General features: G+C 37.2%; 2 protein-coding genes across 3 annotated transcripts; both read right to left on the bottom strand.

Annotated features, from left to right (window-relative positions):
• Nucleotides 1–28,170: 28,170 nt before the first annotated feature.
• Nucleotides 28,171–31,191, bottom strand: LOC143922697 (uncharacterized). 2 transcript variants are annotated; one of them, XM_077446029.1, is made up of 5 exons: nt 31,140–31,191; nt 30,581–30,743; nt 30,368–30,505; nt 29,730–30,262; nt 28,171–29,655 (listed from the first exon to the last, which is right to left on the bottom strand). In XM_077446029.1, the coding sequence occupies exon 5, from the start codon at nt 29,357–29,359 to the stop codon at nt 28,919–28,921; it is 441 nt and encodes a 146-aa protein (XP_077302155.1). In that variant the 5' UTR covers nt 29,360–29,655; nt 29,730–30,262; nt 30,368–30,505; nt 30,581–30,743; nt 31,140–31,191; the 3' UTR covers nt 28,171–28,918. The 2 variants fall into 2 exon arrangements, with proteins under 2 accessions (XP_077302155.1, XP_077302156.1); XM_077446030.1 differs by lacking the exon at nt 31,140–31,191 and having other exon boundaries at nt 30,364–30,505.
• Nucleotides 31,192–36,965: 5,774 nt separating this feature from the next.
• Nucleotides 36,966–39,813, bottom strand: LOC143922755 (uncharacterized). The gene is made up of 6 exons (XM_077446092.1): nt 39,605–39,813; nt 39,451–39,528; nt 38,734–38,900; nt 38,578–38,647; nt 38,344–38,498; nt 36,966–38,265 (listed from the first exon to the last, which is right to left on the bottom strand). The coding sequence occupies exons 2-6, from the start codon at nt 39,457–39,459 to the stop codon at nt 38,202–38,204; spliced, it is 465 nt and encodes a 154-aa protein (XP_077302218.1). The 5' UTR covers nt 39,460–39,528; nt 39,605–39,813; the 3' UTR covers nt 36,966–38,201.
• Between the last annotated feature and the right edge of the window lie 32,276 nt (nt 39,814–72,089).

Raw genomic sequence — 72,089 nt, 5'->3', positions numbered from 1 at the left:
GGAAATGTCTTATGAACTAGATGAAAATCGTAGATAGTTCGCCTGATGACCTCTTGATCAAAACTATCCACTGTAGTTATTTTTGATAACCTTACATGATTTTTGCCCGGTGTCCTTAAAACAACTCGCACAGTCGATGAAGATGTGGATGCTGCTGGATCTGATGACTCTGAAGATATAGGTTGTGTCGTTGATGGCTCCGATATTGAAGGTTGCGATGTTGGCGGTTTATTAGCCACCACAAATTGATTTCGTACTTCACAAACAATTCACATGCTTCACAAAGCATTTTATTATCATATATCCACTAATTCTAATGAACTAACTCCAATGAACCAATTAGCAAACAATATAAGAACGCGTTACGTCAGTTTGTGGGGGTTGATCGGTGACTGACCAGTGAAACTGGAAAAAATCACCCTGTAGTGCACACTTGATCACTGAGCAAAAATCACCGAGCAATACAAAAAATAATTGTTGTTTCTGTCATGCTCGGAAAGTGGGTGCGTATGAAAGGGACCAACTGATTGTCCTAGAAAACAGATACAAAAAATCTTATTCATATCTTCACGGATACAATATACGTGTTTGTATTGGTACGTGCCAGCTTTCGCTGCGCGAGCTATACAGAATTTGAATATTGTAATTTGAAAATTTTTCAAAAATAAAGTTGATTGTTGTTATCATATCTTTATAACCACTCAATATTATAATATATGACAGTCATATGAAAAAAACACATATTTTATATGAAAATGATACAAAAAATATTTTTTGTAGGTACTTTTGTTTTTCCAATTTCTCTGTTTAATAATATTTTGTTTTCAAAAATAAGCTGATTTTTTTTTATAATTCAATAAGGTGTATGCATTCTACTTGACCTATGTATGTATTTATTTTCCTGCCGGGGGGCAGAAAAAGCTGAATTGACGTATATACGCACTACATACTTACACAGATTGATTGAGATACTGGCTATTTAATTTGTTGCCTTACATATCTATATCTATTTATTCACTTGCACAACATTTGTGCGACTTTAAAGTAGTTTAAAATCAGCGATGGCTTTGCACTCAAATTCTACTCTCATTTCAGGTTTCGTTGTGTGAAGACCATGTGCCGCACCAAAATTTACCGGCGGCATAAGAGGCCATACCGCTGTCCCATGCTCAACTTGGTTTCCAGATATCATCCAGCAACCATCGAAGCCTTCGTGGATTTCCTCGTTACCTTTGATATCGTCCCCCACCCCAGATTTAACCCCATCTCCACCATCCGCCGCACCCCAACCCTCAGTCCATCTCCCACCCCCAGCCTAATCTCCGTCACCTCCTTCCAACCCAGCCCCAGCCCCAGCCCCACCCCAGTCCACGTTCCATCCCCTATCCCCAGCCCCACCCCAGCCCACGCACCATCCCCTATCCCCAGCCCCACCCCAGTCCACATTCCATCTCCTATCCCCAGCCCCAGCCCAGTCCACGTTCCATCTCCTATCCCCAGCCCCAGCCCAGTCCACGTTCCATCTCCTATCCCCAGCCCCACCCCAGTCCACGTTCCATCCCCTATCCCCAGCCCCAGCCCAGTCCACGTTCCATCCCCTATCCCCAGCCCCACCCCAGTCCACGTTCCATCTCCTATCCCCAGCCCCACCCCAGACCACGTTCCATCCCCTATCCCCAGCCCCATCATAGTAACACGCTTTCGTAAAAAGCCCAAGAAATGCCGCATAACCAAAGAAGAGTACATCGCCTCCCTCAATCTCGGCTCCAAATCAACTCTAACGGTCCCCACCCCAACGGCCACCTCTACCTCCAACCCCAAGTCAGAAATAAATAAGAAGATAAAAATTGAAAAGATAGAACAAGAGCCAGTGGCTAGTTCTTCGGTCGGGGTCGTCGCAACTGAATTTGGGAATACAAATGAAAATGTTGGGGAGGAACTAAATGAACCCCATCGCAGCCTTGAACTTTACGGATTCCGCAATCCCACCCCAATGATCACCTCCACCCCTAACCCTAAGTCGGGAATAAAAAATGAAAAAATAAAAATTGAAACCATGGATGTTAATCGAGAAGAACAGGAACCAGTGGCGAGTTCTTCAGTCGGGGTGGTCACAACCTCAAATATACCCCGTCGCAGGCTCAATTTCTCCGAATGCATCACCCCCACCCCATTGTCCACATCCACCCACAACCCTAAGACCACCCCGACCCCAACGTCCACCCCCACCTCCAACCGCAGGCCGAGGAAAAAAAATAAAAATAAAATTGAAACAATGGATGTGAAACGAGAACTGCAGGCAGTGGCCAGTTCGTCAGTCGGAGTCGTCGATGATGGAGAAAAACCAAATTTATCCCTTCGCAGGTTTGAAATCTACGACAATTCCGGTACTTTAATTCATTTAAAATAGTAATTTATATGTACATATGAATTCTTTTTTCAGATCCACTCGTAGATGTCGTTATAAACTAATTCGCGGGCGGAATTTTGTTCGCATTGTCAGAGATTATTCAGATCCGGTCGATTCAGCAGCGACTCCTCCTCCCATGCCCAAGAGACGAAGTAAAGTTGAAAAATTAAAACGCACGAATTGGACTATTGCTACTGTTGCAAGGGCACCATTTAGAGAATACTACTAATTAAATACTATTTACCTATTATTAAGGAAATGCTAAAATAATAAATCTGATATAGGACGGGTGTTTCTTTTAATGATTATATTTTGATTTTAATTAAAAGATCATTGTTTCAAAGCTGTGTGGAAATCAAACCTCTTAAAAAAATTCTTGGTTAAGTCCTTATTTTTATCTATTTACTTATAAGTTACAGTTGAAATGTATCTCTACTAGTTGTAATAAATTTTGAATACATATGTAGTTGGAATATTTTATTTTAATAAACAAATATAAGTGTCTTCACAAGTTACCCCAATATGAAACTGTAGCCAGACAATATGTACATACATATTTATTTATACGATCTTAAAAATAGACCATTATATATATAAAAACGGCATTCTGTGTGTGTGTGTGTCCCAACCTTAGCCAAACATAATGAATGAATCGATAAATAGCCTAAAATTTTGTATAAATTCTCATTACTCAAATATCTCAAATATCCTCTTATAAGTATACCCGAGTTCAGAGACTTAGCCGTGAAACCATCATCGAATATTCAAATAGTCCTTTTTTTTAAACATTCATTTAAGTTTTCGAATTAATTGAAATTTGATCGAACCTCGGCCGCTCGGTTGCTTGACTGGGCTTTAATCCAATACACCACGACGGCTGACAAAGGAGGTGTTCTTAATTTAATTTATAATATTCGAGGTTGCGAGGTTAAGAGGGCTGTACACCCGAAACCTTTATTTTGTTACCGTTCCTTTCTTCGATATATATATTGAGTGAATGCGACAGTTTCGCTTTGACCAGATAAAACGTATTTTAAATTGACAAAATCGAGGGTTCATATTCTACTATTTTCTCCTCCAAAACTGGACAAATTTTTAAAAAAATTTTCATCATCGGTATGAGAAAGATATTTTCTGTGCATCTATTGGCGTATTGTTTTAAAAATCGACCATTAAATAACCACGCTAGACTCTTTTCGTGGGTGTAAAAAAGAGGCGATTTTATAGATGTTTGGCGGCTCCTAGCTCCCATAAAAAATAATTAATTAAAAAAAATAAAACGATAGATGCACCCCGATCGTGGATATCCATAGCATATTAAAAAATAATTTCTCTAGTGCCATACTTGAGGTAGGGAGAAGTATAGTACGTTTGTATGGACAATGCGCTGCTGTCCAGCCCTCTTAATGACCGGGGTTTGATTACACATCATTGTGGGTATTGGGTGTTTTAAATTAAACATACATTTTTGCTTACGTCACGCGATGTAAAATACGTACTTTTCATATTATCCGATTCTCATTCGGATTTCGACTTCGGGTTTCATAATTTTACAATTATTTTTGGTTGTGGCTATTTGCAGGTACTGTATCTGCGAATAATTGTCTATAAAATAAAGTTTTATTTTACAATAGTGCACTCAAAGGATACGATATGCTAGAAAATGTATAAATAGGATAATTACAGTAAAGGGTTAGCGTAGATATTGTTTCTATGAATATTTGCATTCTTTATCTGCTTCTTACATTTGAGTGAGCCGTTTTATTTGGATAGTCGGTATCGATAAATTGTGCGCTCAGGAGTTGTTTTTGGTGGGGTGACCATAATTTTATATAGTGATAAAACTATCAATTTAATAAAAGTTCTACGGAATATACATATGTATTTAGTGATAACGACGTGCTCGGTAATACTAATGCTTATGGTGAAATAATAAATACAAGTGTTGGCAACATTGAAATTTCAGTTTTTAAAGGCAAGATTCCATTGTTAGTCGACTGCCTGAAGATAAGCCTCGAAACCAATTATGTCAAACGATACACCGTTTACAATATGTTTATTATATCATTTATAAAAATGTTAAATAGCACTGGTCCCATGTGAAAGCCGTGAGGAACGCCACTAATTGGGTTAAGTGAATAAGATTTGGAATTACCGATTTTAACTGATAAATGACTACTGGACAAATAGCTCCGAAACCAGTTTAGTAATACGCTGCTGATTCCGAAGCTATTTTTTTTTATATTTAGACTATTTTTGTATGAAACCACTGTCAACTTAATATGTAGGTACTCTTTCTATAAACAAGACATTATTTAAATCCCAGCAGGATGTTTATTTTTTTTTAAATGGTGTGTATTTTACTGGTAAGAATTTAAGGCTTATTTTTTTCAATATTTAAATAAGAAAGATCAGTATTTATATTAAATGGCCAGTGTTTATATTGAACGATCAATATCCATGGATCAGAATTCATTATTAAAAGTCAGTATTTATATTAAATAGTCAGTATTTAAACGTAAATGGATAGTATAAATGTAAAATCGTATGTTTTATTTTGACGAATGGCCAGTATTACTATTTGGTTGGTATCAACACAATATTGGTAAGATTTTGATAGATAATTACATCTAATAGGCATTGTCATTTGTTTTGGCGAATGTATGTACTCCTGATTTCCATATTATATTTTTGTAACTGTCTTTTAACAGGATTAAAAAACAATAAACCAGAGATCTGGAGCAACCACTTTTTTGGGTTGCTCCGTGCTATGAATAGGAATCATATTATTTATTAATTTTATTCAAATACATATGATAAAAAATGCACACGAGATACAATAGAATCCCACAAAAAAGCTTCAAGGGGTATTCGTATGCTATCGGAGGGTGCTAATCTTTTTTTGTGGAATTCTATTGCGTAAGTACTTTTTGAGCGCCGTTGAAAATTAGGAATTCTCGAAACTGCACCGCTATTCAGTGTAATTTAGTGCATCTTTCCGGGTACCGTACATATGTAAATCTAACCAGGAATCTGGAGTGGAGCGTGGAGCAGGAGCGCGGAGCAGTGGAAAAAGCAAAAAGCAGCAGATATTTTGTTTTTATATAATAGAATTTCGACAAAGGTGAGAATTCTCGACAGGGCAGAGAACCAGGCAGTATACATATGTACAGTGGCGGACTGGCCATACAAGCGAACATGCCCGATGGCATGTGGGCCCCACTATCTGTTAGAAAATATGGGCAATATCCTATAAAAATTTATAGGATATTGCACTTTGGGACCTAAAGTTTGGGCATTTCAACAAAACAAATTTCTTACGATATACACAAACAACTAATACCTGCTTTAACAGCCCAAGGATCGGTTAACTTTTTTTATTAGGCTCGAAATGTAAGTGCAACATTTGCGTGGGCCCTTTTACCGGTCCCATTTCCAACCTCAAGATTATGCATATACCAATACCTATGTAACAAATACCTACTGAAATAAAAATGGGAATAAACAAATTTCCGTGAATAATATAAACTGAATTGCTTAAAACAACTTTGATAGGACGATTCATCATCAACCAGCGATTTAAATTTACTTCATACTTTCAAAATAACATTTGATTATGCTTCGACGATATAGTAAGATTTAAATACACAATTTTAAACAGTTTCCGAATATAAAATCTATTCCTAATCTAGACACATCCATGTATATAGAAATATAGGATAGCGGCCCCCTCCCCAAAATCCCGATTTTCGATTAACATTATTTGAAAATATTATGCATTTTATACTAGATTAGTCGCAAAGAGCAACCAATGAGAGGAAGGAGCGGGTCGACCGAGCCTCGCTTCCGAGCCTAGAGGGTGCGCCCCATGGGCGCCCGCAGGGGGGGGGGGGCAAGGGGGGGCACTCGCCCCTCCCGGATTGATTGAAAATAGTCAAACAATGTTACTTTTGACTTTGGACTCTATGTATGTAAAATCTATTACGAAGATTCCTACCGATCTTAAACTTAAGTATCGTTTGCCAACTGATCCATACAAGCCTCACCCGAGGGCGCCAAATAAGTTAGGGCGCCGCTCGATGCGTCGAAGGCGCCTTAAATTTTAAAATTAGAGCGCCAAAAGCCATACAAAATTTTAGATTAGAGCGCCAAAGACGAAATTTTTTTCTAAGGGTGAAAAAATTGTCCGAGGGCGCCATTGGGTGTAAGGCCGGCACTGCTCACCCGTCATGTGATTTTGAAGGCGACATGTCAGGAAGTGGAAAACGTTGTTTCAGGGAATCTTGGCTAACCCAGTTATCATATTCACCTAGGTTAAAAGGTGCTTTTTGTATTTTCTGTGTTTTATTTCCGCAACCAGTGCAAAGAGGAATTGAAGGTGCCTTCATTACTACTCCTTGTACAAAGTACAAAGATTTTAATGAATGTTCCAGAAACCATACCAGCTCAGCATGGCATCATGGGTCTCAACAAGATGCTGAACACTCCGCGTCAACCATTAGAGATACAAATAAGGATATTATTTGTCAGATAGATAATTCTGTAAAACGAACTATTGAAGAAAACAGAAAGAAGCTGTATCCTATTATTTCAACAATCTTATTTTGCGGAACAAATGATTTGGCAATTCGTGGGAAAGATAGCACCGAAGGAAATGTCGAACAACTTTATGCGTATCGAATTGAGGGAGGAGACAGTATTTTAAAAAACCATTTTGATACAGCTGCTGGAAATGCAGCTGCTAAAATAAAACGATAGATGCACCCAAATGGTCGATATCAATAGCATATTAAAAAATAATTTCTCTAGTGCCATAATTGAGGAAGGGAGAAGTATAGTACGTTTGTATGGACAGCCCTCTTAAGTGTCGGAGCGGAGCAACTAAAAAAAGTAGTTGCTCCAGATCCCTGTATCTAACAAAAGTTTCTCTGAGTGGAAATTTATTTTATTGCATTTATTTATTTAAAGTTTGGATGTTTTCGTGTTTGAATGATTTCCTCACGAATAATGAAATATCATTGTCGACTTCAGTGAAAAAAGTTATACTTGATCACATGGCCGAATCGATACTATTTTTCAAAAAATATTTCCCTAACTTGAATGAGGATGAAAGGAACAATTGGATAAGAGCACCATTTGCCAAGTCCTTAAAATATGATCATATTACGTGGACAGCCCAAGAAGAGTTGATCGATATCAGATCAGATAATTTGCTTGAAGTGGAATTTAATGAAAAAAGTATTTCAGAATTTTGGATAAGGCGACAGCAAGAATATCCTGCTATTGGAAAAGAAGCCTTGGTAACTCTTATTCCTTTCGTGACTACGTACCTATGCGAAACAGCATTTTCGTCATTACTTAGATATATTAAAAAATAAGCAAAGGCGGAGACTTTGGAAGATGCTTTGCGAGTTAGCATTTCTGACATTGAACCCGATATCGATTTTTTATGTAAAAACATGCGACCTCATCTATCGCATTAAATTGTTTCATGTGTGTATAGTTTTTATTTAAAAAAAATGTTTTTAAGCAAGTTCCTATAATTTTGTGCTGAATATAAATATGTGTATTATAATTATAATAATTACTGCCAAATAACCCTTTTAACTAGAATTTTTTTAGGGCCGGGAATCAATTCTTTCAGATTTAGGGGGTCGTGACATGAAAGTAATTGGAAAGCACTGGCTTAGATGCCACTGACCACAACCATGCTGCAGATAATTCTTTTTTTTATTATTTTTTATTACATTCTATACCAGGAAGGCCTTACAGGTAAACCCCAACGCGCCTTTCTGGTCAATTACAAACAATACAGCATTTTTTATTATAAAAGTCGCTGAATTACGACACACTGAAAACTCACAAATTAACGAGACATCTATGAGTTGTACATACATTTTATTTTACATTAATCATACTCAAATAATGGTGGCATAGTAGGGAGGAAGGATTTTTAGTCAATTTTTAATCGGGTACCGTTTCCACGATGAAATCAAAGAAAATTGGCAAACTCTGATAGGAAACGATCGACGTGGAGTCACAAATATCCAGAACTGACCAGCAGCACTTTGGAACCTCTACCTCGAACTATTACGTATATTTTTTAATTGCACAAAATTTGTGAAGTTTGCGAGTAGTTTCAGATCAGTAACAGCTTCGCCTCAATTCCTACGTTCATTTCAGGTTTCGTTGTGTGAAGGCCATGAGTTCCACATTTATTTATTTATTTATTTTATTCTAAACAGGCCATTGTGGCATAATAGGAATTCCTAAAGCGCCACAATGGTCACAAAAAAAACACAAAAAAAAAACAAAATAACAATTAAACATAAATTAATACATAACGAAAATAATATACTCATCAATTATACATAAAAAAATACATTTGAACATAAACATAAATACATCCATACATAAACATAAAAAATAGCATTTAATAATAATAGATAAAGTAAAAATATCAAATAAAATATAGCATAAGGAATGCCTTGCACCTACAGCCAGTTTCAATAAATATGTAAGAAACAACTACAAATACAAAACATCCCTGTAAGGCCCAAATGGAAGAGAGTTAATCAAAATTTCACTCATAAATCACAATCAATCATGAAAACAATGATGAGCGCAGACTACCAGATTAATGGGTTAGAGTAATTTCCGACAATTTACGCTCACTAAGGTGGAAAATATCACATTCAGTCTCGGCAGTAACGATTTCATTAAGAAGTCGAATAGCTCTTGGAATAGGAGCCATTCGAAAAAGGACTGTGCGGGCAGGAGGTACAGCCAGCAAATGATGATGTCTACCACGCACATAATGATTAGGGACATAAAGTCCCAACTGCTCCAGCAACAACGTGCATGACGTATTACCACGTAAGAGCAGGAGAACGAAACGAATTAAAGAAAAGTTTCTCCAAAGTTCAAGGGAATTATACCCAAGCATGCCCAAAAGGAAAGGAGTGGGGTAGAGATATGGGTAATACCCATATTCTTTCCTATATAGGAAACGAAGAAATGCTTTTTGCACTTTCTCAATCATCAGAGAGTATGTAATTTGCTTCATGCGGATTCCACACAATCGCATTATACTCCAGCTTACTTCTCACAAGCGAATTGAAAAGCAAGCGAGAAGACAAAGGATTGGAGAATAATCTTGCATATCTCAAAACAAATCCAAGTCGACGAAAGGAAACGTCAGCGACTTTCTTGATATGGTTGTGAAAGGTGAGCTGAGGATCAAAAGTGATACCCAAATCGACAATAGATTCCACACGCTTCAACAAGACGGATCTAATGGAATATCCGTGACAATAGAGCGAATGTGCACGTCCATAGCTCATAATTGCACATTTGTTTAAATTCTAGCATCTAGCTCCACCTCCACCCGCACCTCATCCCCCACCCCCAGCCCAACCCCCACTCCATCCCCCACCTTCAGCTTCGATTCCACCCCAAGACCCACCCCCAGCAGCACTCCCAGTCCCCCCCCTCACTCCAATCCCATCCCCCAACCTCAGCCCAATCCGCACTCCATCCCCCACCTTCTGCCTCGACTCCACCCTGAGCCCCACCCCCCACCAAGATAATGAAAACACTGTGGTAAAAGAAGAAAACTTGGAGCCAGTGGCCAGTTCTTCAGCCGTGAACAACGAAACCCTACAAGGGAATACAGATGATAAAAAGGATAGAGATGAAGACCACATCATACCCATTCGAAGGTTGGAATTCTTCGGCAATTTGCTTTACCGGCACTTACAATTCGTTTCAAATATTCACTAAATATTTTGAAACTCTATAACACTACAGGTAGATGTGTTTCTTTATTTATAGGACGAGATCTCACTTGATGGAAGATTCACTCTCGTCCACTTCAGAGGACTCTAATGAAGAATCTTTCGATATAAAAGATACGGGATTGTTGGATTGTTGGTCGTCGGACGAATTTTAAACTTGTATAAAAACAGAAAAGCAGAAAAATGGATCCAGAAAATGTTCAAGGAAGGGGCTAGGATGTTATGAAAATAATCAACTGTTATTATTTGTGGGGGGGGGCGGGGGGTTAGGGGGCTAGATTTAAATGGGACTATCCACTTTGTTTTAAGTATTATTATGAATTCGAATTCAAATACTAAACCAACCAAAATAGAATATTTATTGAAATTATTTAGAACACTGTAAGGTATAGGAACATAATATAAACACATCGATTTTTCACTCGCAAATATATTTTGTTTTGTTGTTTGTCTTACTTTGAAATATATTTGCAAAACTCGTTTATCCTTTAAAATTATTTTAATATTTCTTTTATTGATAAAAATATATAAATAAAAAATGAAAAAAATAAATAGTTAAAATTCATATACTCATTATACATAATACACCCCCTACAAATGTTGCCCCCCCCCCTTGTGAAAAGCTGAAATCACGCCCCTGCCTATATAATAATAAACATGATATAAACCTATATTTTTTTTTTTATGAATTGTACATATGTATTAATTTATGTATAGTTTGTTTATTTTGTGTTATATTTTTTTGACCATTGTGGCGCATTAGGAATTCATGTAATGCCACAATGGTCTAAACTTTAAAAATAAAATATATCTATATATGTACTTGTGTTTTTTTAAAGAGAAAACTATTCTGGTGTAAAACATCTTTTCAAAACAGTAGACTAGGCTAAAATATTCCATCTCGTATCCGAATAATTTTTCAAGCTAATAACGATGATATTATTTCCCATCTATTTAGTAGGCGATGAAATAAAATTAAAAACAGTTTGTAAGGTTCCAAAAAGAGAACTCAAAACTCAAAAGTATTAAAAGTAAAACATTCATAACGATGCCTCGAACAAAATACATATGTAATTGAAAAATAAAAAATGGATATTTCAAAAACACATCGAATTCAACTTAAATTTAATATGTTTTATTAAAAAATGAAATAGGTGAGCTCCCATTTGCCATGGCCTCGCTACGGTGATGTTTAAAACCTATAAATCAGGTGTTTATCATTTTTTCGTATTGATTAGAGCTCCTTTAAAACGATTTTGATATACAATTCCATCCAACGGACATTGCTATTTGTTCTGGCGAATGTACTTCAGATTTTTATACTCTCCATTTTTTATTAACACTGAAATTTAATATTATATGTAATACGGAACATTCTGATAGTAAAATACTTGCCGAAAACTGATTTGTATACTAACAAAATTGATTAAATTGCTGGCCTTTTGATTTGTTGCCATTAAGAACTCCTTAATAATAAATATCAGTTCCACTCCTTGTCGCACTCTTCATTGGCGGTTGCCTCGCCCTCCCACCCACTCCCACCCACTCCCACCCACTCCCACCCACTCCCACCCACTCCCACCCACTCCCACCCACCCAGTCTTCTGTTGCCACGCCACAAGTATGTGCGACTGCGATTGCTTGTTACACAAACACTAATTAGTCTTTTCAATAAAAAGTTAACCAATCGAACAAATAACCAATGCGATTGCCGAACTGTAATCCACTGCACGATTCCCCGACTCTCGCCTTCAGCTCCAAATTGTGCAGATCCAACGGACTTTTGCTAAAATAACGATTTTCTTATTTTGCTCATTTGATTATTATTCCAAATGCCATTTCTCAATAGAGCCGAGTCATTGAACTTTTTAAAACAATAATTTCAGAATTTTGCATCGCTTTCATGTCGAATAGCAATATGTATGTGTTATCTCGAGACGGGTTTTTAATCTCTAGCAGGTTCCAATTGCAGTATGCCAATTTTGTATTCAACCATTATCGTTATACAAATATGTATGTACATATGACATTGTTACAATTCACCATTCCATTTCTATGGGAATCGTCATCCAGGAAATTCAATAATATGTAATTATATTTTGTTACCTAAATGATATACAACCACATATGTTATGTATTTATACACAATTCATTCGCACAATATCTAGTGCCATCTAAACACTGTTTACAGTATGTATGTAGATCAGAGCTACTCAAACTTTTTCAGCTGGTGGACCAGTATATATTTTTCAGTAATTCTCACGGACCAGCATAATATTTTTAAATAAAAAGTTTAAGAATGTATATGAGTGAAAATTTGTTCATATAACAAATAAAAATAGTATTAATATAAGTAGTAAAATTCCATGCCCCCCCCCCCTTCGCTACGCCACTGTCCATTGGCATTCGTTTGCAGTACGATAAAGTAGAAATCAGCTTTACCGACTGTCACTTCTAATAATGCCATCTAGCGGTACTTTAGTTGCATTTAACATTTCAAGAAAGTGAAATAATTTATTTTTTGTGTGATAAATTTGAAACTGATTATGATTAATTATCACTCGCAAATAATTCTGAAACGTAAGTAAAAAAAAATGGTGAACAGGAGAGTGGGAAGAAATAAAATAAAAATGAGAAATGATTGAGAAACGAGAAATTCAGACTAATCCATGCACATATTAATAAATGTACATTAAAAAACATGATTTATTTATAGAGTCACTAAATGATATTTTAGAAAAGTACTAATAGGTATGCTCATCGATTGTGGTGCTAGCTCCAATTCAACTATCATTTGACAGATCTCATCGTTCACATAACCTCAAAATGTCATCCGGCAATAGGTAATTAGCACTTCTTTTGATTCGGTTCATATCATTTTCTAAATCTAAAACCAGTTCGCATTATATTTGAATTTTTTTGTATATTTTATCTCTATTATATATTATATATACGTATGTAAAAGAAAATTTTGGTATAAAGATATCAATGAAAAAATACAAAATTGAAGTTTTGATACAATTCTAAAATACTTAAGTATTTGTATGCTATTTAGATCTCTTACTTTTTAATCAAACTTCTATCTATGTCCGTGTATACAACTTTTTTAATAACTTCACGAATTCCTGTACAGAGATTTCATAAAAATTCATATTGAATTTGTATAATTTTTTTTAAAGGAGAAAAATAACCATTCAGGCACAATCTTAGAGCATTGTGAAGATTGTGACGTTAGTTTTAATTAGATTTATTTTTATATTTCAGTGAAGTTTATGATGTGGTAGTAATTGATGGCGGACCGGCTGGTCTCACCAAGCTTTTTGAAAATGGGTAGGAAGCTTTGCCGTTGGAGGCCGGCAATCCGATAGATGGACGAGCAAACAGCTTGCCACTTGAAGACGCTATTACAGATCTCGGAGCTGAATGGTTATTATAAATTGTTATTTATATTGATATGCATTTATTTACTTTACAATCTAGTCTTTATTGTAAAATGGCTAGGTGTCACGGTGAAGAAAATAATGTCATATTCGAAATGGTCAATGATAATAACCATGTAGAGACATCCGGGATGGCCGGATTGAAAGATGATTCCACTGGGAGTTAATTATTCAATGAAATATCGGAAAAGATGAGCTTGTGAGTATGTACATACTTATTTATATACATTATAATTTAATTAAAAATATTTTTTCCTTAATATCTTCATTAGTTCTTAAGCTTCTTTGTTTTTCATTGTTCGAAATAGTGAATGTTCCGATCTGTGATTTTGGAAATCTGGCAACCTAGGATATAGCGTATGAGGAATTGGAAAGAGTAGCCACTGATTCCGAATCACTCGGTGATAACTGAACAGTCGTGTGACTGGCTTGAAGGGACCTCCAATCTAGAATATGTACTTCAAAGATATTTCTGCATCAAAATTTTACTGTGTCAAAGCAAATAGCAACAAAGAACTCCGATGATGGCTTATATTGTCAGAAAAAAGGAAATCCATTTATTGTTATGTGTGTAAACTATATTCACAAGCAATAATTAAATTGTCAACGTGATATATCCAGTGCTGTCACCCAGCGGGTTTCGGAGGTTTTCCAGAAACTCATCGTTAAAACCCGTTGATAATTATAAAATTTGCGCAATTTTTGTTAAAAATGTATTCCAGCTTCGAGAAAATCTATAGTTGAGATTAGTTTTCACAATTGAGATTGAGGATTCACTAATATTAAATACCAATATTTTTTAGTATTTACGGAAACATATTTATGTATGTAATATCACAGTAGGATTATGGAAATGCCGGGAATTGCGAAAAACAAACCTAGCATCCTTGAAACTGAGCAACACACAGAATCAATGTGAGTGGAAAACCTGAGGTCAGTCTGAAAAGCAATCCCAAGATAAGGAAAGGTACGAACAGGGATGGATCTAGATCTAGAGTAGCACATTACCTTACATTTGGAGACATTGAGAGATAAACGGTTAGTTAAAGATCAAGCATGAAGAGCATTTAAATCTTGTAAAAGCTCGCGAGAGCGCTCAGAAACTATACTCAAATAGAGCTTTAAGTCATCCGCATATAGTGTATGTATTCCATTTTACTTTAATTCCGAGGTTTAAAAACTACGAACACCTTGGGAGGCTGCGAACACTTACATCCTTGAATAGTATCAAAAAATGTATATTAAATTCAAATATTTTTCGAAAAATTTCCCTTGCAAAATTTTATATGGTATTACAAAAACTGCAAAAAATCAACGAATTTAAAAGAATCCACAAAAAAGATTACAAAGTATGAAAAAGAGGTTTTCGAATTATTAAAGCCGCCTAATGTTTCTAGTGCAGTGGTTCTTAAGCTGGGTTCGATCGAACCCCAGGGGTTCGGTGAGTCAGTTTCAGGGGTTCGGCGGAAATTCAGAAAAGCCAGGTTCAACAACAACGCTCTCAACGTTTTGGTGTCAACAAATGGTAACGTACCCTGTTATTGCTAAGAAAGCCCTGGAGATTTTCATACCGTTTGTTACAACATATCTTTGCGAGCAATCCTTTTCGAGGATGCTGGACATAAAACGAAGAAAAGGAACAGACTTTGTTGCGAAAATGACATGAGAGTGGCACTTGCCAAGATTTCTGAACTGGTCTCTGAAAGGCAACAGCAGAAGTCACACTGATTTGCAGTATATATTCATTATTATGTTTTTGTTTTTGTGTGAAAATCATGTTTTAATGGTTTTGTTCTATGAACACAGTGATGTTGATGCACGGTTCATTTTGTGCACCAGTAAAATATATACCTATGTTTTGAATTTGAAAAAAATCATATTTTATTTTTCCAATTAAGAAGGGTTCGGTGAATGCGCATATGAAACTGGTGGGGTTCAGTACCTCCAACAAGGTTAAGAACCACGGTTCTACTGTATCCTTCAGATGTAATTCTTCAGATAGTGAATAGAGTCAACATTATTTTTATTTCTATTATTATATGGACATTATGTACAACAAACGAACATTTGCTTTGCTGCGATTGAACAAGTTCATTCTTTGCTGCTCGAAAATCAACAACTACATAAAAATGAAAGGCGATTTGGATTTATTAAAGAAGTTGAACAAAATAGTCGACTTTATAATTACCATCATCAAGATTACAGCAATAGAAGAATGACAGAATTGATATGGACTAATATTGGCGAAAAGTTTAATGAATCTGGTAAGATATAACATTTATTATTTGCATAAATATATGAATTAATGGGCTAACTGTGTTTTGTGAAATGCTCACATAAATATTCCCTGTTTTGAATGGCATCATTACCCGGCCTTCTTTGATAATTGTCATGATAGCGACTAGAACTCGCTGTTATTGTTTTCAGTTTTTGAAGTAAACTGATATTTTTCGTTCATCTTAATGAAGTTGTGAAGTATGCAAGTAGTTTTAACAATTTTAACAGATTTATCCACTGAACAGGAAAAATACACGGTGTTTCAAATACACGAAACTTCGATACAAGTACGAGTATACAAAAAGCGCATTCGACCTCTAGATAAACGGTAGTTAAATATTCGGCGATCATTGTTCAAGACTCTTCTATTATGCAGTCTCATAATATTGGTGCAAAGGGGAAATCCTTCATCCGCCACAAAATAAAAATTGAATGGTCGTCCAAATTCTTCTTCTCCTATTAATGGCATCGACTCCGGGATTTTTTAAATATTATTTGAAAGTGCTTGGCCTAATCTGCAGTTACGAAATACTCCAGAATCACTATTTCTGCCATAATCTCCTACCTCAATACTTGTAAATAGTCCATCTGCATCTGCGCATGCCATAAGATGAAAAGAGAAGTACTCTTTATGATTAAAGTAACTACTTCCTGAATTCGCTGGCGAATGTGTTTGCCATCATGTTATGACTGCAAATGTAGTGAAGCCCCGGTGTGCGTGTTTACGTCGCATTTAACGTTAAGTGCTAAATGTGACGAAGCAAATACAGTGAAGCATTTACAGTGTGCATGCTGATTGATGCATCTTTGGTGTGCGGCTTGACTAAGGAGTTCAAAAATTGGCATAAAATACTGTTCAATTTAAGTCATGTTTTTAAAGATTGCCAATGAAATTGTCTCTCATCAATGAGTAATAGTTTTGTGAATGTCAATTTTCAGATACAAAGACCCGTTGAATGCTGAAAATTATGTTGGTGTGCCGAGATCAATCATGGATCAGACGCTGGAATGGTTTCACGAATTGGAGAATTCGCTCAAAGCATCCGATACTTGGTTCGACATAGCCGTCAGTACTTACTCTTACTCTTAATGTAATATTGAACACTTCATTATAAATTACGTTCAACAAAAATACTCACCTTTATTGGTTTATTCTAATTGTATTGTATTATTAATTGTATTATTTTTATTTTTACTTTATTTTATTTCCATCAGTACCTAATGGTTTTTTTCTTTTTAAATTTTATTTTTGTTTTATATTATATTTATTTTGTATGTTTGTGACATCGACCATGCTGACTCTCCCAAATATTTTAAATTAATAAATTCCTAATGAGTATTTAACTAACTTTATACGAGTCGTTGTATTTAAAAGTACAATTTTCAGTTCCAAAAACAAAAATATTATAAGAGATAACAAAAACTGTTATCTCTTATTATATTTTTAACTTTTATTTTAAAACTAAAACCATTATATTAAATGTTTTGCGAGAAAAAAAGTGGACTGACGCCACTCAGTAAATATACATATTTACACATTAGAATTGGCTATTTGGCTGACAAAAAAATGCGACTTATAGTAAATGTATGTACATATATTGGTGAATTTATATTACAATATAATCATTAATATCTATGTATATACATGAAAAAATTATAATTTTAAAGTGTTAGAAATTGTTTAAAAATAATGAGTATGCTTTATTATGTAAATAAAAATAAATTTATAATCTCCATATAATAATAGAAATAAAAATAATTTTGACTCTATTCACTATCTGAAGAATTACATCTGAAGGTTACAGTAGAAACATTGGGCAGCTTTAATAATTAGAAAACCTCATTTTCAAACGTTGTAGTCTTTTTTGTGGATACTTTTCTCATGCTGGTGTTATTAAAAGTAAATTTAAAATGTCTTCATTCCATTTCTCATGTGACACTTTATTAAACATTATCTATATCTTTTTAATTCTTATTCCACTCTTAATTACCAGGCAGCAGCTGGCCTTGCGCAATGCGCTCACACTGGAGACAGCAGAGACCCACCTCAGGTCGCGGTGCTCTTATCGAGTCCTCCGACTCAGAAGCGGCCCCCCGGCGTCTCCTTTCCCTTTCGGACTGCAACTTCTCCCCGATCACGGAGGCAGCAAAGGACTCCCAAGACGACCAGTTCCCTCTGTCGCGGAGCATCGTCCCCGTCCACAGCGTTTCCTCCCCGATCGCGGCTTTGAGGGCCTCTCTCGGGGAGCAATGTGTGCTCCGCGTCATCGTCAGCTGCCTCACAGTGGTGGCAGCTTGGTGTTGCTTCTTTCCCTATCTTGTGGAGGTAGGTTCCGAAGCAACCGTGTCCTGTCAACAACTGGGTGAGGTGGTAGTTCAGGTCACCGTGTTTCCTTCCGCACCATTGCTTCAGGTCACCGACGAGCCTTTGCGTCCACCTTCCCCTAGTAGCTGACTCCCACGGCTGCTGCCACTGTATCATGGTGGCATCCCTCGCTTCGCTTCTTTTCAGCCCGCCGTGTGTCACCTTTCGCTCAACCACAAGCAGGTCCACAGGCGGTGTGCCAGCGAGCACCAGTGCCGCATCTTCCGATACTGTGCGGTACGCCGAGACGACCCTCAGAGCACTCCGCCTCTGCACTCCAGCCATTTTTCGCCTAGTGCACTCCACTTTAAGGGAGTCACGTAAGGAGTATGTAGAGTGGACCACCGAATTCAGGAGTTTCCTCCTAACACTGACGGGCTAACTGTCAGGCCGTCACGTCTGACCTGGCGGATGCCCGCTCCACATGCTCCGTGAACCTGAGCTTCCGGTCGAGCTGGATTCCGAGGTATCTCACCGAGTCACGAAACGGCACCTCAAAACCCTCCAGCTCTAATTTCGGCGGGCCGGAACCTCTTCGTCTGGTGAAGAACACTGCCTCCGTCTTCTGGACAGCGTCAATCGTTGATCGGCCCCACCTGAATGCGTATTGAAGCAAAGGTAAAAGAGGGCAAAGGGTACCACTGGGGTAATAAGAAATGGGGTATTAGGTCTCTGTGTGCATCGGTGCATTCTTGAAGAGTTTAAAGAAACCTCTGTGAAAGGTATTTAATAAGTTGGTGCAGATTTTGTTGTTTGTTGTTGGTCCTTTTTTGATGAGGGAAGCGAAGAATCTACAGTAACTTCCGATTGGTACATATCTATAGATGCCATGGAACTTTCCAGGACTGAAAATCTCTTAAATTTATAATTCAGATACGTACGTGGTTTGGATAGAAAGGATCCACTATTTAAACGATGAGGAGATTATTAAAATTTTCTTCGCAATACGATCTCGTTACATCCGGTGACCTGTACTTAGGGTTTCTGGACTCGACCCGACCCGTACCCGAACCCGTCGGGTAATGGACCTAAAACCCGGACCCGAGACCCGGGACTAAAAACCATCGGGTCCGGGTAACAAGAAATAATTTTTTTTAAATTAAAAAATTTTTTTTAAATCAAAATGCGTTATAAAATTGAATTTTTTAACAAAATAAAGGCGAAAAACAAAAATGGAATAAGCAATTCGAAATATTTGAAGTTTAAATTTTCTTGCCTTTTAAAGTACATACATATGTAAAACGTTATTTTCGTACGCAAATAATTTCTTCTCAGAATACCGCTAAGGATAATAAAATTCAATGGGGCATATATGGATGCACGTCCCTCTTCCATCAGAAGATCCGTATAATCTTGAGCTTGTTCGTGTCATCGGATCTTGTACAGCAACGAACTTACTTGAAGCAGTTACTAAATCGTTCAAAATAGATTACCAGAAACATATTGTTGGATCAACAGGCGAAGGTGCTTCTGCTATGATCAAATTCGGTAAAGAATGTCCGTCATTTTATCAAGTATGTCTAAATCATGGTATTCATCTCGGAGTGTGTGATACTCTATATAATAAAATCTACTGCTATAATGGATACTGAGTGTGAAGAGGAAATAAATGATGTCGAGGGTGAAGATCTCTTTAATGATTTGGATGTTGAAATATTCAGAACCGATGAAGAAAATTTTGTGGAAGTAAATAAAATTGATCAGATTATCGACAGTGTTCGAATGGTGGCGAAGTTTTTTAAATCTTCTTCCATTAGAAATGGAATCTTACAAGACAAAATAAAGGCAGAGCTTGGTCACACCAACAACCTGATTTTAGATTGCAAAACTCGTTGGCAAAAATGATTAGTGTTTTTATAAAGCATCGAAAATTCATAGAAGAGGCATTGATAGAATTAAACTGTTTACAAATGTTGGATGTCGTTGATTTTGAAGTACTTGTAGATTTTATGAATGTGATCAAACCTGCCGAATTGGCAGTCAACATACTAAGCCGAAATGACACAACCATCCATTCAGCTGACCTCACACTAAATTATATGAAGAAAACAATTAAGGAATTTTAAAGTCAAATAGCAGTTGATTTACTTGAAAATGTGGAGAAACGGCTAAACGATAGAACGGACTCGAATTTAATCAATCTATTCAAATTGCTCAAAGAATCCAATACTGTTCCTACGAAACAAGCGTTAATTTTAGCTACACATTTTATGAATAGACTCTGGAAATTCGGTTTCTGGAGAAGTCAATTCTACGGATGATTTACAGGAATTAATTTTAATTGATAACGAAGATGAATGTGAAATAACTATTTTTTTATTTTTATTTTATTTTATTTTATTAATTGAAAAATCAACAGACAGGATGTACATAGATATGTATAAAAAAACAAATAGTAAATAAATAATATATGTAACATCCGAGTCCAATAATAGATTTTTACAAAAATGAAAAAGATTAATATGAGGAAAACAAATTAAAAAGTAAAGAATAAAGGCATGACAAAATATGTAGAACATTGCATAATTAAACTATAGTATTAAAATATTTGGAAAAGGTTATAAAATAGAATATAAGAAGAAATGAAATTTACAAATATAAAACAAATGAAAAAGGTAAATACAAAATAAACAAATGAAAACGAAAAGAATGAAAGCTATAATATGATTAAATAGCACATTACATAACTAAACTAAAGTATAAAAATATTGGAAAAATAGAATAGGAGAAGAAATGAATCAATCAGTCAAGATTCTCTTGATGTTAGACCTGAATTGATGTAGGGAAATACCAAATAGATCAACCTCATTCAGCTCTCCGTTAAACATACGATAAACGCGCTGCAGATAAAAATATTTTTGGGAATTAGTATTGAAAGGATCAAGTGAAAAGAGTGCAACGCGTCTAGAGTACCGAACTGGGATTCTGAAATTAACCTTATTCAGTAAATCAGAACAATCAAGGAAACCATTTATGAGCTTAAAGAAGAATATAGCATCAGTATGTCGTCGCCTGACAGAAAGATCGTCAAAAGAAAGGATTTTTAAAATGTCGGAAACAGTAGAATGGGTATAGGTAGGAAAAAGGTAGCGTAAGGATTTAATAAATTTAAGTTGAACTTTCTCAATACAATTAATATGGGATAAATAAAAAGGTGACCAGATAATTGAGGCAAATTCAAGGTGAGACCTTACAAAGGAAAAATAAAGTAATTTTAGTACATAAGGATCATTAAAGGGTTTTGTTGAGCGGAGTAGGAATCCAAGAGATTTAAATGCTTTGTTGGTAATAAAATAAATATGTTCAGAGAAATCTAGTTTATTATTGAGTATTACACCAAGATCCTTAATAGAAGATGACGTGTTAAGGATTGAATGATTTAATTGATATTGATTAGTAATAATTGACTTATTTCTAGTGAAATTTAAAATAGAGCATTTTCCTAGATTAATAAAAAGATCATTATTTAAACAATATATAGAGAATCTATCTAGATCTTCTTGTATCTTATGACAATCGTCTATGGTGTATATTGGTTTGTAAATTTTTAAATCATCAGCGTAAAGAAGTATAAAGGAATGTTTGAAGATGTATGAGATATCATTAATATAGAGTAAAAAGAATAAGGGACCTAAATGCGACCCTTGAGGGACACCGGAAGGAATATGTCTAAGTGATGATCTAAAACCATTGAGAATTATGATTTCGTGACGATTTAGTATATACGAAGAGATCCAACGAAATAAATTTCCTCGGATTCCGAGGGACCAAAGTTTATTGAGTAATAGGTTGTGATTGATTTTATCAAAAGCTTTAGCAAAATCCGTATAAACGACGTCTATTTGGATTCGTTTGTCCATATAAGATGTGAGAGTACTAGTGAAATTAAGCAGGTTAGTCTCTACCGATCTCCCCTTAAAAAAACCATGTTGTTCAGGTATAATGTAGTTTTTGAAATTGGAGAAAAGGAAATTATAGATAATTTTTTCAAAGATTTTACTAATGACAGATAGTTTAGATATAGGACGGTAATTCTCAATAAGATTCTTATCACCTTTTTTAAAAATAGGGGTGATGTAAGATAATTTCCAATAGTCAGGAAATTTACCGTTAGACATAGAAAGATTGAAAAGGATTGTTATGGGAAGAGATAATGGGACAGCACATTTAACAAGGAAAAAAGAAGGCAAACCATCACAACCCGCACCAAGATTAACATTGAGAGAGTTGATGTGACTGAGTACAGTAGATATGTCAAAATGAAAAGTAGATAAGTTACATGAAGAAGTATCTGTATTAGAGATAGAAAGGTTAATGGTAGAATCACTATTGAAAGTTGAGTCAAAATAGTCCAGATGCAAAAATGCAAAATGTACAGATTTCAGAACCATGTGAAGCCGACTTATTTCCATAATACATTACGGAAGGATATGAAGAGGAGGTATTTTTTTTTGAATTTATATATGACCAAAATGATTTGGGATTAGTTTTAATATTATTTTGAATAAGAGAAATATAATTTCTAAAGCAGATTAAAGAATATTTTTTGATTCGAGCTCTTAATAGTGAAAAACTTTGATAATCTAAGGGATTTGAATAAATTTTAAATTTTTTATGGAATTTGTTTTTTTCTTTTATTATTTTAATAAGAGACGTAAACCAAGGGGGATATTTGGTACGTTTAGATTTAAGAGTAAAAGGGACGTGGCATTCAATAATATTTTGTAAGGTATCGTAAAATTTTTTACAAGCTAAATCAATATTTAAATTGGACTAAAGTGAATTCCAATTGATATCGCTTAAAATTGGAATAATTGTAGCATAGTCAGCTTTTCTAAAGAGGAAAGTTTTATTATAATTATAATTCAAGGGTGAAGATTTGTTGTAAATTATTGAGATGCAAAAGGATAAATGATGAGAATCTTCATGGATTAGCGTAGAGTCAGCACGAGAAATATATAAGGGGAAACTACTAATAGCTAGGTCAAGAATACGGTTATTAGTATTTGATAAATAATTGTATTGATAAAGTTTATTATAAGATAAGAATTGAGTAAAGGAAAGGGAAGAAAAATTAATACAATTGGAAGGAAATAGATGCAGATTTGAGTCGTATTTTGTCTAATCAATAGTGGGAAGATTGTAATCACCGAGTAAAATAAATCGATCCTCTGGATAATTGGTTATTAGATCAGATACTTTATTTAAATGGGTAACTAATAGAGTTTGGTGAGAATTACCAGGAGGAATATAAACAGTACAGATATTTAGTTTAAAAAATTTAGTGGTAATAGTAATCCAAAGGTCTTCTGTGGAAGTTAACCAATTATTTTGAATGACAGAGGGTAGATTATTTTTCACAGCTGTGATTACGCCACCACTAAATATTTGGTTATGAAGAGAATAATCTCTGTCACGTCGAAACACCTGATATCTGGCATCAAAAAACTCACTATTATTGAATGAGTCATTAAGCCAAGTTTCTGATGGACAGATAATATCATAATTATTAACTAATACATTTTGAAGAAAAGAGTCAGATTTAGTTCGGAGACCTTTGACATTTTGATAATAAATGACAAGACGATTAGAAGACATTGTAAAAAAGGAAGTAGATAGAGCACGTAGTGATATAAATATAAATATCCATATGCATAAATGAAAATAGATATATGCATATAAACATACACATAACTGCATACACAGATAAAGATATGGAATTATTGAGCAAACCATCCTTGGTGATACCAGTTGAAATGCAAAGGTATACATAGACACAAGTATAAAAATGAACTCGCACCTTTTTTAGTTTACGAGTAAAATATATGTAAATAGCATAGTTATATAGTAATAATAAAAATAATAAATTATATAGCCATACGTACATAATTGTTTGCACATACATTATAAGATGTGATGCAGACCAGTAGACAATAAATGCATAGATAATTATTAGGTTATGGAGGAAGAATTGAGACAAATTTTGACAAATGCCGAAAAACCGGAGAGTGGTGAATTTGAACTGTTCGGAAATTTAAAACAAGAGTTTGTACTTTTTAAAAATACGAAAAAGCGAGCAATTAATCTGGAGAGGCTCCATGATGCTCTTTGCACAATAAAACCGACTTCAACAGACAACGAAAGGACATTCTCGGTGTCAGCAAATTTTTGCACTAAAATTAGATCGGCATTGGGGGATAAATCCCTCAATGCGTTAGTATTCCTTAAATATTACTATATAAGAACTAGTGTTAAAAATAAAATAGTTATTTAATGTTTTTTGTAATTATTTTTATATTTTATGTAAATTCTTATTAAAAATTAAAAAATTGAAATTTTATTATAATTGTTTTTTTTTACAACAACTACAATAACCACTGTGAAATGGCGAGTTTCTTTAAGGCGTCACAACGACTGTGATAAATAAAAAATAATCAAAAATGAAAAAAAATCAGTGAAAACAAATCATAAGCTGAAAATAAATCAATAAGATTCAAAACCAGTCACAAATTAACAATAAATTATAAGTATTATATAATAAAATAAATTCAATAAATCAATAAGAAGTATAATCAATAACAAAACATCGATTGATTGTAAATCGCAAATAATAAATTCAACTCACAAAATTAATCATAAATTAAGTAATTAACAATTATATAAAACAAAATATACCAATTCATTAGAAATAATAGTAAACAGATCAAGACGTCACATTTAAAAATCGGATAGCACTATACTGACTATATATCGAATGTTTTTAAAACATTTTATTTTGGACCCGGACTCGTCGGGTATCTAAAATATTGGATCCGGACCCGACGGGTTTTGAAAACCCGGGTTTTAAGAAACCCTACCTATACTTGCTCTATAATATCTTCCTTTGGGGATATTTGAGATTTGAAGTCTACCAACATCCAGAAAACTGCAATATTTATAATAAAAAAATTATATGCACTTTAAGATAACGTAATAAAATTATTTAGAATATGAATATTGCGATTTTTACCAGCATAAATACTATTTATCGAGCACAGTTTAATATCCAGTGGAGGAGATGATCACCCTAACACAACCAATACTCCAGGTAAGTACTGACGGCTGTGTCGAACCAAGTATCGGATGCTTCGAGCGAAATTTCCCATCCATGAAACCATTCCAGCGTCTGATCCATGATTGATCTCGGCACGCCAACATAATTTTCAGCATTCAACAGGTCTTTGTATCTGAAAATTGACATTCACAAAACGATTACCCATTAATGAGAGACAATTTCATTGGCAATCTTTAATTTAATTTATAATAAATAATAAATTTAACTTATTTTATGTTCAACAGATTTAATCAAATGGTCTGATTTTTCAACTCCTTACAACGCATATTTTAATGAATTCAATAGAAATAATATAAATCATTTATGTACATATATGTAACAGCATTATATTGTACTATTTCAGAATATTCGTACGCAGTGGCAGATTTAATTCAATAAGCGTATGAATTCTTCATATACATGCATATGAATGGGTTGCAATCAATCTCAACTATAGATTTTTTCGAAGCTGGAATGCATTTAATAAAATATTTTGGATAAAATTACAAGAACTACATTTTGTTTTAGGAAGTCAGGATTTTCAGCGGCAGTGCAAGACTCGGGATTTGTCTGTTGAACTCAGGACAGTCCCGCTCAAATGGGGACGTCTGGCAACCCTGGTCATATCACAACACAATAAGCTCATCTTTTCCGATATCTCATTAAATTGTCGAAGTCGGATTATCGGGGGTGTTGAAATAATGGAGCGTGCTTAGAGCGTATGTTGTTTATTGGGTTGTCGTACTCCGAGTCCCACCGCTGCCAGCCTGCATAAAAGCCGGTGCGGCAACCCCCAAGACCGCGGGCTCGGCAAGCCTCCACAGTACTCCCCCGCCAAAATTACAATGATCAAACAGGTAGGTTACAATATTTACCACAATGGAATTATGCTAGACATAACTATAAAGTACGCTGATCAAAAAAAAAATATAAGTTACCATAATGGAATTATCCTAGACATAACTGTGAAAGTTACACTGGTCCGTACACAGCATTAATTTGCTATGCTAAGTCTAAACCTCATCGGTATTTGCCTCCTTCTCCCGGTACGAGTGGGCGGCGGCGTTGTTCTCACGATTTCTGTATTCGCCGGTGGTGGTGAGGTTGTCCTTATAGGTGTTGTGCTCGGCGTCGGTTGCTCGTCGTTTAACATGTACGCTGGTTTCAGTCGGTCCACCGTTACCCTCACTTCCTTTTGTCTTATCCTGATTACAAATGTTTTCGGGGTTCTCTCCACCACCTCGAATGGTCCTTCGTACGGTTGCTGCAACGGTTGCCGTACAGCATCTGTCCTGAGGAATACTGCCGGACATTTGTTTAAATCCTTGTGGATGAATGTGGCCCTTGTTGTTGCTCTTGGTGGAACCGGTCTCAAGGAGTGCATCTTCTCCCGTAGCTGTCGGAGCAGTTCCGGATGGTCCTTGCGGTCGTTTCTTCCGGTAAAAAACTCTCCCGGGAGTCGTATACCCTCTCCGTATACGAGTTCAGCGCTTGTGGTCTTCAAATCTTCTTTGTATGCTGCTCGCAAACCCAGTAATACGATGGGCAAAGTTCTGGTCCAGTCCCCCGTTGCGTGGCATCTGATTGCTGTTTTCGGTGCTCGGTGCCATCGTTCCACTAGTCCATTTGCCTGTGGGTGGTTCACCGTTGTCCTGTTGTGCTTCGTACCCAGCAGCTGGCTCAAGGCATTGAAAAGCTCACTTTCGAACTGTCTCCCTTGATCAGTCGTAATCGTTTCTGGGCTTCCAAAACGGGCGATCCAGCCCTCCAACAAATGTTTTGCCACTGTTTCCGCTTTTATGTCCGGGATTGGGATGGCTTCCGGCCATCGTGTGTAGCGGTCCACACATGTCAAGATGTATGTGTGTCCATTGGATGGTGGTAATGACCCTACTATATCCACATGAACATGAGCGAACCTTGATGTTGGCGTGGTGAAACTTCCTATCGGTGCCTGTGTATGTCTCGTGGTTTTTGCTCTCTGGCAACTCGTACAGGTCTGTGTCCATCTTCTAATGTCTGTCGCCATTTTCGACCATACATACCGCAGCGTCACCATCTTGACTGTGGTCTTAATGCCCGGGTGTGTGGTGTTGTGCATCATCTGAATTCTTGGGGTACATACGGGCGATTTCTCCCTGTCGATGTGTCACAAACTATCATCGCATTTGTGCTTCCTCCACAAGGTACCGACCCCAATTTCATGCTTGTGTTTCTGGTCGTTAGTCTCTGCAGCTCTTCATCCCCCTCTTGTGCTTTCGCTAGTTCTGCAAAATCTATTTGTGAAGGTATTGAGATTGCGCATACCCGTGACAAGGTGTCGGCCACTTTGTTGTCTTCCCCGGACACATGCCTTATGTCCGCCGTGAACTGGCTGATGAAGCTGAGATGGTTTGCTTGACGCGGAGAAATTTTGTCTGGCTTCTGCCTAATGGCGAACGTCAGTGGCTTGTGGTCCGTGTCGATGGTGAAGGTGTGTCCCTCCAACATGTACCGGAATTGTTGGACCGTTTCGTACATCGCCAACAACTCCCGGTCGTACGTGCCGTACTTCGTTTGGGTTACCGTCAGTTTCTTGGAGAAAAAACCTAAAGGCTGCCACCCACCTTTGATGTTTTGCTGGAATGACGCCCCCATTGCTTGGTCCGATGAGTCTGTTGTCAACATCAGGGGCGCTCCTGGCTCTGGTTGTACTAGTTGTACTGCTGCCAGCAGGTCTCTCTTGGTGCCGTCGAAACATTGTTGCAACTCAGAAGTCCACATCACTGGTGTGCTGTCATTTTTTTTTTGATGTGCCAATGACCGCTTGTAGTGGAAGCTGCGACTCTGCTGACTTGGGCATGAACCGCCGGTAAAAATTGATCATGCCCAGGTAACGTCGCACTTCCTGAATCGTTTTGGGGCGGGGAAAATTGTCGATCACCTCTATTTTTTCTGGGGGCGGTGTTACCCCTTTTTCCGTGACCATGTGCCCGAGGAATTTTGCTTCTTTAGTCGCGAAAACGCATTTTTCTCCATTGATCGTGAGGCCAAACTCCCTTAGTCGTTGGAAAACCTGTCGGACATGCGCCACATGTTCTTCCAAGGAGTTGAATGCTATGAGGATGTCGTCCACGTAAGGAAAACAAAAGTCTAATCCCCTCAGTGTGTTGTCGATGTGCCGTTGGAAGGTTTGGGCGGCGTTTCTTAGTCCGAATGTTATTTGGGGAAACTCGAAAAGATCAAATGGCGTGATTATGGCTGTCTTCTCGCTGTCCTCTGGCTCGACTGGAATCTGGTGGTAAGCCTTCTTCAAGTCGATTGTCAAGAAAACCGTCTTCTTCGCCAACCCCAAGTGACGTCCGCTTTTTTGACCATGTGGAGAGGGCTGGCCCAACAACTTTTTGACGGTCTGCAAATCCCCTGCTGCACCATTAATGTTATTGAATATCTTTTTGGCTGCTCGAAGCTTGCCGAAGTGTTCCAGGAGGTCCGCGCCGATAATTGGTCTTTTTATATCTGTTACCGTGAAATTTCACTGTAGCTTCCGTTGTAGTCCTAAATCGAGTTGAACGGAACGGCCGCCGTATACTGAGATTTTCGTTCCGCCAGCGACTTGATTTTTGTAAGTAGGTCCGAGGGCTTCTGGTCGCCCAGCTCTGCCTTGCTGAGGGCGCTGCGCTTCTCCAGGCTCGAGAGTGTGAAGTTCGCGATGAGCCGGGCCTTCAGCTGCGTGTAAGCGTCTGCCGGTGGTTCTATCAGCAGGTCGCTTACGACCACGCTGGTCCGTTCGTCCAGGTGGGCGACAACAATGTTGAACCTGTCCATTTCTCGACGAATCTTTCGTAAGCCGAAAAGCACCTCCGCTCGTCCAAACCACGCGACGATGTTGCTGGTCCACGGTGGGGAAAGTTTGACGGCCATCTCTGCCATTTTCATTTCCACTTTGGCTACCGCCGTCTCTTGGGCTTTTGGGGCTTTTCTGGCTCTCGGGGCCATCACGTCGGGGTCACCAATGTCGAAGTCGGAGTATCGGGGGTGTTGAAATAATGGAGCATGCTTAGAGCGTGTGTTGTTTATTGGGTTGTCGTACTCCGAGTCCCAGTGCTGCCATCCTGCATAAAAGCCGGTATGCCAACCCCCAAGACCGCTGGCTCGGCAAGCCTCCACAGACTAATTAACTCCCAGAGGAATCAACAAACGTAACATCGTTTAATCTGGCCATCCCGGAAGTCTCTACATGGTTATTATCATTGACCATTTCGAATATGACACTATTTTCTTCACCGTGACACCTACCATTTGAAAATAAAGACTATATTGTAAAGTAAATAAATGCATATCAATATAAATAACAATTTATAATAACCATTCAGCTCCAAGATCTGTAATAGCGTCTCCGAGTGGCAAGCTGTTTGCTCGTTCGTCTATCGGATTGCCGGCCTCCAACGGCAAAGCTTCCTACCCATTTTCAAAAAGCTTGGTGAGACCAGCCGGTCCGCCATCAATTACTACGTCATCATAAACTCGTGTCACCGCTCGCTGACAGCACTGGATATATCACGTTGACAATTTAATTATTGCTTGTGAATATAGTTATATAACTATAATGGATTTCCATTATAGTTATATAAAAGAAGAATATAACAATAAATGCATTTCCTTTTTTCTGACAATATAAGCCATCATCGGAGTTCTTTGTTGCTATTTGCTTTGACACAATAAAATCTTGATGCAGAAATATCTTGGAAGTACATATTCTAGATTGGAGGTCCCTTCAAGCCAGTCACACAACTGTTTAGTTATCACCGAGTGATTCGGAATCAATGGCTACTCTTTCCAAATCCTCATTCGCTATATCCTAGGTTGCCAGATTTCCAAAATCACAGATCGGAACATTCACTATTTCGAACAATGAAAAACAAAGAAGCTTAAGAACTAATGAAGATATTAAGGAAAAAATATTTTTAATTAAATTATAATGTATATAAATAAGTACATACTCACAAGCTCATCTTTTCCGATATTTCATTGAATAATTAACTCCCAGTGGAATCATCTTTCAATCCGGCCATCCCGGATGTCTCTACATGGTTATTATCATTGACCATTTCGAATATGACATTATTTTCTTCACCGTGACACCTAGCCATTTGAAAATAAAGACTGTATTGTAAAGTAAATAAATGCATATCAATATAAATAACAATTTATAATAACCATTCAGCTCCGAGATCTGTAATAGCGTCTTCAAGTGGCAAGCTGTTTGCTCGTCCATCTATCGGATTGCCGGCCTCCAATGGCAAAGCTTCCTACCCATTTTCAAAAGTGCTTTGTGAAACCAGCCGGTCCGCCATCAATTACTACCACATCATAAACTTAACTGAAATATAAAAATAAATCTAATTAAAACTAACGTCACAATCTTCACAATGCTCTAAGATTGTGCCTGAATGGTTATTTTTCTCCTTTAAAAAAAATTATACAAATTCAATATGAATTTTTATGAAATCTCTGTACAGGAATTCCTGTAGTTATTAAAAAAGTTGTATACACGGACATAGAGATCTAAATAGCATACAAATACTAAAGTATTTTAGAATTGTATCGAAACTTCAATTTTGTATATTTTCATTGATATCTTTATACCAAAATTTTCGTATACATACGTATATATAATATATAATAGAGATAAAATATACACAAAGATTCAAATATATTGCGAACTGTTTTAGATTTAGAAAATGATATGAACCGAATCAAAAGAAGTGCTAATTACCTATTGACGAATGACATTTTGAGGTTATGTGAACGATGACATCTGTCAAATGATAGTTGAATTGGAGCTAGCACCACAATCGATGAGCATACCTATTAGAGCTTTTCTAAAATATCATTTAGTGACTCTATAAATAAATCATGTTTTTTAATGTACATTTATTAATATGTGCATGGATTAGTCTGATTTTCCCGTTTCTCATTCATTTCTCATTTTTTATTTTATTTCTTCCCTCTCTCCTATTCATTAATTTTTTTTTATTTACGTTTCAGGATTATTTGAGAGTGATAATTAATCATACTCAGTTTCAAATTTATGACACGAAAAATAAATTATTTCACTTTCTTGAAATGTTAAATGCAACTAAAGCACCGCTAGATGGCATTATTAGAAGTGACAGTCGGTAAAACTGATTTCTACTTTATCGTACTGCAAACGAATGCCGATAGATTTCAATCATTTTCATTCTCACATAACGCATTAGTTCAAGGACGACGAAGAAACTTAAATTTTTATGCGTGCCAAAGGTTGGACATATAAAAATTTTGCTAGCACGCGCAGGGTTTAAAATTTGGCCAGTTGTATGTATTCACGATGTTAAAAATATTTTAAATATAAAATATGCATATGTATATTTGAGGAGTTAGCGGGTTGAGCGAGCTCGGTGCGGACGTGTGTTTGTGTGTTGTTCCCGACAAGAACATATGTAGAATTTTGTGTTAAATTGGAGCTAAAGAGGAGGTGCTGGGACGAGTATTTAATATTGAGTGTTGAATAATTTAATATTTGATTTTGATTATTTAATATTTGATTTTGGATACTTGTACTCAACGTTAACGTTAATGTTTGGTACTAATTTCATAAATATTATGATTGTGAATAAACTGTCAATATATGTATGTAAATATATCATAAATGGAAACACACGTCCGTCCGCACTGATTAATTACTAAGCTCAGAGCAGAGCTCCATGCAACCGCTCATGTCCCCAAGTTGCAGATAGGGGAACGACTCATGTAGTCAACTGCCATGGCGAATATATCGTAACATACCGTATCACCTTTGACAGAGAAGGAAACTATAATAAATCCCTGGTAGTGGGCAGCAGCTCTGCCAGTATAAGATGTCAAAACATTTACTGCGCTGTAGAAGGAAGTGGGAATCCACCGCAGTATTCTCCCAAAATAACTATGATATACAAAAATAAATAAGTGTGAAGAAGTCTGACTCTCCGGCTGACACCCGGCGCCTTCGAGGTTCCAGGTTTCACGGTGTGAAATTGGCTACTGGCCACATGCATGTGACTCACCAGGCATCATCTGGAAAATATGCGACTGGAGAAACTTTACGGAACAAATCCAAAATAAGTACTTGGAACGTCAGAGGACTACTGAATCCTGGGAAAACACCAGTTGTTGAGAATGAGATGTACAGTCGTGGGCTAGATATACTCGGAATCTCGGAAACGCACTGGAAGAACGACGGCCATTATAAAACTTCAAATGGAAATACGATATATTTTTCTGGTAACCAAGATTCGTCACATAGCGGTGTCGCGGTGATCTTAGCATCTAAATTAACCAGTGCACTAATCGGCTACAACCCCATAAGCGACAGCCTTATACACTTAAAACTCAACACCCATCCATATAACCTCAACATCCTTCAAATATATGCTCCTACTGCAGATGCCGAAGACAGTAAAATAAAAGCGTTCTATTCTTCACTACTCGATACATTGTCGAAGATCCCAAACAAAGAAATGACCATCATTCTTGGTGATTTTAATGCCAAAGTCGGTAATAATAGCAACATTGATAACATAGTGGGTAAATATGGATTGGGTATTCAAAATGAGAGAGGAGAGAAACTTATAAGTTTCTGCATTGAAAATAAAATGTCCATTATGAATACTTGGTTTCAACATCATCCTAGGCGATTGTACACTTGGATATCTCCTGGGGATCGTAACCGCAACCAAATCGATTATGTACTAATAAATTCTAGATGGAAATCATCGATACATAACGTCAAAACATATCCAGGTGCAGATTGCGGATCTGACCATAACTTACTTGTTGCTAAATTTCGGCTGAAATTGAAAATTATTAAAAGACATCAACATAAAGCAATTAAACTCACCAATGATGATGTAATTAATTTTGGCAATGAAATCAGAGAAAAAGACGCAGAATTCCAAATCAATCCTAATGTAGATGTAGAAGAGTCTTGGAAAAATTTTAAAGATCTCATAATTCGGTATCAGAAAACATTAAACACCGCAAAATGAACATCGTAAGTCTTTTATCTCTGATTCAACTTGGGTTAAGGTAAAAGAACGTAAAAGACTTAAACAAACTGGCATAACATCGACAGAATATCTTGAAAGGTATCTATGCAATATTACATAAAGATATTCAAAGAAGTTGTAGGCGGGATAAGGCTAAATATATAAATGACATATGTGAGGAGATAGAAAAACACGCATTAAAGAATCAGGCAAGGGATTTTTTTCACAAAGTAAAAATCGTCACTCAAAAAAACTGGGACAATAGATGATGAATTTGGAAACACGCTTACAGATATTGATGTGATACTCAACCGATGGAAAGAATACTGTTCGGAATTGTACAGTGGTAGTTCGTCGACCTCAATTGTTTCCCCAATTGATGATGTCAGACAGCCTGACATCTTGACATCTGAAGTTGTAAATGCCATAAAGAAACTGAAATGTAAAAAGTCTCCTGGCAGTGATGGTATACAAGCTGAACTTCTGAAAGAGCTTGGTGAAACTGCGATAAAGGCGCTATGTAATATGTGCAACAAGATCTGGGTAAACGGAGTATGGCCGAAATATAGGGGTCAATTCAATATTCATTCCCTTACACAAGAAAGGATCTACAAAAAAATGCGAGAATTACAGGACCTTAGCCTTAATATCGCACTCTAGTAAAGTATTGCTGTATATAATTAAAGATCGTTTGAGCAGTTACCTTGGATGGCAAATACCGAACGAACAAGCAGGGTTTGTAAAAGGCAAAGGGACGAGGGAAAAAATACTGAATATACGTCAGCTTATTGAAAAATGTCGGGAGTTTCAAACTCCAGCCGTTCTTTGTTTTATAGACTATAAAAAAGCTTTTGACTTTGTGTACTGGGACTATCTGTGGAAAGTTCTACTGGATATGGGAGTCCCCATGCATCTTGTCAAAATAATATATAACTTGTATAATGATAACAATGCAGTAGTTCGAATCAATTCGCTAAACTCGACAAATTTTCGAGTACAACGTGGAGTAAGGCAAGGGTGTACATATACTATCTTCAGACCTATTAAATATATATGGAGAGTATATTATGCGTAGAGCACTGGATGGTTGGAAGGGTGGAGTGTCCATTGGTGGCAAAAAACTATCCAATCTTCGGTATGCGGATGACACAACGCTCATAGCTAATAATTATGAAGAAATGGCCGAACTGATCCGTCGTGTTGAGACAGAGAGTAATGTGTTTGGCCTCCAGATAAACCGCCCCAAAACAAAAATTATGATAATTGACCGTCACCAACAGCCGCAAAACAACAACTCAGCTTTAAACGGTATAGAGGTGGTTGATAATTTTGTCTATCTGGGGTCACTCATATCTAGCAACGGCGCCAGCGAATTGGAAATACGGCGCCGGATTATATTAGCAAAATCGGCAATGTCACAACTAACGAAGATTTGGAAGAATAGAGCCATTACAACTGCTGTCAAAATCCGTCTCGTGAAGAGTCTCGTTTTTTCTGTCTGCCTTTATGGAGTCGAGACGTGGACCATGAAGGCGGCGGATAGACGGAGAATCGATGCCTTCGAGATGTGGTCCTGGAGACGGCTATTGCGCGTGCCTTGGACTGACAAACGCACAAATGTGTCTATTCTTGAAGAATTAAAAATCAAGTATAGACTGTCAATAATATGCCTGAAACGTATATTGTAGTTCTTCGACCAAATTGCACGAAGAGGTGAGGAGAGCCTGCAGCCGTTGGTTGTGGTTGGTAGGGTCGAAGGCAGAAGAGCCAGAGGCAGATCCCACGCACGCTGCAGCGAAGTCTTCACCTGGCCAAATTTAGAACTGAATGGAGGCAGCTGGTTGACCGGACATCATAGTCAGGATCCTCAGTGATGAGGGAACCGACAGCAATAAAACTAATCAAATTTATATTTTTTTCGCTGTTACCAGGTGGGAAGTTTTGTGGGAACAGATTGTGCACTGCTTGTTAGTCGTCCAGATTAAACTATTAATGCACTTCGATATATAGGTACATATACCGATACGTATAATTTACGTAAGGTATAAATTATTAATTTGGAAATTTATTTTTCTGTAAGTAAATAATATTAATATATGGGAGGGGGGCGCCTTAAAATATTTTGCGGGGGGGCACCAGGAATTCACACTACGCCTCTGGTTGACACGGATTACTCGCCCCATGTTCAATGCTTTTTTACTTTATCTAATATATAATTTCGAAAGAGACTTTGCATATATATATGTAACCTCGGTTGGTTGGTTCGTAGACAACACATTCGATTTATTTATTTTTAAATTAATAGGCACCGATTCGATTTATAGTCCCCGGGGGCGCAGGCGCCAGATTCTGGTATACATATAATTTCAAAAGAGACTTAGTATATACATATGTTTGTTTGTTCGTGACAGTTAATTTAATAAAATAAAAACAAATGGATATTCAAATAAATTTATATAAAATAAAACTATTCAAATAAATTGAATAAAATGTTTAGTATTATGTAGATTAGTCATGCTTAAACGGTTTATATTACAAATACCGAGCGAAGCCGGGTGAAACCACTAGTATACTATGTACGTAGTTTTTCAATGCTACCTGGAAAGGCTTAGCGGGGAGTATTCTTGTTTACTTTGTACATGCTCAAAATACAACGCCTTTCGGCGTTTTTCAGGGTCATGGACTTGTCAGCATTAAAAGGTTAAACGTAAGTGCAAGTCTAAGTACGAAAGTATGGATGTAGGAATAAACTTCCTCGACTAAACTTATCTGCAATAAATAATATGAAAATATTTATTTGCTATTCATTTATTTTATTACAATACATACATAGTACTTATTCATTTATTTTATCAAAACACATACATATTATATTTTATATTGGAAGCCCCTGTTAACTGGATAGATAAAAAGTTGGCCATTAGGATAACTACGCCCAAAGCGAGTTCGCGTGGGGAAAACTGGTTCGAACTAATCGATATTGTTGCACAGCAGTGGCGCTTGGTAGACTTTGCTCTATCTCTGTCTATGTTGGTTTTATTTACGTGCGTGCGAGCAGTGTTTTCGAGTTTTGTGGCCTACTTCCAAAAAACACCGCTCACACCCACACCTCGGATACACTGCTCGCACGCACGCAAATAAAGCCAACAAAGACAGAGATAGAGAAAGCTTTTGCTCGGCCATTTTCAACGGTAGCAAATTGGAGTGTTGCGCAAAACTCTACATTAATCAGCGCACCCCAAGAAGGGTCGTTTATTTTTAGGGCGTGAACTTTCTTTTCGACTAATAAAGGACGAAGAACACTCAAAAAATTTACATTGCTCCCGCGTCTTTTTAAAAGATACAACTGCAGTGAATACTGCAGTTGGGGTAAAAGTCGGAATTCTCGACAGGGCGGACCGATATTATATAGTCCTCTAGGATGGTGGCCACTACCATGAATCCGCCGCTAGTGGTTCATTGAGACAATTTATGTATTTCTCTGGTTGATTTAATATATATTTTAAAAAAAAATTAAAACGCTTTAATTTTTGTTTCACATTTATTTTTCAAGAAAAATGTTACAATAGCTTTATTGAAAATAAAATATATACCTATCTCTAATTTTGCTGGCTATCACCTCGTTATTTAAAATAGGCAAAATGACAAAATATAATTTTACGTTATTATTAATGGAAACCTATAGATATTAGCCCTTTTTCCCATAATCCTATAAAGCTACATTAAAATTAACAAGAAACATTAAATATCAAATAATGGAAATAATTGCAATGAATGGAAACTTGTGCACCAGCTATGTACCAGTTATTGGAATATACATAGATATCTATGTACATAACTAAGATGTAGTTATGTACATATTATACTATGAACAAGTAGCTCTTAAAAATTCAAATCATATTTATACTAACAATAATTGGAAAAAATATAATTACCAATAGTAAAGTAGGAATTGAAACACTAAATATCAAATAATGAAAATAGTTGCAATTAATGGGAACTTGTGCACCAGCTATGTACCAGTTATTGGAATATACATAGATATCTACATAACTAAGATGTAGTTATGTACATATTATACTATGAACAAGTAGCTCTTAAAAATTCAAATCATATTTATACTAACAATAATTGGAAAAAATATAATTATCAATAGTAAAGTAGCAATTGGAAATTTACTACAATAACTAGATCGTTTTTGTGTATTATATAATTTACAAGTAGCTTTTAAAAATTAAAATCATACCTACATTACCATTAATTAGAAAAAACATACAAAAAAGATAATGATCACAAGAACAATAGCCATTGAAATGTAAATAGATATCTACATAACTAAGATGTACTTATGTATAGAGCTAGGACCGGAAGCGTGCCGTTTATTGTTCAATTGTTGTAAATGTTTTGTAAAAAAGGTTCGGCAAACCTATAAAGCTAAATAAAGCTTCAAAGTAGTCGCTTAACAAAGCCACTATACTGGCTTTCCGAGCTGGCAGCCGAATATCCGAAAGCCACTATAGTGGCTTTCAGAGTTCAAGACGTTAACAATGCATTTACAACATTTGAACAATAAACGGCCCCCTTAGGGTCCGGGCTTTACAGTTATGTATTATATAATTTACAAGAAGTAGCTCTTAAAAATTAAAATCATACCTACATTAACATTAACAAGAAAAAATACGTGGAAAAAAATTATCACCTATTGAGTAGGTACTTAAACTAATATCCATGTATGTATTATTTCATGAAGAAAATTCTGTGGAAAGTTTTGTCTACTTTTTCGAACATCTGCGTTCCATTTCGTACAAAACCTTTAGGACCATGGGGCAATGTTTTCTGAAACAAAATGTCATAGTTTATAATTAAAAAGAAGCTAAACCCTCGCATTACATTTTAAGGTAAGCAATGTCTTACATGGAATGAGCCCCATCACCACGCGCTCCACAATTGGGACAGACATATGTCCTCATAGTTGGACATGTTAACTTGCCTGTAGATGACCTCAGTGAATGGCCATTGAAGATGGAACTGGGCATCTCGTTGATATAGCAAAAGCCGCAAAATAAGATCTAAAATTTATATAAATGGGATAAAAATTTAGGGTGTTACAAATATTGATCATTTCTATATATGTATGTATGTACATACACTTTCAGTGCTCGTCATGAACTTATTCCGTTTGTGTTCTGGTGCTTCTGCATTGGCTGGACAATATTGCCTGAAACAAAATGTCACAATTACCAATTAAAAATCCAAATATTTACATAAATATAACATTAGAATTGAAGGTAATCTGTATCTTACACCGTGTGCGCATTGTCACCAGTCTCTCCACAAATGGGACACACATATTTTCGAAAATTAAGACACGTCAACACACCCGTCGGTGATCTTAGGGTATGACTATAATAAACGCTAGGCGACCTTCCACTACTACGGCAAAACCCGCAAAAAGAGGCTCCACCCGCCACCTAAAATTTACATAAATAAATTAGGTTTAAAATGCTTCGACAAAAATTTTAGGCGTTGACAAATATTGATCATGTCTAGTTTATCAAACCTTAATAATCGTTTTGTGGTATACATGCACATACATGGTTGTGTTTTTTTTTTAATGTTGTTAAACAGATAATTTATCGTTATACTATAGTGTTCTTTATGGTTAGACTAGTTAAAGTGCGGAGCGTGTCTGCACTACTCATGCACACATACTTATTCGTAGTTTGAATATTGATTTTAAACAACGCTCAACTCGCGTCTCCTTAGAAATTTCATAAATATTAATATCAATAATTATTTTAAATCTTTCTTTTATTTACTTTATCATTTATTCTTTAATCGAATGCTTCGGATCGTTTTACAAGATGAGAGTAAAGATGTTCAAGTGTCAAACTACGAATGAGTGTATGTAGTGAGTAGATATGCGTGTTGCGAACTTACTGGTTTGAAAACTGGTCTGAACATAAATGACGCTAAAGCGATAAATTACGACAAATATTGGTCTTGATTAGTTTCGCTTACCGATGCCATCGCAATTGCTTTCTTATTCACGGTGGGTATATTCGATAGTGGATTCGTCGTCTTTATGTCCAACACTGTCTGAAATCAATTCAGCACGAATATGAAACACAGATGTCCGAAATGGATCGAACGAAAAGCAACGAGCTGGACTAACCTGCGATTCTTCGCCGGTGGAGACTTTAACCTTGAAAAGCTGGTTTTCCAAACCGGCCGTATTTCAAGCGGGTCAACGTCCTAGTTTGTGTGTTTCCTTCGATCAGCAACCCCCGGCCACTGGATCGGATGATTCGAATGGCGATTGGAATGATTTGAAGGGATTCACCGACAATTCTCTGAAGGACAGCACGAGCGTCCAGCGAACACGCGGGACCAGGCTGGCCACTCTCGAGACAGAAGAGTGGTCGTAACACTCGAATATCTGTCCAGCTTTTTGAAATACGCAAATCGAAATCACTCTCGTACTTGTGTAATTGTATTCGAGATTTTTATTTTGACTTGTACGTGATATGTTAAAAAAATACAAGTTGTGCAATAGGTACAATAAACGTTCAATTTATTACCGTGTTGTGCTTACATCGGGTTGTCAGGCGTGCCGATTAATCGGGATTGTCACCAGTTTTAAGTATCGTGTCCCGGTGTCCCGAACAAATCTCTCGGGACGCCCAAATGTCCTGGTTTACTACTTTTTAAATTCCGACAGAAGTTTTTAACTCAGCATTAAACTATAAACTATAAACAAAAAGTCGGTAAAAGTCAGAATTTTCGACAGGGTGGACCCTCTAGACTCGGAAGCGAGGCTCGGTCGACCCGCTCCTTCCTGTCATTGGTTGCTCTTTGTGAGTACTTGCGAGTATTGCCGTGCCCTGAATTAACTCGACTTTTACCTGATGAAATTCTCCGACATATACTGCCTGGTTCGCATATAATTTCGAACGGTTGGGCAGCGTACGGAAATTTGCAAATTTGCTATGAAACTTTTAACTTAAGATTGCAAATTTGATGCACGTGCTATTCCTAGAATAATCCAACAGAAATATACTAATAAATGTTTGATTTAAATCGTTAAAAGTATCCGTTTGTCTTTCGACTTTAGGAAAATATGTATATGTACATACATATATAGAGACATTTTAAAAAGCTCTCACAAAAAAAATCATCCCAAATTCAATGGCGCCGTCCACACATACGATATCTACTACCGATATTTGCAGTATTTTCCATATCCAGTTCCTAAATAGCAACCACAGGTTGCAATATGGGAACTGGATATGGAAATATCGTGTATGTGGACGGCGCCAATAGATTATTACCTACTATGTACCTGCTTTTCCATAAATAATATAAGTTGATATTTTACGGTGATATAATATTATATGTTTAATTTTTATTTCATGTATGACAGCATTATTTTTTAAAAATGAAACTATTTTTAACGTGTGTATAAATATGTTTTAATTATTTAATTTTTCATTGTATGTGTTGTTATAGCGGTGCCTACCGCGGTATTTGATACATCTATCAAATACCGCAGATCGTACGTATGAGTAATAGCGTTCGAACACGCGGTATTTGATAGATCTATCAAATACCGCGGTAGATACCGCTACCACTAAGTTTCAAATAAAAGTCATGGTGTAAAAATAATAGCTAAGGTATCTACGAAGTACGAAGACAAAAGACAATTCTCAAGTTCGTAGCAAATTAAAAAAAAAATGATCTCGGCGCTGGGTCCCTTAGCGAGCTGGGCCCCACGGGCTAAAGCCATGGCTGCCCCCCGTGCCATGATTAAAATTGAAACAATATCTGTAAGGATTTGAAGTTGACAGCTGTCAAACGAGATCAGAGGCCGTAACAGTTACGGCAGTGTTCGCCATGTGAGTTTACATACATATCGGGTGTGAACCTATTTTTATTTCGATTAATATAGAACGAATACCAGTTAACCCTTTGAATGCTGACCAACGCCGATCGACGTTTTGCCAACAAGTCCATGAGCCTGAAATACGCCGATAGGCATTGTATTTTGAGTATGTAAAAAAATAAACAAAAATACTACTCGCTAAGCCTTTCCAGGTAGCATTGAAAAAAATGCATTGAACATGGGTCGTGTAATCCGTGTCAATGTTCATAAAGACTGGTTTACATCGGAATTTCTGAATTTATAACCATAGCAGAATCTTCCGATGGTAATCCCTCACTGCTGAGTATTTTAGATTGTGGCTTGGCATTTATATTGTGAGCATTACAATGTAGAAGATGCAACTAGTTTTGGAAAAATACATTAATTAATAGACTTCTTTTATTTAGTTTATATTGTTGCAAGATAAATTAGAGAGTCTAAATACACCTTTACAAAAATCGAAATACTCGGCGGTACTTTGGTTTGGTTTGTTTGGATTAGCCTCAATTTAATACCTGCTTTCTATTGAATATCTAAATAATTCTAGTTGGAAATGTTTAGCGTGGCGGGCTTTCAACAGGAAAGACGTCAGCACTCAAAGGGTTAATTGGGTTAAAGATTATTATTTATCATATCAATCGGTAATTTAATGCATTGACCGTAACATACACACAAATGTAATTAATACTATCAATACACTGATACTTCGCATTACGTTCTATTAGATTTCTAAATAATTCTAGTTGGAAATGTTGGCGAAATTTCCAACAGAAAAGACGTCAGCACCAAAAGGGTTAAGAAACTGATATAATAATAGTAATAATTATAAATAATAATAACAAATAAAAATAATAAATAATAATAATAATAAGTCTAATAATAATAAATAATAATAATATCTAATATTATTCTCGCATGTTTTGAAAAGAAATAACTGCCATGAATTCTTATGGAATTTTAGTAACTGTTTAGTATACAATTTCTAAATTGTCGGGTCATGTAAAATTGTTCAAATTTTGTTGTTTAATTATCTAAAAATTATTTCGGCTATTTTACAGTTTAAATGATTTTTTTCACGGCTTAGTGAGTGACGCAGATGTTGAACAAGGCACGCGTGATCGCATAATTCGCATCTTTATATTGTGCAATTCGAATTATTTGACAGTCAAAATATTAAGGTTGGAGTGGTTATAGTATCTCAAAACAGGTTTTTACGTTAGAAGGACCGTTTTTATTGATCTCTTGATTCGTCAAATTGTGAAAATAAAATATGAATTTCGTCTTCGAAGGAATTGGCTGACATTTTGTTGCACGGCTGTTCAGCGATTTGGGCCAAAACCTGTCGAGCGCTGAGCGCGGTCAGTTGGTGGCTGTCTGTCTGACAGAGTAGACGTGTTCTTTCGCAGACTTGTCTTGCAAACGAGATCCAAACCACGTCTTTGGTGTGACTTAAGACGATTCGCACTTACGACCGAAAAAAAGTAATATATATATATTTTTTTTTTTTAATAATACCGGGTATATGTATATCCGGCTACACTTGTACTATATATTTACATATTACATGTGCTTATTGAATTTAACAACATTCGTGCAGTTTTCGAGTAGATTCAAATCAGTAACGGCTTTGCTCTCAATTCCTACTTTCGTTTCAGATTTCGTTGAGTGAACGGCAGTACAATGATCATGAGCGCTACCCCGACAACGACCACCCCCATCCCCACCCCAACCCCCGATTCTACCCCGATCGCTGATCCCGCCCCAACCCCTAATCCCTTTCCAGTACCTGATCCCGCCCCAATCCCTTATCCCATTCCAGTACCTGATCCCGCCCCAACCCCTGATCCCATTCCAGTACTTGATCCCGCCCCAGCCCCTGAATCCACCCCCACCACCAATCCTGTCCCAATCCCTGATATTACCGCCAACGCCGCCCCCACCCCTAATCCTAAACCTACCCCCACTGCTGATTCTACCGCCAACGCCACCAAGATAACTGGCGACCCAGCCCCCAACAACGAGTCGGGAGAAGAAGTAAAAACGAAAGACGAAGAAAAGGTGCCGGTGAGCAACACAAGCACTGATACCACCCCCATCGCAACTTCTGATCTCACCCCCATCGCTGACTCTACCCCCAACACCACCCCTTCCCCCATCCCCAACGCCGCCACAATCTCCACCCCAATCTCTGATCTCGACCTCACCCCCAACTTTATCCCTTCCCCAATCCCATCCCCAACTATTGACGAGTTTGAAACAAAGGAGACGAAACAGGAAGAATTCTCGACATTATTGCTTAATAATAAACCAATCGCACTTCGCAGGTTTGAATTCTTCGGCAATTTGCTTTACCGGTATTTATGTATAGTTCGTTTCAAATAGTCATTAATTCGTACATATTTCTTTTTTATAGATCAGCCCGTAAACTCCGGGCGAAGTCGTGTTGTATGAATTGTATGAATTATGCTTCTTTTAGAAAAAAGCCAAAAAATTAAAAATACATTTTAAGCTACCTACCTAATACTTTAAGTTATTAATATAAAACTTTTAAATTAAACTACTTTTTTAAATTTTCTTGAATTAGTTATTATTTTTATCTACCTTTAAATATAACTATGTATGTATATGTTACAGTTGAAATTGAAATTTTTTAATAGTTGGAATATATTCCATAACACCCGATATCAACTAGTTGAAGATTATTTTCAGTTGTAATATATTTTGACTAGTAGGAATATATTCCGTTTAATCCACGTAAGTTGATTCATATGACGAACTACATTCCAACCGGACAAACTATATTACAACTGAAAATACAGTTCAACTGTAAGTTGGTACCACGTTTGATGGAGAGGTTAAATGATCGAGAAACGTCGCTCGACTAGTAAATTGAGTTGGAAAGTCACAGTTGGAATATATTACAACTGAAAATACGCTTGGACTGTAATATACAACATATACATATATAAAATGTACATTAGTACTTTGGTACTTTCCTTCTGAGCAGCTGAAAAAATTTACTTATCAAATTCGTATTGACTCCACACAAAACTAGTACTCATTCAACAGGCTCACCAAATCACTGCTCTTTTCGTGTTTCTATCCTCTCGTGAAATAGTAGTGTACTTATTATATGTACGATACATAGACTTATCATTATATATTTTCGTAAAACCAGGGCAATTTGCTTGAAACAGAAAGTGAGTGCTTTATATGCGGTTTTAGAAAGAGCCAAGTACATAGACTTATGATTCAAAAAAGGTAAGTAATGGCGTGGTTAACAAAAAACAACAATTATGTAATATTCTTAAGTAAACATAACTAATATTTAAAAAGTCATTTATATATTAACTAGCGTGAACTTTCTTCACAGATTCTTTGTTATTTTTAATCACGCCGAAAAATTCACAACAATATACAACTTCTATTACAATAATATATGTACAAAACAGTTCACAATTTACTTTGCAACGCACTAAAGTTTTTAAATTGATTCAACCCTTCTACCTCTTTTTTCATGTGCAAAACTATCTATAAAAACAAGTACCGCATAAGATTCTGTGTGTCTTATTCCTTAGTCCAATAGCACCTACGGCAGGCAATGTAAACAGAGGGTCATCCTTTGTCACAAAAGGGTCCAGCAGATTGGCAGGTCCAACTCAATATGGCTGTATAGGATCATTGCTCAATTGGAGAAATGACTTGTTGAATTTAATACCTCTGCAGGTAGATATGACCCATTCCAGGGAGTGGCACCGATGATGAACTCACGCGCCCTTTGGCTGTTCTGTAAATAGTGTTTACATGGCATAACGTATTGAGCGTATGAATTGTATATTGGTATGGTTTTGTATAACATTTAGATAACAAAATATAGGGAAAATGAATTTCCTGGAACGAGATACCGATCGAAATGTAATCGTGAATTGTAACAATGTCAATATACAGGTATGTAATACTAATAATAATGGTCGAATACAAAATTGGCATAACTGAAATTGGAACCTGCTCGAGATAAAAACCCGTGTCTGCAAAAAAGCTCGATATGAATATCGTGGGAAGAAATGAGACGCGAAATCCAATCGATTGTGCTGATAAGTAAGCTCTGACTGGCTGAATTGCCGACTAGTGAAAACTTTTATACTACATATTAAATAACATGTTGCTATTCGATATGCTAGATATGCAAAATCATTTAAAAAAGAAGTTTAATGACTCGGCACGATCTAGAAATAGCATATGCAATAATAAGTAAATTCACAAATTTTACAGTAGGTTCCGGTGGCTAAAAACATATTGTAACGCGACGTTCTCTCATCGTCCCATAGGGCAACACTCGCCTTTTATTTCGAGTGGCCACCCAGGGAAAAGCCTTATAGGCGCGCGCGCTCTCTTACTCTAGAAGAAAGATCTCTCCAGGGGGAGACGGGGCCCAGAGATCCATCACCCTCCGTGCTGAAGAACCGCCGCGAGGTCGAGTGTAGCATCACTCCCTCCCCTGAGTTCCAGCACAACGTCCCCTGCATTCCTCACGCCGTTTCCGGAGAAACCTCAGCCGTGAGAGAACCGACCAGAGGACCGCAGAGCCTCTCTACATCCAGCCGTCCGCCGGGACAGACCTGCCTCCAGCATCTCCGCCGAGCGTCTTCAGAGACGCCCAGAGATCACCATCTTGTGTCCACACGAGGCAGTACGGAGTTTGTCTCCTGCCTCCCCCCTCCCGCTGCTGTGACCCGACCAGCGGTGCTTCAACGAGAAGACGACCGCAGAGCCAGTTTCCCGAGCACGAGGAAGCTGTTATCAACGCAGACGACTTGCAGTCAGGAACCTCCCCGACTATATACATATAGATAACTATCCCAAGGTTAGTCCACGTTCCTATAGCTCGTGCAGCGAAAGCTGGCACGTACCAATACAAACACGTATATTGTGTCCGTGAAGATATGAATAAGATTTTTTGTATCTGTTTTCTAGGACAATCAGTTGGTCCCTTTCATACGCACCCACTTTCCGAGCATGAGAGAAACAACAATTATTTTTTGTATTGCTCAGTGATTTTTACTCAGTGATCAAGTGTGCACTACAGGGTGATTTTTTCCAGTTTCACTGGTCAGTCACCAATCAACCCCCACAAACTGACGTAACGCGTTCTTATATTGTTTATTAATTGGTTAATTGGAGTTAGTTCATTAGAATTAGTGGATATATGATAATAAAATGCTTTGTAATAAAATTGGATCTGGGAAAACACTAACGGGACAATCTCGCGAAATTACGTATAATGTTTTCAACTATTTCATGCATCGTATAGTGAATAGTGAATGTGACGAAAGAAATAGTTTTATGAAAAATTTATATGCTTCAACTGCGGAAGCGACTGGTGTTTCTAAAAGAAGTGTTCAGCGAATTGTTTGTGAAGTACGAAATCAATTTGTGGTGGCTAATAAACCGCCAACATCGCAACCTTCAATATCGGAGCCATCAACGACACAACCTATATCTTCAGAGTCACCAGTAGAGGTAGGATAGTCACAGTGCTATCCATTGTTCCATTGTTGGAAATCCTTTGTAAAAAAGGTTCGGCAAACCTTTAACAATGCATTTACAACCTTTGAACAATACGCGGCACCTTCTGGGTCCGGTGACTAGTCATCAGATCCAGCAGCATCCACATCTTCATCGACTGTGCGAGTTGTTTTAAGGACACCGGGCAAAAATCGTGTAAGGTTATCAAAAATAACTACAGTGGATAGTTTTGATCAAGAGGTCATCAGGCGAACTATCTACGATTTTCATCTAGTTCATAAGACATTTCCGACCCTACAAAGGTTATTAGAAGTTTTGAAAGATAGTTTAAAATTAAAAGGTGCAATTTCTTCGTTAAGAGTTATCGTTCGTAGGCTAGGTTTCAAATGGAGAAAGATGAAAAATAATAAACAAATACTTATTGAAAAAAGTGTAATTTGACTGAAGAGATCCATATATCTTTCCAAATTAGAAGAGTATAGATTGCAAAACCGCCTTATAGCTAATAAACAACAAAGTGTAGCGCTTTCTTTGCGAATTTATTTTATTATCTTTGTAACGGTCGGGACTTAAGAAGGTTGGACACCAGCGCCTTGTCCATGCAAACGTATTAGACTTCTCCCTTCCTCAATTATGGCACTAGAGAAATTATTTTTTAATGTGCTATGGATATCCACCATTGGAATGCATCTATCGTTTTATTTTTTTGAATAGTTATTTTTTATAGGAGCTAGGAGCTGCCAAACATCTATAAAATCGCCTCTTTTTTACACCTACGAAAAGAGTCCAGCGTGCTTATTTAACGGTCGATTTAAAAAAAAATACGCGCATAGTTGCACAGAAAATATCTTTTTCATACCGATGATTTTTAAAATTGGTCGAGTTTTGGAGAAGAATACGAAACCTCGATTTTGTCGATTTAAAATACGTATTATCTGGTCGAAGCGAAACTGTCGCATTCACTCAATATATATATTGATATATATTGTCGCATTCACTCAATATATATATCGAAGAAAGGAAGGGTAACAAAATTAAGGTTTCGGGTGTACAGCCCTCTTAATACTAGACGACAAAGAAGAATGTCTATATATAATAATGAAAAGGACTGCATTATTATCAAAATTCGAACACTTTTAAAATCACTTATTTCTTGTTTAATATAATTTATATCCTATCTATTTTTCTCATTTTTTAATTCGTATTAATTTTTGCATACGTACGTTTGTTTTACTTATAATTTAAAAAAAATGCTATTTATCATTTTATTCGTGGCACGTATTCAAATATTAAATAAATATGCCATCCAAATTATATCATAGATCTTAAAAACATTCCACGATCGGTTGAAATAAAATATATAAATATCAGCGTGTTTCTTTCAACAGCCTGTATATGAAAAATGCATTTGTGTGAGTACTGTGCACGTGCCTTCTGTAGCTAATATACCTATACATACCTCGACTCTTGGAAGAATAACGACGTATAACGCCCTCTGCATACAACGCGCGTAAATCCGTTCGTCACAATATGTATTTTTGTTGTTCAGTGTAATGTATCACTTTTACCCAAGTTTGTATGGATGCATGTGTGGATTCGACCCAGCGTTACTCGAGACAGCCGTCCCTGTCTGCCGTGTATACACATATGCAGTGGCGGACTGGGACTGAAATCAGTGCATGCCAGGAGTCAAAGGGGGCCCACTCAGGGTTAAAAAAATTTGTCCCCCCCCCCCCCACCCATACAACAAAATTTTCTTCTTTCCATCACGCTATCAGATACAAGAAATTTTTTATAATTTTTGAAAAAATAATTATAAAAAAATATTATGTAAAAAGTGAAAAAAGCGCCGCAGGTGAAAATTTTTTTCCAAAAATCTTCACATGGTCAAAAAAAATCGACCATCCAACTGAGTCACTAAAAAACTATCAATAACTTAATTTCTACCGACTGTCTTTTCACTTTATCTATGTACATATATATGTACGTAATAACTAATAACAATAGATAAATTTTTGTGATCATGCGAAAATTCGAACTCAGAATCAATCACTGATCACGTTTACATAATATAGAAAAATGTGTGTGGCTCTGTGTGTCTGAGTGTGTGTAAAATTTCGTGAACACCCGTTAACCGAAAGTGACAGTTTACTCCTGTTGGCAGTTTACCGGATTTTTCTTCCACTATTTTAATAGACCCTTTAAATATGTCTGCTCTTCACGATTTTATGTATAATTCCTTGTATCAATGTGATGAAAATATAATATATATTGCTGTCGGTTCCCTCATCACTGAGGATCGTGACTATGATGTGCGGTCAACCAGCTGCCTCCATTCAGTTCTAAATTCGGCCAGGCGAAGACTTGCTACCGTGGAAGCGCCCGTCGCTGCAGATACTTGGTCAGTCCAGCGTGCGGGGGATCTGCCTCTGGCTCTTCTGCCTTCGACGCTACCAACCACAACCAACCGCTCCAGGCTCTCCTCACCTCTTCGTGCAATGTGGCCGAAGAACTGCAATATACGTTTCAGGCATATTGTTGACAATCTATCCTTGATTTTCAATTCTTCAAGAATAGACACATTCGTGCGTTTGTCGGTCCAAGGCACGCGCAGTAGCCGTCTCCAGGACCACATCTCGAAGGCATCGATTCTCCGTCTATCCGCCGCCTTCATGGTCCACGTCTCGACACCATAAAGGCAGACAGAAAAAAAACGAGACTCTTCACGAGACGGATTTTGACAGCAGTTGTAATGGCTCTATTCTTCCAAATCTTCGTTAGTTGTGACATTGCCGATTTTGCTAATGTAATCCGGCGCCGTATTTCCAATTCGCTGCCGCCGTTGTTAGATATGAGTGACCCCAGATAGACAAAATTATCAACCACATCTATACCGTTTAAAGCTGAGTTGTTGTTTTGCAGCTGTTGGTGACGGTCAATTATCATAATTTTTGTTTTGGGGCGGTTTATCTGGAGGCCAAGCACATTACTCTCTGTCTCAACACGACGGATCAGTTCGGCCATTTCTTCATGATTATTAGCTATGAGCGTTGTGTCATCCGCATACCGAAGATTGGATAGTTTTTTTCCACCAATGGACACTCCACCCTTCCAACCATCCAGTGCTCTACGCATTATATACTCTCCATATATATTAAATAGGTCTGGAGATAATATACACCCTTGCCTTACTCCACGTTGTACTCGAAAATTTGTCGAGTTTAGCGAATTGATTCGAACTACTGCATTGTTATCATTATACAAGTTATGTATTATCTTTACAAGATGCATGGGGACTCCCATGTCCAGTAGAACTTTCCACAGATAGTCCCAGTTCACAAAGTCAAAAGCTTTTTTATAGTCTATAAAACAAAGAACGGCTGGAGTTTGAAACTCCCGACATTTTTCAATGAGTTGACGTATATTCAGTATTTGTTCCCTCGTCCCTTTGCCTTTTACAAACCCTGCTTGTTCGTTCGGTATTTGCCATCCAAGGTAACTGCTCAAACGATCTTTAATTATATACAGCAATACTTTACTAGAGTGCGATATTAAGGCTAAGGTCCTGTAATTCTCGCATTTTTTTGTAGATCCTTTCTTGTGTAAGGGAATGAATATTGAATTGACCCAATCTTTCGGCCATACTCCGTTTACCCAGATCTTGTTGCACATATTACATAGCGCCTTTATCGCAGTTTCACCAAGCTCTTTCAGAAGTTCAGCTTGTATACCATCGCTGCCAGGAGACTTTTTACATTTCAGTTTCTTTATGGCATTTACAACTTCAGATGTCAAGATGTCAGGCTCCCTGACATCATCAATTAGGGAAACAATTGAGGTCGACGAACTACCACTGTACAATTCCGAACAGTATTCTTTCCATCGGTTGAGTATCACATCAATATCTGTAAGCGTGTTTCCAAATTGATCATCTATTGTCCAAGTTTTGGGTGAAAATTTTTGAGTGACGATTTTTACTTTGTGAAAAATATCCCTTGCCTGATTCTTTAATGCGTGTTTTTCTATCTCCTCACATATGTCATTTATATATTTAGCTTTATCCCGCCTACAACTCCTTTGAATATCTTTATGTAATATTGCATACCTTTCAAGATATTCTGTCGATGTTATGCCAGTTTGTTTAAGTCTTTTACGTTCTTTTATCTTAACCCAAGTTGAATCAGAGATAAAAGACTTACGATGTTCATTTTGCGGTGTTTGATGTTTTCTGGCATACCGAATTATGAGATCTTTAAAAATTTTCCAAGACTCTTCTACATCTACATTAGGATTTATTTGGAATTCTGCATCTTTTTCTCTGATTACATTGCCAAAATTAATTACATCATCATTGGTGAGTTTAATTGCTTTATTTTGATGTCTTTTAATCATTTTCAATTTCAGTCGAAATTTAGCAACAAGTAAGTTATGGTCCGATCCGCAATCTGCACCTGGATATGTTTTGACGTTATGTATCGATGATTTCCATCTAGAATTTATTAATACATAATCGATTTGGTTGCGGTGACGATCCCCAGGAGATATCCAAGTGTACAATCGCCTAGGATGATGTTGAAACCAAGTATTCATAATGGACATTTTATTTTCAATGCAGAAACTTATAAGTTTCTCTCCTCTCTCATTTTGAATACCCAATCCATATTTACCTACTATGTTATCAATGTTGCTATTATTACCGACTTTGGCATTAAAATCACCAAGAATGATGGTCATTTCTTTGTTTGAGATATTTGACAATGTATCGAGTAGTGAAGCATAGAACGCATTTATTTTAATATCTTCGGCATCTGCAGTAGGAGCATATACTTGAAGGATGTTTAGTTTATACGGATGCGTGTTGAGTTTTAAGTGTATAAGTCTGTCACTTATGGGGTTGTAGCCAATTAGTGCACTGGTTAATTTAGATGCTAAGATCACCGCGACACCGCTATGTGACGAATCTTGGTTACCAGAAAAATATATCGTATTTCCATTTGAAGTTTTATAATGGCCGTTGTTCTTCCAGTGCGTTTCCGAGATTCCGAGTATATCAAGCCCATGACTGTACATCTCTTTCTCAACAACCAGTGTTTTCCCAGGATTCAGGAGTCCTCTAACGTTCCAAGTACCTATTTTGGATTTGTTCCGTAAAGTTTCTCCAGTCGCATATTTTCCACATGATGCCTGGTGAGTCACATGCATGTGGCCAGTAGCCAATTTCACACCGTGAGACCTGGAACCTCGAAGGCGCCGGGTGTCAGCCGGAGAGTCAGACTTCTTCACACTTTTATTTTTGTACATCATAGTTATCTTGGGAGAATACTGCAGTGGATTCCCACTTCCTTCTACAGCGCAGTAAATGTTTTGACATCTTATACTGGCAGAGCTGCTGCCCACTACCAGGGATTTATTATAGAGTTTCCTTCTCTGTCAAAGATGATACGGTACCTTCGAAAACCGGGTTGTGCTTTTGTTAAGCGGCGGCACTTACTCGCCGCTGACCTGAGACCGTCATAGTGTTGTGTGACATTTTATAGAGTGAAACTTACCACGGATTCACTCATCACCACTCTTATCTCAGCGCTCCTTGTCCAGGACCACCATGTCGCCATGGCAGTTGACTGCAAGAGTCGTTCCCCTATTTGCAACTTGGGGACCTGAGCGGTTGCATGGAGCTCTGCTCTGAGCTTATTAATTACTCCGTGCGGACGGACGTGTGTTTCCATTTATGATATATTTACATATATAGACAGTTTATTCACAATCATAATATTTATGAAATTAGTACCAAACAATAACGTTAACGTTGAGTACAAGTATCCAATATCAAATATTAAATTATCAAAACTAAATATTAAATAATTCAACACTCAATATTAAATAATCAATTATGAAATAATTCAACACTCAACATTAAATAATCAATTATGAAATAATTCAACATTAAATATCAAACCATTCACTCAATATTAAATATGAAATAATTCAACGTTAAATATTATCAATACTATCATTAATAAATCAATCGACGTTAATAGTAAATTATTATCAAAAGAAATGTGATCGAAATTATGTGGGTAATTATGTAAATATGAAAATATTATAAATTTAAACTCCATTTAAAAAATATGAAATCAAGCATAGGTAATGATTCTGAATATGTACTAACTTGCGAGGCGCCAGAAGAGCTACATACTCATCCCAGCACCTCCTCTTTAGCTCCAATTTAACACAAAATTCTACATACTTATCGGGAACAACACACAAACACACGTCCGCACCGAGCTCGCTCAACCCGCGAAAATATAATATAAAAATCATTAAATTTAAATAACCAGAAGTGGGATTTTTTCCTCTTAAAAAAGTCAAAAAAAAATTTTACCACACCCCTGAACGTATCAAGCTGAAAAATTATATTTGTATTCTTTATGTACTAAATTTGATAAGGTTTTGGTCAGAAAGCTATTATTTTATTAGTTACCCAAAGTAACATACATAAGAAATAAACGTAGCATTCATAGATCCATAGTATCTCATTAATCATTAAATTCATAATATTTTCTAAATTCACACTATTCCTTCATTTAGGGGGGCGAGTGCCCCCCTATGACCCGACCCAAATAACGTCCCTGAAAAAAATGAATATTTGAATGTTACGCTGCACGCTCGTTCGGACGGCCATGCTGTTGTCATTGTCCAGAGAATTGCCGTAGAAACCCTTCACATAACCCACTCCAATCGTCATTCGAATCATCCGTTCCAGTGGTCACTTATTTTGCTGATCGAAGGAAACACACGAACGAGGACGTAAGCGAACTTTTCAAGGTTAAATCTCAGGTGAGTCCAGCTCGAACTTTTCGTTGATCCGTTTTGCACAACGACGTTTCATGTTCGCGCTGAATTGATTTCAGACTGTGTTGTCGGCCAAAGCGGAGGGATTCTGCGTTTTCCACATTAAGGACAAATCCACGATGTCAACAGTAAGGCAAACTAATCATCGTGACCAATATTTGTAGACATATCAAATTTTCGTCCAAGCGATTTTGACCCGAATTATGTATGTAAATTTCAGCTACCGGTGGAAAGTCCTTGCCTGAATATCGAATATTGCATGTTTTGTCATGCAGGTGGAAAGCCGTCTCTCTTTTATAATAACGATTCGGTGTGGTCATCGAATGGCAATATATCCTGTCCAGTTCTACGGAGCGTTATCTGTCCAATTTGTGAAGCGACTGGTGATAACGCCCACACCCGGTAAAATATTCATTAATGTAGATTGAGTTCTAGCATAAAATTTAGGCACCTAATTGAAAATTGTGACATTTTGTTTCAGGAAGAATTGTCCTTTCAATCCAAATGCATCTAAAAACAAATCCAAGGTTTTGAAAACAAAATATATTTGCAACAACTACAATTTGTATCTAAGCATTTGTTATCCAATTTTTATAAACATCAGGTCCAGAAAGGCGAGCCTCCGAAAACGCTGATGTACTGCGGCTACTGCCACAAGAACGGCGAGTCTTATGTCATTTATAATAGTCACTATCTGAGGTCACCTACGGGCAAGTTGTCGTGCCCTATTTTGAGGAGTTATATATGTCCCACTTGTGGAGCGACTGGTGATGATGCACATACCATGTAAGATGTATAGACATGTAGAATACCTTAAAATGTACATATTGCGAGCAGTTAACTTTGTAATTACAAACAATTTATTTTTGTTTCAGAGGATACTGCCCCTTACGAAGCGTGTCGCCAAACGGACCGAGGATGTTTTAAAAAAACTCAATAGCTGCTGATTAAGTGGTCATATTTTTAAGCATACTTTTTCTCGTTATGTAGTGATCAGAGTCTTGTTGACCTACATTTGTATATTGTTAATGTTAGAAAAACTAACTAAACATGAGAATAAACAGAATTGATGTCTTCATAAAACAATACATCTTAGTTTAATTTCAATTTCAATACCTACTGATCTAGTGATCATTTTTTATGTTTTGATTTTCATTTTTAAGTAATAGGTTCTTATTGTTATTGTGTTGGTACATATGTAAATATCTATGTAGATCTAAGAAAGAAAACGAGAGAAGAATGAATGTGAGACGAACGGAAGAATGAGTCTAAATTGTGTATTATGACTGTTTCAAAAATTTATTTGTTCTTAAATTCCAATTTGCATTTTTATTAGATCTATATATGGGTCTATGATGTAGAGATGAGGGAAATAAGATAGAGGAATGAAGATGACGAATAAACGGATCCCACTCTTTGATGAAATACATACATACAAGTCCCAGAGAGTGGGTTTGGACTGTAGATATCTTTGAAGATTTCCCACCTCCAGAAAAAATAAAATATATTCAAATAGTTCCAGTGATCATGGTCCATTTTGTCTTTATAATTTTATGTAGATATAGATCATTATAAGTTTATGAAAACGCTATTTGAAATAACGCAGTGTTAATTGAGTAACGCAGTGTACATTTCATATGGAATTGTTGCTCATTAAATAATCAGTAAAATTAGATATACTTATATTTTATTTTCATTACATCTTTTGTGATTTTTTTTCTTTATAATATTTATGTAGAAATAGAGCATTAAAGTATATACATATGTAGTGATCTTGTTAACGTATATTAAAAAAAAACACTTAACAAGAATACACAGAATTTATGTCTTCATAAAATAATACGCCTTTGTTTAATTAGAATAGCTATTGATTTAGTGGTCATTTTTTTTTATTAATGTAGGTATTATTTAAGCAATACTTATTGTTGTTAGATTGCTACATACATATATTCTAATGTTAATGATGTAGTGATCATTGTCCATTTTAGATATACATATAGATATTCTCTATCTCTTTGTAGTGTTAATGTGGATATAGAGCATTATAGGATTATGAAAAATCTATTTGAAATAACGTTAAGTGTTAATATACATTTTGTATATTGTGGCTTAGTAAATAACTAGGAGATATACAGCAAAATTAGTATTATAAAAGTAAAAGTTTTAATCATGGCCCGCACATCCCAAGACGGACCCCCGGGCTAACATGATTAAGCTCCCCCCCAAATTTTTTTCTAAATTGAAATTAAAAATCATTTCATCAATATTTTTCACAATACACATTAAGTAGTAATAAGATTTAGGATCACCTGATAAGTGAAAATATATTTTCAGTTTTGAATAATAGTCACGATGTAATAAAAATAAGGCCTCTCTTAACCGATCAGTAAAATATTCACATTTTAATCAGTAAAAAAACATTTGGTAGGTAAAAATAAGGGATTGATCAGTGAATATAATAAATGATCAGTTTTTATTGATCAGTTATTAAATATTATAGAATGATAAGTATATAAATAATATGAGCAGTAATTAAACCAAAATGATCAGTAGAAATGCCTTCGGCAGCATGAAAAATGTTTTGTGTTGTCGAAGGTTGTCTATGAAATTGCTCTTAAGAGTCCTGCACTCCTATGTTTGGTCGATGTTGCTGTACGGATGCGACACGTGGACGCTGTTAGTGGCATCCATGAACAGGATAGAGTCCTTTGAAATGTGATGCTAAAGATCTCGTGGAAGGAGCATGTACATAGGAAACGAAACAGTCCTCCAGCTCTTCATAAAAAGAGAGAGCTTCTTGACACGGTGAAGCGCCGTAAGATGGAATACTTTGGCCACATTATTCGCGGCCTCAAATATCGCCTTCTAACAACCATAGAAGGGAAAATAGAAGGCAAACGGTGGCTTGGGAGAAAGAAACTCTCTTGGCTCCGGTCATGGATGGGACTCGGTCTCGAAAAGTTATTTCGGCTTTACCATGATAGGGAAGAATTCGCACGGGCCATAAACGATGTCTGCCTATAGTAGCCGCCTACGTCCGAATACGGATTAGGCATTAGAAGAAGAAGATCAGTATATAAAACGAAATGATAAGATTTAAAAATAAATGATCAATTATTAAATGAAAAGATCTGTCAGATGACGTACCTACAGCCAATGTTGCCATATCGAATCGTTTTCGGTAGTGTAAAGAAATATTGTCACTAGCAACATCCTCTCCATCCTCTGACAGCTGACATTCACTGGTGTTTTGATTTCTCGCTTTTCTCCTGGACTTCGAATTGGTTTTTCAAGTGGCTTTCTTTCACTTGCTGACGCTACTGGCTTCCTGATTTTTGTTTTTCCCTTGAACTGACTTTTTCTCGGATATGTATTTGACCCGGCTTTAGCAACTTATGAAAAATATTTGCTGTATCGACACAATTTTTTTTAAAAATTTAAACTTATTATTAATGCCGTGTATTTAATTGATCAGTAATTTATTCAGCCTTTTATCAACAAAAATAACTAAATTGTCAGTTGTCAGATATGTTTTCTTTAATAAATACCGACCTTAACAACCTAATCTTAAATTAATAGAGCCAACCCTAACTTAACGTGACCTAACCTGACCCTTAAATAAAATACTGCTAAGATTTTTTTTTGTGAAAATATTGAAATAAAATTAAAAAAAAGAAGATATTACGATGTGTGGACCATGAGGAGACTACATATGTATAGCTGGATAGTAGCAGGGCGACGCGCTATCATCCAAATGTCAAAAATTAAAATTTATTTGGTTTTACTTATCATATATATTATTTATCTGATCACTTATTTAATTAATTACTGACCATTATTCTGAGCATTAATTTTAGCTATTTTTAGCCTACTAAATAATTAGTTGCCGAAAAAGAATAGCTGTGAATGAAAAGTTACAAAACTCAAAAATCTGTAAAAGTTGCGCAATTATTAAACGCTCATATCTCATAAACAAGAAGAAACCAATAAAAACCATTGTCATATTAGAATTGAGTGGGGTCCATTTTAGTTAAAATTGGTAAGTCTCCGCCCTGGTAAGTAAAAATGTGATTCTTGCTCAGGTTACTCTCGAATTGTAAAGCTTTCGCCTCATTGCACAAGGGTGTGTTGGTGCGTTTGAAGCCACCCTTCGCCATGTTGTTTGAACCATTTTTGTGAGCTCTCTTTATAGCTCGTGCAGCGAAAGCTGGCACGTACCAATACAAGCACGTATATTGTGTCCGTGAAGATATGAATAAGATTTTTTGTATCTGTTTTCTAGGACAATCAGTTGGTCCCTTTCAAATCAGGAGGACCGTTACAAGCATCGAAGATTGGCGGGAAAGCCATCACGAGGGAAGTTATAGACAACAATCACAATAGGAAACGGATTGCTTTGTAATAAAATAGGTTTTATACTGAGCCAATATTATTTTATTCTGTCCATTGTGATTTATACATATATTGCATTTAATAATATAGTACTGACCATTTTGAAAACTGATCTGTATACATATATACATACATATGTACTTACGCAGACTGATTAAGATACTGACCATTTAATTTGTTGCCTTACATATGTTTATTGAATTGCACAAGATTTGTGCGACTTGTTTGACTTGTTGACAAGATTTGTCCGAGTAGTTGAAATCAGCTTTGGCTTTGCGCTCAATTTCTACTTTCATTCCAGGTTTCGTTGTGTGAAGAAGATGAGCCGCAAATCCAATAAATGGGACTGTCCCATTCTCAACCAGGCATCCTCAAAGTACCCGACAATCATGGCCTTCTTCGGGGATTTAATCGTTGACCTCCTTCCCGACCCTTCCGAGCCCAATGCCACCCCGGCTCCCAGACAATCCCCCACCCCCAGCCCCACCCTAATAACGCCAAAACGCAAGAGACCCCGCAAGAGTCTCCCCACCCCATACCCTACCTCCAATGCCAAGTCGGGAAAAAACACCCCCACCCCAACGTCCACCCGCACCTCCAACCTCAAGTCAGGAAAAAATCCAAAAAGGAGAATTCCAATTACGGTTGTGAGACTGGAAAAAGTGGAATCAGTGTGCAGCTCGTCAGTCGGGGCCGTCGAAACCTCGATTCATAATTTAGACATAGTAAATAATGGAATGAAGCCAATTGTAGTCCTTCGCAGACTGGATTTATCCAGATACCGCACCCCCACCCCAACGTCCATGTGATGATATATGTACGTATGTGATGATTTTAAATCGGCCCAAACCTCTTAGTAATATATTTAATTACATTAGTTTAAGCCGGGATCATAATTTTAATTGAAACCACAATCATTGAAAACTCTTTGATTGAAATATTAATCATGAAATCCCACATATTTGTACATTTGTTGTTGAAATATTTTTTGAATTGCCTTTTTATTTTATTTATATTTTAGTACATTATTTTATTACTACAGTTTTATTAAATACATTTATTTTTTACAGCATAATACGATGCAGTATTTTCAAACGTGTCTAATGGTGCTTACGGACTAAACCAACGACGATTTTGGGCCAACGTTTTAACCAGCAGGATAAAACCAGTAGCGTACAAAATATCGAAATAAAAATTAAAATAATATTAAAATTAAGCTAAAGAGCAAGATTGAGCTAAAATTAGATCATCGTTGATGTTTTGAATTACAACAATGTTTTGAATTACGACGATACGCATTTACAAACAGAGAAATATTATAATTTCTCTGATTACGAGCGAAAAAAACCTTATTATTATTTCTTAAAAGTTGGCACGATATACCACTGTGTTTCGGCCGTCGATGAAACATTTAATAAAAATACTGTCGATGTCGGTTGTCGGTGATTTGTCAAACGGTTTTTTTTTCTTTCGTCGAAATAAAATTAATAATCACACATTATCCGATAAATTTTACCTCTGAGATGGATTTAATTATTTGATTTATTTCGACGAGAGAAACAATTGAAGACATTATCCGATAAATTTTACCTCTGAAATGATTTAATTAATTGATTTTTTTGACGAGAGAAACAATTGAAGACTAAAAAAATTTCGATTGATGTACCGACAACGCAACGGATTGCCGGTCATCGCTGGATCATCCATACTAATACATGATAAATTCTCAGTAACTGTGCATTACGGGGAAGTAAAAATAATAGTTCTTTGATTTTTTTTCGATGTTAGTGCGTATCTTCGTAAGTCAAAACATCTTCGACAAACAAAAGTCGACGATTACCTGTATGTGATTGTTGATGATCTAATTTTAGGTGAATCTCGAAAATTTATTTAATTGGGCATGTTCTGTTTTAACTTTCAATATTTTATTGTTATTTTAATATATTGATTATAATTTTTTTTGATATTTGAATTTAATTTTAATATAATAATAATAGTTTTAATTTTGATATTTAATTTCAATTTTTAAATTTAATTTTTAAAAGCTAAATTTGCCTAAAATTTATAAAATTAATAGACAATTTAGAAGGGTCTTCCTATCCCTTTGCCCATTTATTTTGTGAAAAAAATTGAAGGGATAAAACAGAGCTTGCAGTTTACTATAGAAGGTGTTTATCTTGTCGAAACCAAGCGACTGCTTTTGTCTACTATTGCAAACAAAAGAAGACAGTTGGAGCTGTGTATCCAAAAGGCTGCTCAAAAAAGCGTCTTAAAACTAGACTTGCACTCAAGACTAAATGAGACAAATCTATTCCTCCGAACATTGAGTAAACTATTCAATCCATATGTGGCAGGTTCAAAATCTAATATTAATGTTAAAGAATCAGTTTTGTTTTTTAGAAACCTGCCATTGTTTAATGTATTAACAGAGGCTCAATGTTTGGAAGGATATCAGCACTTTTTAGACAATTAATAGATAATATATAAAAGTTAATCCACGCCGAATATATCGCTATTATTGATGACAACAAAAATTAAATATGAAGAGTTTGGTTGTGCCGCTCTAAAATCTATTTGGTGTCCCGTTAATAGTGTGGATGCTGAATGTTATTTTAGTAAATACAATATAATTGTTACCGATCGTTGCACGAATCTGAAAAAATTATCTGTTGAAATATGCTCCATTTTAAGTTTTAATCAATTTTAATTGGTATTATATTTTTATATTCATATTTTTGTCTTTGTATTTTTATATTCATGTTTTTTTTATTGTAATTTAAATTTCAAAATATTTTTGAATTTTTCTATTATTTTTTAATGGTTGTGTTGTATTTAAATTGTATATGTATATGTACATAAATTTTATTAAAATTCATTGAAATTTTTTATTATTTAAAATTAAACTCTTCATAAAAATAGATGCGAAATTGAACATTTTTAATGCCCTAAAACGCTAAAATGCAAAATGAAAATGCTAAAATTGACAAAAATATATGCCCAAAATACCTACCGATGACCATCTATACATATTAAAATACTTACGAGTTAATAATCATTAGTTTAGTTTATTGAACAAAAACGTGTAGTGATAAATTTAAAATATTCTCGATATTTTCGAGATTGTAATTAACGTTTTATCGAGGAACAAGAATCTCGAATTTTCATAATAAAATATTCTCGAGAAATGAGAATCTCGAAATTTCACATTAAAATATTCTCGCGAAACGAGAATCAAAATTTCTCGAGATTTCTCGATCACAACCTCTAGGCGTGCTGTCAATTATGTTGAAATAAATGAAACCTTATTCATAATCATAAATTGAGATCTTGGTAAGGAAGCATAATGAGAATTTTATACTTACTCTTCTGTGGATATTCTGCAAGTTAATCATTTATTCTTCTACTTTTGGGTACACATTGTAAGATATATAATAAAAAGAATCAGGATGAAAAAAATACGATAGTGTTCTTTTTTTGTAAATTCAATTTTATTTACATTTATAAAAGCAAAACATCATTTCTGAACAATTAACGGTGAAAATATAATGAAAAACATCAGACTACAAATAATACGACATTGTACTTTTTTTTCACAAATTCAATTTTATTAACAAATATAAATGTAAAACATCAAGTAAAATTGGACACACGGGTACAAATGCGATCAAACTCACACCACATTTACAAAATATAAATTCAAAACCCATTACAAATAAAAGGTAAATTGCAAACGCTCTTTTGCAAATTTTATTTTTATTCATTTAAATTAATCATGCACAATCGTCTTCCAGATTGCTCCAAAGCAACTAGTGGACTACACAGATCAAGATATGTACACAAATTATAAATAAAAACATGGTTATTATACATTTTTACAATTAACATATATGTAGATAGCCATCAAACCCATACCAAATAAATTTGCTTTATATTTTAAATAAAATCATACATGCTGTTTTTCAAATGGAATGAACTCTACCTCAAACACATAAATAAGAGATACACATACTTATATATTCATACATAAATACAACAAGAAAAATCATACACACCTACGTGTAAATTTAATTAGTGGAAAATGTACAGGTCGGTAAAGTTCCATTTGCAGACGAATACAACTTTTTACATATATTTATTCACATCTATTACCCACAAAATCTACATACAAATATAATATATGTATATTATAAAGAATTTGTTTGGTGAGTAGTTCGGAAATAAATATTGTGGTCAAGCGAAGGTTTTGGTACAACTGTTGTGTCACTATGACCCAGTATGACAAAAACTACATAAAAATATTACATATGTATGTATATGATAATATAAGAGGCATGGCGACCGCAACTCCATCACTGGCTATGTTTAACTGATATTCTTTAATTTATTCAACATTAAATCTATGAATGTAGGGTTATTTAAAATTAAGTGAAAACTGTTTGGCAACAGTTCCATAACATTGAATAAATATGTTTGGTAACAGCTCCATAACATATAAAAAAGGTTACGTAAACGTCTACGAGGAGCGAAAACCACCATAAAATACACTCAATGACTGGGTTATTGTGGTTGAAGGGGATCATCTTTGCCAGAATTAATGAATAATAAGTTTTTTTTTTTATATGTATACCTATGTATATTTTATACACCAAAAACACTTGGCAAAGTTAGAGAACGCCATATTATTTATGGGTGAGAGAAAAGACCGCCCCACAAAATAGACAAACAAAGGAGACATACTTATTTTAAGGTCATTCCAAGAAATAAATTTTACCGACTAATCGCTAATAAAATACCTTTGGTATACATTCGAACAAATTACCCAATGGTCAACGGTGAGAATTAGAAATCAAATGAAGGAAAAGAAAGAAATCAGGATGCTCAACACGATGAGCAATGGAAATGGAAATATACATATGTATGTACAGTTTAATTCACAAATAATGCAAAAATTTGAAAATATCTGCATTTTTTGTAAGACCAGTACAATCGTAATTATGGAAACTATAATCAATGACAATATCAGTTTTATGTAGTGTACTCTTACATTGTTTCAATGGACATTATTATCCTAATTACGGAAACATGTTTTCTTTTATTAATTAATATCTTTTTTGATATTTTAATAAATTTATGGAATCAAAAAGCAATACACTAGCCTACAATTTTGACTAACGAAGAAAACATCACGGCAGTCAAAGAAAACATCATGAACGAGCCCCCAAAATACTGGAATCATGACCATTTTACCATAATAATATAATTTTAATAATAATGTAACGTTACATAGAGAGACGCCCCGTAGACCGGTGACGTCATGGTGACGCCGACCAATGGTGGAGTCGGGCGTTGCGACCAATGGCTGCACCCGACTCCTTGACCAATGATAATACGTGTATGCGCTGAGCGCTCTATGATATAAGAATGGTACGCTCTCGATCGGTGGCATTCGGATCCTGACCTCCACCGGACGAGCAGCAATAAAGAGTTGGAACCTGCCTGCGTGTTTTCTTGTAACTCGAACTGACTCCACTTACCTTTGAATACTCTTCACTGGTGTCAGAAGTGGGATCTACATGGTTGAGACAAGGAGCCACAAAGGTGCGGATTCGGGGTCTTCATCGCTGCCGGAAGAAATGGAGCCGAATCGAGAACAAAGCCCTGGGGAGCCGAGCAACGGAGGACGGAGACGGGAGGAGCTGAGGAGCCGGGTGTCGAGGAGCCGGGTGCCAAGGACACCGGAGCCGAGCTACAAGGAGCTAAGCCAGGGAATGGCGAGCTGCCAAGAGCAGGTCCAGTCCCTGCAAAACACCCGGAGTGAACAAACTGGACGGCAGCGGCACGGCCGGCTCGTTTGTCGTGAAAGGAGAGATCGGAGGCGTGCCGTGTCGAATGGTGGGGGACACCGGGGCGTGCATCACGGTGATCAACCCGGAACTGTTCGCGAAGATCTCTCCTAAGGATTACACCGTCGTGAAGGGCCATTACAGCAGAGCGCGGCAAGCGGCGGGCCAAACCATCAAGATCCACCGATGGATACGGGTGACCCTTAATCTGCAGGGCGAAAAGTTTCCGTGGAACGTAGCGGTGGCGGATATCCAGGATCCCATATTGTTGGGACTGGACGCACTGAGACATGTCCGAGCTACGTTCGAGTTGGGCGGAGAGGAGAAGTGTATCATCAGGGGCGTGCAACGCGAGAAAGGGAAGAAAAACGCACCTGCTGTCAAGAGCATCCGCGGGGAAGTACCCCACCCGAAGATCACGGCGTTACTCGAGAGGGCCGATATTCTGCCAGAAGAGAAACGGCGCCTCGAGACCATGATTCGGGAAAATCAGAAAGCGTTCGCCCGGGACGAGAAGGACCAAGGAAGGACCACCAAGGCGGTCCACACCATCGGCGTGGGAGACGCAAAGCCGATGAAACAGCCGCCGAGAAGGATACCGCTAGCACGGAAAGAGGAAGTACGCGCTATGATCGACGACTTACTGAAGCAGGGCGCGATAGAACCGGGGCACGGGCCGTGGGCGTCACCGGTAGTTCCGGTCGCCAAAAAAGACGGGTCGCTAAGGATGTGCGTGGACTACCGGAAACTGAACACCGTCACCAAAATAGACTCACACCCCATCCCGAGGATCGACGACACTTTCGACCAGTTGAACGGAGCGAGCTACTTCAGCACACTGGATCTGCAGAGCGGATTCTGGCAGGTACCGGTCGCCCCAGAAGACCGCGAGAAGACAGCGTTCGTAACAGAGTTCGGTCTGTTTCAGTTCAAAGTGATGCCATTCGGGTTGTGTAACGCGCCAGCGACGTTCGTACGGTTAATGACAAAAGTGGTCGGTGACATAAGCAATGTCCTCGTGTATCTAGACGACATTATCGTGCACAGCAAAACTTACGACGAACACTTGGTGCATTTAAACAATGTGTTCGAACGGATACAGGCAGCCGGCCTTAAATTGAATGCAGACAAGTGTCGATTGTGCTGCCGCGAGGTCGAATTTCTGGGACACCGAGTGTCAGCCGAAGGAATTTCGACAGATCCGAAGAAAGTCCAAACCGTGCGGGACTGGACGACCCCGAAAACACAAACCCAAATGCGCAGCTTCCTGGGACTGGCCACGTACTACCGAAAATTTGTGCGCAATTTCGCCGAGATCGCGAAACCACTCCATCAGCTAACGGAAAAAGGGCGCGAGTTCAAGTGGACACCGACGTGCGAACAAGCGTTCGAAAAATTGAAAGAAGCGCTGACTACCACGCCAATTATGTCGTATCCCCAGCCGGGAGAGCGATATGTGTTGGACACCGACGCCAGTCAACATAGCATCGGTGCAGTTTTGTCTCAAGTTCAAGGGGGGGTGGAGAAAGTGATCGGGTATTTCAGCCGGACAATGAACAAACCCGAACAAAACTATTGCGTGACCCGAAAAGAACTATTGGCGGCAATTAAAGCCATTCAACACTTCCACCACTACCTATCGGGCTCGAAGTTCACGTTACGAACCGACCACTCAGCGTTAACGTGGCTGAAGAACTTCAAAAGACCGGAGGGCCAGTTGGCGAGGTGGCTGGAAATTCTGGGCCAGTACAACGTGACCATCATTCATCGACCGGGGATAAAGCACGGGAACGCGGACGCACTATCGCGAAGGCCGTGTACGGAAGAGTGTCCCAAATGCTCACGCGCAGAGACAACCGATCAAGAAAACGACTCGGCCCGAACGGAACCAGTAGAACCCGCAGAACCGGAAGCACGAGTAGCCCTCGTAGGGATCTTGACCAACGAGATGACAAACTCGACGATCGACAAAATCGTCGAGTGGAAGAACGCCGGAACGAGACCACCGTGGGAAACAGTATCTGCTGAGGAGCAGGAACTGAAAATACTGTGGACCCAATGGGACGCATTGGAGGTGGAAGGCGGTAAGCTGTACCGGAGATGGGAGAACACCGCGGGAACACGTCACACAAAGCAGCTGGTGGTGCCGACTGAGAAGATACCCGAAATCATGTGGGAGATGCACAACGCGCCCACGGGGGGCCACTTCGGTATCAATAAAACGTACCGAAACGTGCGCCAAAAATATTACTGGCCGACGTGTCGAATCGACGTCACCCAGTGGTGCGAACGATGCGCACAGTGCGGGGCCCACAACGGACCACACCGAAGGAATCGCGGGGCACTTCAACCGTACCTTTCGGGGACGCCACTACAACGAATGGCAGTCGACATTCTGGGTCCACTCCCGGCCACCGAACGAGGAAACCGATACATACTGGTGGCTATGGACTACTTCACGAAGTGGCCGGAAGCGATTCCACTACCGAACCAGGAGGCAGAGACCGTAGCAGACGCCCTGGTAGAACAAGTGTTCACGCGGCTAGGCGTCCCGAACGAGCTGCACTCTGACCAGGGACGAAACTTCGAGTCGAAGTTGTTCCGTCAGGCACTGGACCGGCTGGGCGTACACAAAACGAGAACAACACCATACCGACCTCAGTCCGATGGAATGGTCGAGCGACTCAATCGAACCATGCGGGCGCACTTGACGAAGTTCGTCAACGACGAGCAGGACGACTGGGACACGCTGGTTCCGCACTTCCTCATGGCATATAGAGCGGCCCAACACGATGCGACAGGAGCATCACCAGCAGCCATGATGTACGGACGAGAACTGCGCATGCCGGCGGACCTTCTATATGGGGGCCCTCCACCAGACAGCGAACCTCAGGATCCACACCGATATACCACGAAGTTGACCGAAGACATGGCCAAGGTACATCGGTTCGCCAGAGCCCACCTCCGGATGCAGAATAGCCGTATGAAGACGCGATACGACGTCCGCAGAACCGAACCGGCGTACGAAACAGGTGACCGAGTATGGCTGTACAACCCTGCCAAGACTCCAGGGCTTTCACCAAAGCTGCAATCGCTGTGGGAAGGACCGTACACCATAGTGACCAAACTTAGTGACGTAGTTTATAGGATACGCATGGAATTCGACGGCTCAAACCGATTAATGGTGGTGCACCTGGATAGACTCGCAAGGTATAAGGCCGTCGAATATTGACTGTAATTATGTGTAACTGATTTGAAATTGTAATTAATTGGAGGGAGCCGTTTTGTTCTTTTAATTATATACGTAATCTTAACTGTAGTTATAACTAAGTGCAACTGTAATTGTATGTAACTATTTTGTAATTGTTTAAGTGTAAATTAATGGGTCGATTGGGACGATCTCTCTTAAGAAGGGGGTTATGTAACGTTACATAGAGAGACGCCCCGTAGACCGGTGACGTCATGGTGACGCCGACCAATGGTGGAGTCGGGCGTTGCGGCCAATGGCTACACCCGACTCCTTGACCAATGACTATACGGGTCATAACGTGCATGCGCTGAGCGCTGAATATTTATAAGTATGGTGCGCTCTCGAACGGTGGCATTCGGATCCTGACCTCCACCGGACGAGCAGCAATAAAGACCTGGAACCTGCCTGCGTGTTTTCTTGTACCTCGACCTGACTCCACTTACCTTTGAATACTCTTCAATAATAATATCATTTAATAAAAATATCATTTTAATAACATCTTTATTAAAATTGATTTTAAATATTATAGATGTACAAAATAGATTTTAAAATCATTATACATACATATGTAGTAGATAAGTGACTTGTATTTAATGATATTAAAAACACTCACTTAAAAGAGATTTCGGGTCTTATTTGGCAGAAGGGGAACGAAAAAGGGCAAACCTCAGGACACGTCAACAGTGACTTGCCACTCCTTCTTGAGCGGTGGAAGGAGATGGAAGAAGGTGGCGAATCCAACTCCATCAATTTGGGATTTAAATGCTACTCTTTACAATCTAGGGGCTAGCAAAAATAGCGACGTACTTTTAATACCCATGGGGCAAAACAGTCACAAAGGAGAGCTTTCCGACAAGAACAAACGCGAAACTATGGACTGAAGCAGAACAATATTGCAAATCGGAGCGTGACAACCTAACCAACTATAAATTCAACTATTTCATGAATAATAATACATACTTAAACTCCCAAACAAAAAGGAAAACACTCCCAAGGAGCTGGGAAAAGAGATGGAAGCTGTGGCAAACAGTCACACGACATCCAAAAATTCGAGAAATGTGGCTAGGTTATATGAGTGGTGCTGATTATAAGGACCCGATCACAGTTCCATTTGAGTTAGCAGAAATTTATACAGAAAATTAGCCACATGCCGTACACGTTCGTGGATTAGAAACGATAGTAGCAAATAGTAAAGCAGCAACCGGTGTAGAGGTTCCTCAAAGTGTCGTAATAACTATTCGACAAAAATACTCATTGCCAAATGATGCCATAGTTTACTGTAAGTTTAATCAGCTTTATAAGATCGAGCCAATAACGCCCAGTATGTGGGTGAACATTTAAAAAAATGTTCCAAATTCAGTATTGTGGCTTTTAAAATTTCCTGCTGCCGGTGAAGCAAATATTAAAATTGGTAGCCCAACTATCAGGACGTCCAGATGGACGAATCATATTTTCCAATGTAGCAGCGAAAAAAGCACATGTGCGACGAGGACAATTAGCTGATGTGTGTTTAGACACTCCCCTATTCAATGGACATACACACAATTACGTAGTATGGATGTTCTCTGGTCTGGTACTACTGTCGTGTCAAAGATTCCTTAAAAATGACAATGTGCGAAAAGATACTGTCGAATTTCCTGCTGCCGTTGAAGCAAATATTAAAATTGGTAACCCAACAATTAGGACGTCCAGAAGGACGAATCATATTTACCAATGTAGCAGCGAAAAAAGAATATGTGCGACGAGGACAATTAGCTGATGTGTGTTTAGACACTCCCCTTTGCAATGGACATACACACAACTACGAAGTATGGATGTTCTCTGGACTGTCGTGTCAAAGATTCCTTAAAAATGACAATGTTCGATAAGATACTGTCGAGAGGATAGATAAAGTATTTCGAATGCCACAATTTGCAGATATTTTTTGTGTTGCAAAGTAACATGCAGACAAAATCCAGGTAATTCTACGCACACCTTAAGGTACCAATTTTCGAAAATTGCTCACGATGGGAGTTTCGAAATGATGCAATATGTCACGAGCAATCTAGGTAAAAAAGTAACCGGTTACAAGCACAAATCAAAGGTGACAACTATATTAAGATATGCAGTGCATTAAAAGTACCAAAGACCCAATGACACGTTTCCATATTCCATTTATAATGAGGTGGTCATTTAAACAATCAAATTAAAGCCGGAGCCGGTATTAACGATGCTGGAGATGACGATAGTCCAAGTTGGAATTTGAGCCTACATATACATACATATGTACCTACATACATGTGTACTTTTCGTATATATTTGTAAAATATTTGTAATTTTTTACACACATAAGTGTAAGTTCGATGAACTCAAAACCTAATGCGCCTACTGTATTCGCTACAAAAGGCAAACCGTCGGCAAAGTTATCTGAAAAATCCAATGCAAATACCAAAACGAGAACTTCATGTGGGAACATTTTGAAAGCACAACCAAATGTACATCAAGTTTGAAAGTGAATAACCCATTTGCATTCACTTAAAAAGAAAACAATTCCGACGGGTCAAAGATCTGAAACCTGAGAATTTACTGCTAGCGAGCAAAGCAAGGGAGCTGCTGTAAAATTAGCGGATTTCGGTTTGGCAATCGATGTTCAGGGTGATCAGCAAGCCTGGTTTGGCTTTGCTGGAACTCCTGGCTATCTATCGCGAGAGGTTCTTAAGAAGTCACGGGTGAGTCGCCGGAGTTCAAAGGTCTAAATGCACCCATAATGATGTAGTCTTACAAAAATATCCAATTTATTACGATTTTCAGAGCGGCTGTGAATCGTCTAGTGAATCTATCGTCTGGAATCCATCAAAATTCTTCAATAGCAAACGGATTCTTCGGATCGTGCTCGAACGATGGCACAGTTCGCCTTTGGGATTTGGCAAAATTAGAAGGAATAAGCTTAGTAAATAGGTAAGCTGTTTGTTATTATAATATTGCCATTGAGATATACATTATAATAAACATAAAATTATCAAGAAATATATGTGTTTAGATCGAAATCGATGTATAATCGTGGCCCAGGACCCAACTCCACCGCCACCGCAACTCCATCACTTTGGAATTTAAATGCTACTCCAGAGGCTAGCAAAAATAGCGACGTACTTTTAATACCCACGGGGCAAAACATTTAGAAAGGAGAGCTTTCCGACAAGAACAAAGGCGGAACATAATTGCAGAGTGGAGCGTGACAACCGAACCATCAACCAACCATCAACCAACCAAGCATAAGTGTAAATTCGATGATCTCAAAACCTAATGCGCCTACTGTATTCGCTACAAAAGGCAAACCGTCGGCAAAGTTATATGTAAAATCCAATGCAAATACCAAAACGATAACTTCATGTGGGAACATTTTGAAAGCACAACCAAAATCTACATCAAGGTTGAAAGCGAATATTTTAATTGCATTCACTTTAAAAGAAAGCAATTCCGACTGGACGAATATCTGAAACCTGCGAATTTACTGCTAGCGAGCAAATCCAAGGAGCTGCTGTTAAATTAGCGGATTTCGGTTTGGCAATCGAAGTTCAAATACGAATGCTAGACTTGGTTCAAATACAAAAGTTAGCCCAAAGACAACCAAAAACTCCTCCGAGGCTGAGGTTACTGTGGTCACTAAACTTGTTTCAAAAGTTATTCCAAATATATTTGTAAAATATTTGTTAAATGTGTGTAAAATATATACACATACATATATGTATGTACATGCACATGTGTATATATTAACGATGATTTAACGTTTGTTTTATATTTTTTCCGTTGCCATGGATCTCCCCAAGTGCGACCCTGTGGGAAAAAGTGCTTGCAATAGTTATAATCTACTATGTAACGCGAATACAAGGATATGTGAATGCCTTGGTCATCTGTACTTTAATAAACACAATGATGCGTTAGAGACTGCGGGTGTCGAAGCACTGCCTACAGATCTTCTATCGATTCCGTCGGAGAGTAATCATGCAACGACAGTAATCGTTCTGTTACTTTTGATTACTGTAGATTTTTCAGGAACAGAATTGAAATATCGACAGAAAGATGGTAAAGAGTCATGAAAATTAGAGGAGATTATATTTTGAATTAAAATGTACAAAAAAAATGGATTCGTTTCCGGTACCACTAGTACACATACATATAGATATGCTAAAATTCATGTAATAGAAGTGCCTTGGACGAAAAAAAAGTATATACATATAAACATACCTATGTATGTATATATATTTTCAAAATAATATTTTTGAAAAAAATGGTTTTTATATACATATACATACCTGTGTATATTTTATATACCAGAAGGACATAGTGTAATTTAAAATTAAGTTCCATAACATTAAATAAATATGTTTGGTAACAGCTCCATAACATATAAAAAAGGCTACGTAAACGGCTACGAGGAGCGAAAACCACCATAAAATACACTCAATGACTGGGTTATTGTGGTTGAAGCCGGATCATCTTTGCCAGGATGAATGAAAAATATGTTGTTTTTATATGTATACCTATGTATATTTTAAACACCAGAAACACCATATTATTTATGGGTGAGAGAAAAGAACGCCCCACAAAAGACACAAACAAAGGAGACATACATATTGTAAGATCATTCCAAGAAATAAATTTTACCGCAAAATCGCTTTGGTATACATTTGCAAAATTTTCCAAACGGTCAACGGCGAGAATTCGAAATCAAATGAATCGTATGCCGAAAAGCCGGAGCCGGTATTAACGATGCTGGAGATGACGATAGTCCAAGTTGGAAATTGAGCCTACATATACATACATATGTTCGCCTTTGGGATTTGGCAAAATTAGAAGGAATAAGCTTAGTTAATAGGTAAGCTGTTTGTTATTATAA

This window comes from Arctopsyche grandis, chromosome 2 (assembly GCF_051622035.1).
Source record: "Arctopsyche grandis isolate Sample6627 chromosome 2, ASM5162203v2, whole genome shotgun sequence".
Taxonomy (NCBI): Eukaryota; Metazoa; Arthropoda; class Insecta; order Trichoptera; family Hydropsychidae; genus Arctopsyche; species Arctopsyche grandis.
This window is presented reverse-complemented; position numbering and strand designations above follow the sequence as displayed.

Bases quoted from the DNA above. Each gene is read 5' to 3' on its own strand.
- LOC143922697 (XM_077446029.1), bottom strand. From the start codon at position 29,359: ATGGCCCCGAGAGCCAGAAAAGCCCCAAAAGCCCAAGAGACGGCGGTA.
- LOC143922755 (XM_077446092.1), bottom strand. The intron at 38,648-38,733 runs GTAAGATACAGA...ATTTTGTTTCAG, and splicing joins GGTGACAATGCGCACACGGT to GCAATATTGTCCAGCCAATG. The intron at 38,499-38,577 runs GTATGTACATAC...TATAAATTTTAG, and splicing joins TCATGACGAGCACTGAAAGT to ATCTTATTTTGCGGCTTTTG.